This window comes from Periplaneta americana, chromosome 7, assembly GCF_040183065.1.
Source record: "Periplaneta americana isolate PAMFEO1 chromosome 7, P.americana_PAMFEO1_priV1, whole genome shotgun sequence".
Classification (NCBI taxonomy): domain Eukaryota; kingdom Metazoa; phylum Arthropoda; class Insecta; order Blattodea; family Blattidae; genus Periplaneta; species Periplaneta americana.
The window spans coordinates 117,762,648-117,834,736 of record NC_091123.1 but is presented as its reverse complement, the minus strand read 5'-3'; the positions used below and the strand labels follow the sequence as shown (position 1 = coordinate 117,834,736).

The 72,089-nt window shown below is 35.7% G+C and overlaps 1 protein-coding gene across 1 annotated transcript; it reads right to left on the bottom strand.

Annotated features, from left to right (window-relative positions):
* Positions 1 to 17,673: 17,673 nt before the first annotated feature.
* On the bottom strand, positions 17,674 to 43,363 carry LOC138703387 (antifreeze protein Maxi-like). Its single transcript, XM_069831213.1, has 7 exons — positions 42,620 to 43,363; positions 42,103 to 42,230; positions 30,483 to 30,627; positions 26,952 to 27,021; positions 23,211 to 23,272; positions 19,958 to 20,401; positions 17,674 to 18,148 (listed from the first exon to the last, which is right to left on the bottom strand). The coding sequence occupies exons 4-7, from the start codon at positions 26,986 to 26,988 to the stop codon at positions 17,822 to 17,824; spliced, it is 870 nt and encodes a 289-aa protein (XP_069687314.1). The 5' UTR covers positions 26,989 to 27,021; positions 30,483 to 30,627; positions 42,103 to 42,230; positions 42,620 to 43,363; the 3' UTR covers positions 17,674 to 17,821.
* Between the last annotated feature and the right edge of the window lie 28,726 nt (positions 43,364 to 72,089).

Here is a 72,089-nt window from a genome sequence, read left to right as displayed (position 1 = left end):
AAGTAGGTAGTAGGCCTATTTAATTTTAAGACGTTTTTAATTGTATAAATTTTTAAGCTATTAGACAATAAAGACCCAGACAGAGCTTTAAAATCTATTCAAATAGCCATAAATATAATATAAACACTTGGGCATGTAAATGGAAATTATCTATATCGCACTCAAAAACCGAATACACTGTATTTACAAGAAAATATAATTTAAAAAACTATGACCCTCGCATTTTCATCAACAATCTGCAAATCCCATATAATTCAACTCCAAAAATTCTCGTCATTATTTTTGATGAAAAGCTCCTATGGCACTCACATATCAATCATATTACTTCACGATGTGTGCCTAGACTTAATCTTTAAAAAATTGTTGCAAATAAAAAATGGAGATCTGATATCATAACAATGAGATCGTTTTATATAGCTTATATAAGATCCAAATTATTATATGGGTGTGAAGTTTTGGGTGGTACATCAAAGACACACCTGAAGAAAGGTACTACATTCCAAAACGCTGCATTAAAACTGTGTTTGGGAGTGCCTAAAACCACCTCAACATGTGCAATAGAAATTGAATGTAATGTCCAACCTGTTTGGTTATATATACGTGAGAAAATTCTTAAAATTCACCTTAAGCTTCAGTCTTCGATAAGATGTTATATGTTTTTTTCAAATAACGCATCACAACTTCAGCAAGTTTTATAATATACAAATGGAAGATGTTCCTTTAAATGTAACTTGTTTAACGATGGAACAAAATTTAGTTGTCAATGAAACTCCACCACGGATGTGGAAAAGGCCAAAGTGTTATATTAATATCCCTGGCGATTATACTAAGAATGATGCACCACATGTTTTAAAATCTAGAGCCATGGAACTAATCTGTAACAAATATGAAAATTTTCTTCATATCTATATTGATGGGTCACAGAATCCTGATGATGGATTTTCAGGCGCAGGGTATTATATCCCAAAATATAAGGAGAAATATTATATATCATGTTCATCTCCCTCTAGTCTCGAAACAGAACTACTCACCATAGAGGCAGCTTTTTTACATGTCTCTACCTTATTTGATATACGGTACTTGTATGCATTTTCAGTGACATGATGGGAGCTATTCTAAATATCATGAAATATACTCCAACTTCCTATGCACAAATTACAATCTCTATACAAAAAATATTAAATAAACTAAATCTTCAAAAAGAAATATTATTTCAATGGCTACCTAGTCACTGCGGCATTACCGTACTGGAAATGAGATTGTTGATAATATTGCTAAACAGGCAACATCTTTGGGGCCCAAACCTATGCAAATAACTTCTTTAACAAGTGCATATTCTGCAGTTAATTCTCATTTAACAAATTTATGGGTCGAATTATGGCTTTCTTCTGATAAAGGCCAAGTACTTCAAAACATTCAAAAGAAACCTAATGATTTACAAATGTTCCGCAACATTCCCAGACACATACAAACTTTCTTAGCAAGAGCCAGGACAGGCTATATTATCACTCAGAAGTATCTTCATCGCTTTAATCTTGTTGACTCTAGTAGTTGTTGCTGGTGCAACAATAATGAAGAAGATTTGGAAAATATCCTCTTAAACTGCCCTGTCACAAACATCCATAGAACTAATCTAAAATCTGCAATCCCTGTAACCTTGGATAATTCCCTCCAATATATACTGAATACACCTCATCTTTGGAATGTGGCTGCTGAAATATACAACAAGCATCGTGCTTTTTACCCATCATTTGTAAGAAGAGGAAATTCATAGTGAAACATAGTGGAACACGTGTTGTCAGCAAATAGCTGGATACACTACGAAGATAGATAGGCTATTAGACGTCCTTACGAAATAATAACCAAATACAATATAATTACTGACATAGACAGTACTCATTCATTGATGACATTTTTAGGCCAGTGCAGTTTTTCAAACTCACACGACCAGCAGATGTTGTTGCGAACAGACAGTGTCAAGCTATCGTGAGGCATTGTGAGACACTAAGAAGCAAAATGTCATGTCGTGAGGAGCCATGCCGGGCCGTGTCTGATTCTGTGTGCACTCAGCCTAAGAAAAATAATTAAAAAATAGATTGTATCATATCAAGAATGACGACATTAGGAGGGAGCAGTGTGAGATTCAAGCTATAAGGGAATGAATCAATGGGAGAATAACATAATGGAAGGAACATGTTCATAAAATGCCAGAAGATAGGATAGTGAAGATTGTAAGGGACAACTCTCCGAAAGGAAGAGGAGCCCAGGAAGACCCCGTAGAGATGGCTGGATTCTTGTTTTCTGAATGAACAGGCTCGGTAGCCTATATGGAAGATAGGAAGAAGAAGAAGAAGAAGAAGAAGAAGAAGAAGAAGTAATATTACCGGTACACACAGAATTGCATTAATAATGTTATGGAACAGTTTTAAAATTGTTAAATATTTGTGCAATATCATTGACATTATACTCTTTTCTAAAGATCTCTTTATGCATGTAATAATACTTTGTTTTTGTCACTTCATTTATTTTTTGTAGTTTTCATAATATTGTGCTTGATTTTATTGATTTAGAAAGTAAAATCAATTATTATTATTATTATTTCAATAGCATTAATAAATTTAAGTGGCAAATTGTTATACCGGTAACTCTTAGCTTATAGCCTATATAAAGCAAATTGCTATATACCACATAATTTCAAAATAAGTAAAAATAATAGCAGTGTCAATGTGGTAATAAAACTAAAGCAATAAATTATTGGAAATCATTTCACCCCGTTTCTAACTTAAAGTACTAAAAGTTTGTACAGTTTTAATCTAACTAGTAAAATTTAATGAGGGTAGGTAAAGACATTTTGCAATTTCATAAGTGACAGATCTTAAAATTCATCTTCAAATGAAGAAAATATCACATTTATTAAGGACAAGTAGAATTATTTGCAATACAAATGCTAAAAACTCAAGACTTCTGGATTCAGTATACTGGCCGCAGTCGAACTTGGACCCCATGGATATGAGGTCAATCGTTGTCATTGATAGTGCTATGCAGCGTGATCTCTCCACTGGCTCATAGTAACTCGTGGGAACTGGGTTGAGGAACGGTGGTGAAGTGGGCTCTCCACTGAGGTCACGGTAACTTGTGGAACTGAGGTTGAGGGACTGTGGTTAGGGCTACGTGGAATGGTAGAAGTATCATGTAGGCTGTTTGGTGGCAGCGCAGGATGGATCTGTAGTGCGATGGGTCTTAGGCCATGCACACCATTCCATTCCAGGTAGTGCAATGAGCCTATCCGATTTTTTTTTTTTTTTGGTGAAGTGTTCAATGGTGGCCATGATACTGGAGTTGTCACAGTTTTTACACGTTGTGGTACGGTAATAGTTGCCAATCTTCTTCAAAATCAACTTTGTACTATACTCTTCATTGGGCTGTATGTTAGGCACCTTATGTCAATGACTTTCTTCTGCATGCGAGGACAGTCCCAGTCCATGCCCTCCCCTAAAGAGACAATAACAGAATAGATAGATAGATAGATCTCATCTAATCTACTCTAATCTTATCACAGTTCTCAGTCTTCTATCACTTAGAGCTGTTGTATTGTGGCTACTAAAGGTGCCGGTAATGTCTACTCATCTTAGTTTAGCGCAGGGGTTATCATTATTTAACTAAACTCTTGATTACGAATACCGATACCAAATTATAATATCTATGAATGGCAGACCCATTGCACACAATTATGAAATTTTGAAAAAGGACAAGGAACTCTCGTATTAAACTATTTTCTATTGAGTAACGCTTTTATAAAATCTTTATAATAGTACTAAGCAAGTTATAGCAACATAACAGAGGTTCGATTTATTTTGGATATGGATAATTTTCATCATGTAAACAAAGAAAAAACCAAAACTGAAAAAGGAGAAATTGTGTTACCGATAATTAATCCATAATGAAAATTGCAAATGACATTAATGATAATTATCCAAAATCGCAAGAAGTGAAGCAAGGAACCGGCGGAATTATGTTTAAATGTAAGATCGATTTTGATAAGGAAGAAGAAAAAGAACTGATTATTGTGTCTGATGAAGATATACTTAGATAAAATATTTGAGATGGATTCCTTAACATTTCAAATGAAGAACTATAGTATGCCTAGTTACGAGGAACATATTTCAAAGATGTAAAGCATGTATGCAGCAGACAGTCATGATTTCCTACATGAATTGTAAGTAACAAAATATAGGCTACGTGTACAGTATATTCAATTACGAAAGCTACAATTTAATAACAATACCATAGATACCAAAGATCCAGTACCGGTAGTTCTTTCATAAACTTGTAAATACTCGACTGATATAAGATATCAGCCAGGAATACGAAAGTAATTTTTAAAAAGAACCTGATAACAAGAAACAAACTTGAAACAGAATTTAATAAGTAAAAATGTAGATGTAGCAATTATATCACAGACTAACAGGATATTAAATATCATAGTGACTAATATCTCTTAGGTATTGGGGCCTACATTTATATTAGAAACACAGAGAAACATAACTTAAAGTATCTAACTGGCGAAAATACCAACATACTGTACATAATTTAAATAAAACAAATTTAATATAGGCATACACACAAATCGGAAAACTATTATAGTACCTCTATTCAGGAGGAAGAACATAAACTTTCACAAACTGAACTGCACTTTTTACAAATATATTGTGCATCATCTACAACAATGTAAATAGTGTGAAGCACAGTGAGAGAAGTGATTTCTCACAATTGTTCTAGGAAGCATAAAAAAATACATGAACCAATGAAATGAATGCTACTGGAAACAACAATAACTCATACGAAAAGTCGCTTGGCTGAAAATTAGAATAAATATAAGAGAAAAAATGTAACTAATACCTAGCTAACTACTGTTTTGTTTTATTTTATTAATGGAAGGCTATTTTTATGTTAATGTTTAAGAGGAGGAAAAACAGATTAAGCTGAAATTTTTATAAATATTTACATATATTTACTGCTGCTAGCCAAATTTACATTAGTTAAGAGAAGGCAAGATAGAGAGCAAGGAACATGCAGAATTATGATACCTGTAATAAGATACAAATAATCTCAGACTGTTGCTAACATTGGTGAAATTCTCCTGCAGAAGATAAATTTTGATTTTTTTTTAACAACAAGTCTTTTATTTACAAAATGAACTTGGTGAAATCTCTACAACATGAGATTATTTGAAGTCGCTATGACAAAATAACATGAAATTATTTTAAGCCGTTATGACAAAATTATTTCACATTATACATATACAGTATACATTAAAAAAACTGAAGTGTGGTGAGGTACCCCCGGTCCCAGTCGAGGGTATTCTTTATTTTAATAATAATTTTTTGATTCTTCATTGTTAGATACACACTTTAACACTTACCATATAATCACTGATTAACTTTATAACTTCTTTACTGTTTTAATATTAGAAAATTACCTGGCTGACTAGTTTCGAAGTGGTATTCTTCATTGTCCGAAGCCTCCTGTCTCTAATGTTAACACAGTAAAGAAGTTATAAAGTTATAATGTTGCCTGTACGATCTATTTTATTCACTAAAGAAACCTTAAAAGGCTCACTATTTTACATAGGATATCCACGGTTAAGAAGTGATATCTGGTATCTGTAAATTTTCAGGTGAATGAAAAATGTTTAAAAATTAATTTTTCTTAAAATAGAAAAAAATGTTTTATAACGGCTTCAATACGTTTCTGCTTTGCAAGATTTTCTACTCAAGGACAAAATATTAGTTACAGTACCGGTAACTGTCTAATTTTGTGAACATAATAACGTAGTTATTTTAAATATAATAATGTAGTTACACTAAATTACCATTTTTGTAGTTGTGAGTGGTATCATTTCTTAGCCACCGATATGAACATTGCTTGTCCTATGTTATGGAACAGTTGTGAAGTTGTTAAATATTTGTGCAACATCAGAGATTTCTTTATGAATGTAATTATACTTTGTTCTTGTCATTTCATTTATTTTTTGTAGTTTTCATAATATTATGCTTGATTTTATTGATTCAGAAAGTAAACTAAATTATTATTTCAATAGCATTTCTTTCCGAGAACATACTTAAGAAGGATTATGGAATAATGGGAAAAGACAGTCACAAGGGTTAAAAATAAAACAAAATACAATGTATCTGTAATCATGATAGGATTAAAAATGACTATTCGGTACTGTTGCAGTGGAACTTAACAGATATAAAACTGAAGGATCCACATGAAAGAATTTAATATTAATAACTTTAGGTCTTTGGAGTATAAAAAAGGTTAAGAAAAATTATTATAAATTATGGAAAGGTTAATAAATCTGAGCTGAAAGTGATTTTTAATTAGTTTTACTTTATTAGCAATATGTTTACATTAAGCAGTTAAAATAGCTACTTCCTCTTCAAAATGAAATAATAAGAGGTAAATAAAATAGCTACCAGGTGCAGTGTACTGCCTTCATTAGACCTACCAAGAAAATTGTAAGAATGAAAGTTCAATAATGAAACATGGCAGCAATGTTTACAACATTGTATAGGCTTATTATGCCCGATATCATTTTAATTTTCACTAGCATAGCTTGGATTTACAGAAATAAAAATCTAAAAATTTTAGGCATTAATGTGTAAAAAGAAAGTCTAAGCTGAAATTAAACAACAATTAATCGAAAAACATTGGAGGAAAATTTTTTATTTCGTTACCCTATGTAAGGAGCAAAACTACTCAAAAATGGGTGGATAAGACCTAGGAGTCTAGACTTATACAGAACAGGAACAGGTGGTGTCACCTAATCTGAGAAGAAGGTTGAGGAAGAAGAAGAAAAATAAGAAGAAGAAGAATAAAGAGAAGAAGAAAATAGAAAAATACTGTAATAATTATTGTCTAGTAAGTCTATTAAACCGTGATTATAATATTTATGTCAAATATTGATAACTTGAAATTAATTAATTTTACAGATACCGGTACTTTGTCTCAACCTTGGTAAAGAATATGGAGACGGAAAGAATATGCCTTTTACCTATGAAGTATAGATTTTCAGTATCATAAACAAAGAATGCTGTAGGTATACCAACACATACTAAATTACTATAAAAAATTGGTATAGCTAATACAATTAGAGTTCATAACCTAGATTTATATAGAAATCGTAATACAATAGAATTCCTTATATCAGGCAACTGTGAGACAAAGTCAGTGCCGGATAACTGATTTTGCCGGATAATTGGAAAATACGTTTATAGGTTATACAAATACACACTGTATTCCACAAACATTTTGTTTTTTTTTTTTTCCATGTTGAAATGTAGTAATTTTCATAGAGATATTTAAAAATAAAATTTTGAAATACATACAACGTTTATTTTTAGTACTGAATACAGTAATGTACATTCATCATAATTCATAATTGAGCCATTCAGAGCAAAAGTGGTGTAAGTCAAAATTGGGTAATGAGGTAAGTAAAAATTCTGTAAAATACAGCGCGAAGTAGCAATTAATATGGCCTATTAGTAGTTTAAATAAATTGAATATTATTTTCTACTTTGTGCTGTATTTTACAGAATGTTAACTTTAACCCTCATTACCCATTTTTGACTTACACCACTTCTGCTTTGAATAGCTCAATTATTGGAATAAATTTCAAAACACGGATGCCACCTTTTCCCTCTACCCTCACCACACCTAGTGTGTTACTGTCAGTAATAGCCTAGATCATATATGTAACAGATAACTCATCGCTATGTTAAAATCGTCAGCACTTTGAAGAGAACAACCACCAGGATCGCCACCCGTCTGCCGTAAACGAACACGAGATGGCAGTACAGTCGCTAATGCAATTCAAATGGGAATTATGACGTGACTCATAACAATTAGATGGGAGCGTAGTAAACCTGACAAAAGTTGTTAACATCAAAGCCTATAAGGCCGACCTATCTGTTACATATATGATCTAGGGCAGCCGTGACGAAGAAGAGTTCGTGCGCTGAGCCACTGTGTAACCTGCAACGTGCATAGCACCTGTAGAGGGAGGCGGACACCCGAAGGGGAAGTGAAGCAACTGTCTGACTCAGTAACGGATTTTCATTTTCCCTAAGTCCAGCATTTAAATATAATTTTATACAGTACAAGGCTAGAAACTAATGTTTCATACATACAACAAAAAGAGAAATGTACAAGCAAACATAGGCCACATTATCACGACCTGAAATTAATTGTCTTCGGAATGTCTCTGCGACAGAGTTTCAAAATCAGGAATTATGTCATTTACTGCCAGACGTAGTTGATCACGAAGGTGTTTGTCTGTCAATCGTGATCTACATTTGGTTTTCACTATTTTCATTATTGAAAATAATTTTTCACAAACGAAGTTGTACCGGACATTGCTTCAACAGAGCAAGCGAAAGAACGAAGCTTCGGATACTTATTTTTTGACAAAGATTTGAAAAGTTCAACATCTGTCAAGTCCTTACACCTAGCTTTCATTGCAACATCACATTGTAAATCTACGAGTTCAAATTGAAGATCTAACCGCATCATTCGTACATCTGCTGAAAAAGGGTCGACGTACAGAGATATGTCATGCTCTAAATTTCTTAAATCATGAAATCTGTGTTCACAAAATTCTTGTTTAAGAATGTTCAGCATCTCAATGTAATTATGTAGTTTATGAGGAGCAATATTTGGAAGAGACTGTAAACATGGAAAATACTGGAGGTGGGACTCGTTTAAGTGTTCTATCAAGAGCGTCAGCTTTCTTGTGAATGCCTGAAGTGTGCTGTACATTGCAACAACATTTTTCTGGCGACCTTACATTTTTAAGTTGTTCAAATGCTCGCAAATGTCACACAAATAAGCCAAATCACAAATCCAGGTTTCGTCGCTTAGTTCTTGTATTTCCATGCCCTAAAAACAATTATACAAGTAAATAAATGAATCAGCAAATAATAAAATTTAGTGACAATAAATTATGGAAGTTTACTAAAATTATCTGCTCTCGCATAAATGTTGCTACTACTTCACGGAGGTCAAAGATACGTCGTAACATCGACCCTCTGCTAGGCCACCTAACATCGTAGAAATACTTCAGATCTTCCGTGGATTCTCCAAGGTCTTTAAGCAGTTGTCTGAACTGTCTATGCTTTAACGCACTACCTTTTATTTTATTTATTATCTTTACAACAATATCTAGAACTGATTTCAACGACACTGACTTGGCGCAAAGTGCCTCTTGATGTAAAATACAGTGAATTGCATGAACTTTATTCAGTATATTTCTTTCAACAAGAAAAGTTTTCAATCTTCCAGGAAAGCCCTTCTTTTCGCCCACCATTGCTTTCGCTCCGTCTGTTGCCACTGCCACTAGCTTAGACCAATCTAAATTGTGACTCTCGACACTCATTCGGAAAGAATTAAAAATCTCTTCGCCAGTAGCATTGCCTTGTATGGGAACTAGGTCTAGAAGATATTCCTCAACATTTAACTCTTCGTTAACGCCACGAATAAATATGGCCAATTGTGCCGTATCTGTGACGTCAGTAGTCTCGTCAATTGTAAGAGAAAAATATACAAAACTACTGAGCTTTACGTCCATTTGTCTCGTGACATCATTAGAAAGGAATTCAATTTTTGTGGCGATAGTTTGACGAGAAAGTTGTAAATTTTCAAAATTAGGAACCTCCTGTGGACACAAAACTTGAGCAATTTTAATCATACAGGTTTTTAGAAATTCCCCTTCCTGAAATGCCTTACAACTCTTCGCAATTTCCCAAGCTACCAAATAACTAGCGTGGTTCCTTTTCTGTGCCATGCTTTGTGTATTACTAGTAGTCTGGTGTTCATTTCTTTCTTTCAATTCCAGCAGTCTATTTGCTCGGTCTAGACCTGTTAACGAAATAAGAGTATGACTATACATCCGCAAATAAAGACTGATAATTATTCCGATAACAATAATAACAATAGTAAATAATAGTAATAGGGTTATAATAATAATAATAATAATAATAATAATAATAATAATAATAATAGTAGTAATAATAATAATAATAATAATAATAATAATAATAATAATAATAATTACCTTTCAATGTTTCATAATGTGGGTGACATGTAATATAATGCCGTTTTATGTTATGCAACAGTTTTCCTTGTAATACTTGCGAACAAATCATACATTTAATATTCTCACCATATTGGCAGCAAAAAAATGCGTCCTCCCATCCTACTTGAAACTTTCGTTTTTGTAGATGTACAGTACATGTATTGGAGAGAGACATTGCGACGATACGCCACTCGCAGATCAGAGGCAAATACAAATGGAACGGAGTTTGACCCCAGTGAGTGAGAGGGTGGGGGTTGTGGGAGGTAGAAATACATAGCTATCTTTGCGAGCCACAATGTGCTCGTCAGTCGCATTTTCGCCGCGGCTGATCTAGGGTAATACTCATAGCTGCAAAGTCGGTTGTTATCTTCGTTGCAACCAAACTGCAGCTGGAATGGATGAGACGTAAGAGTAAACATACATTCCCGATTATCCTAGTGGACTTGAACAGTCACCTCCAAAAACAATGCACATATAACCAAATTGTGTTTGTGTTAATCATTAGTCAAAAGATAAGACGGAGTTTTACGAAGTACGAACATTAAGGGATGTAAAATAGGAAATAGTAATGATCAAAATATAATGATTTATTTTTTCAACCAGCAGACATGCAGCCCTTAAATTTAAAACAAAGACTCCTTTATAAAATTGAATTAGACTATTCATATAAGCTCTTATTTCAGTATACCTCTTCTTTCGGTTATTTATCGAACATGTCGATTTCTGTCGCTTCCGCAACTCATTCTTATACTTCATGAATGTGTGTTATTAACAGCAACAATTCGACACAATTCATAGCCTATCTTTTTTTTCGCCTGTCACTTCATGAAGTAATAAACATTTGCACTAATTTCTTGGTTCTGGTTATGCAATGTTTTTTTTTTCTTTTAATTTAGAACATGTGGAAGGCGAATTGTAAAATTATTACGAACAAAAGTCATTTACGGCACTCCTATGAATCGGACTGCACTGTGGTGTGTTTTATAATAATGGCGATATGAGCGATTGGTGTTATAAACAACGATTGACAGTGTTATCGCAACTCATTCCTGCAGTCCAAACAGAACAACATTTGGCTCGCCTACCAGCAATGCCATCGAGGTCACCTGCCAAAATCGCTGACTCCAACTGTATAAATTGTTTGGAAGTTTTCTTAACATTGAGTGATGTTCCCTTGTTAGGCATTTAGGGGCCTATACCAAATATAAACATTCTGTCTTCGATTTTGTTTATCATAATGAGCTTTTAATTGTAGACTGAATTGGGAATTGCGCACAACTATCCAATGACAGTAGGATACAACACTTAGTTTGCAGTAGAAATTGTTTTAGTTACAGGCTACAGTATTGTGATATACTGTAAGTTGTAGCGTAAGCTGTGATTTTTCTAACTACACACAAAATAGTTATTCTATTATGCTACTGGAGCTGAATATTTTACGCTGTAGGCCAGGGGCTGCGGAGCTGCAGCACTCCCTGCTTTGACAGGAAAATAAAAATAATATTTATTTTAATTTTTAGAAGAATTGTTACAGCTTTTATTGGTAAATTGCTTTATATTTCATCTGGCCGGGAATATGTACTATTATCTTATGCATAATCTTTTTGCGCGTCGACTGTATTGGAATTGACACTGCATTCAAAGTCGTCCTGGGATCAGTCCTGCAGACTGGCCCTCAGCGCAGCACTGTCAGTCCTAATGCTCGAGCAGCCCAGCCCACCCAAGACCAACACTGCTTGGCGCGGCCGCTTCGTAGCCCATCACGTTGGGTTTCGCAGCCCAGCTTAGCCCACGCACTCCTCAGTGCGGTGACGTCATCCCACCAGTTGATTGCATTCTACTCCTTCCCTGCTTGCGCTTGGCGTGTGGCATAAGCATACAGGACACAGTACAAAATTAAAATATTTTCCACTGCTGTCGAACACAGATTTAAAAACTGTCCCTATGGTACTTTTTGAAATTTTCATCCGACTTTGTATTTTTAAACTTTCTAGCAGCGATTTTCTCCTCCACTACTTTTTATCTAGAGAGATTGTATTTTAGAAAGTATGCTTTCACGGCCGGTGTCTGTGATGAAGTTTTTCCGGGCTGCTATTACACTATCAAAGTTTTTTGCAAAGATCTTTTTTATAAAATATATATTATACAATATATGACAGTGTAATGGGTTTTCTTTTGTAAAAGTTCCTTTGATAAAAGATCTTTTATTAAATGTAAGTGCAGCTTGTTATCTTTGATAAAAGATTTCTATACCTTGAAACAAATATGGCGGAACGCAAATATAACTAGATTGTTGCTACCACAAAAATTCTGATATCAGAGTGTGAAGCAAATGAAATGTAAATAAATAATTTTTATAATATAATATTAATATTATTAGGGCGAATCCGGAAATGCATATAGAGTGTTAGTTGGGAGGCCAAAGGGAAAAAGATCTTTGGGGAGGCCGAGACGTAGATGGGAGGATAATATTAAAATGGATTTGAGGAAAGTGGGATATGATGATAGAGACTGGATTAATCTTGTTAAAAGCCATTTGTAAGTAAATAATATTTTATAATAATTTGCATAACTTTTCAAGTCCTCTCATTGTAGCTCTTTCAATAAGTTTAGATGTATACCTCTCTTATCACGTCTTACAATCCATGGTTTAAGCCCTGACCAGATATTTATTCATGGTGTCATAAACTTAACGCGTAAATAACAGTGTAAACAAATCGTAAACTTAAAGCGTAAATATTAGTATCAACAAATCCATGGAACGCGTGTTCATTGTTGTGGAACAAGTGTTAGGAGAGATTGTTCCTAATTTTAGGTCATGTTTGATAAAATCTTCTGAAAAGATTTCATGTAGTGTAATATAACCCAAATCCTATCTTTTATCAAAGATCTTTGATGTAATATTTTAGCATCATATTCTTTGTCAAAGAATTTTGATAGTGTAACAGCAGCCTCACAGAGACTGTATTTTTTTTTTGCGATGCACCATTATTTGAACTCATCTTGAAAAACAGAAATCAAATGTTTGAAACAGTAGCTGATCGTTGATCGAACCGTACATACAAGCACAAACCCGCACCAACTCAATTCATAAGTAACTGATAGCGGAAGCTTGGGCTCATGCTTTGATGCAAACAAGTCCACCGCACTAAACCGCTCCACAAGCAGTCCGCCGCGACCCGTGCGGTGGTGCAGTGTGACGGCACGGGCTAGTTCCGCGCGACACTGCTCAGCCCGTTGCGGTCAGCGAAGGGGAAGCCCGTGGATTTGGACAAATCTGCACGACTCTAGGGTGGTCAGCTCATAGAGAGTGTGTCTTGCATGATCAGGGGGTAGAGAGGTGAAGGGAAGCAGAGGGAAACTGCCGCTGTTTAAAACCCATATCTCGCTGCAGTGGCTTGCAGAGCTAGGCCACAAGGGATCTTTCCTCTCCTCCCACACCGCTATTGTAATGTTGCGTCAAATGGATTTTCTATTCCCTTGAAACTTAATGACAAAATTTTTATTTTCTTTTCACATACTTATTGTTGTAGAATCTTATCGAGTTAATATAACGAAATTAATATTCTATTTTGCCTTATTATTACGTATATATCCAGCCTCCAGCAGAACCTAATATTTGTCTTAACTCAAAATGATTGCACGAGTAGAATCCTTTTGATATAGCACGTAAAATACGAAAGAGACTTCTTTTCCAGTTTTAGAAAATTGTTGACCATCAGTATATCTGAGTATTGCTTTGGTGTGACGTCTTAATACAGTAACTTAACCAGTGCAAATTTGCAAGCATGAGTGTGTGTGTGAATTACAGAATATTAATTTTATTTTTCTCAACTTTCCCTTGAGAAGAATAATGATGTAATGAAGTCCGTTACCCGACTTAAATCTTACTTTAGCTTCATCCAGCCGAAATAGTGCATATATGTAAGGAAGTATAACAATGCAATTTACGCTAAGCATTTGTGGTTACGTGGACGTGAACAAAAAAAAAATCTGTATTTTGTTTTCCTTGCCTCCTCTTCGGTGGTGATGCTGCATGGACTAGGAGTGGTGTGACAGATTTAGGACATTTGCCCCTAAAAAGGAAAATGCACGAATCTTCGCAGTCTCACCTGAAAAATGTTGTTTCATTGGCTATGTTACGCAACTCATACTGCTGTGCAATTAAGTGAAACGAGCAGAACAAACATTCTCAAGCATAATCAAGAAGTGAGAAAAAATCGTGAAATTATTTTAAAAAAATATTGATTGTATCAAATTTTGTGGCCCATATGAACTTCCACTAAGGGGAACATGATGAAGAAACGATTCGAAGAACCCTGATGTGTTTCGTGGGTCGCTACATTTCGTGAGTAATCTAAACGAGCCTCTCAAAAATCATTTGGAACATGCCACTGTTTAAGGTTATTCTAAGACAATTCAGAATGAATTGGTAGATTGTAAGTTGAGTGTCTGCCGATCTGAAATTCAGGCTGAAATCGATGGTATTAGTTTTTATTAGGGATTAGCAAATGGTCCCACAGACATCTCCCAACTAAGTCAGGAAGTTTTGGTTTTTCGATATGTAGTGCATTTATTTTTGTCCTATACTTATTAGTAATGGTATCAAGAAGTGAAATTTGTATGTACCGAAATCTACTGTAGCTCTCCCAATCCAAAAGTTCACGAGCCGCCACTGCTGTAGGCTATTTAAAACTTACTTCTCTGTACCATGAAGTTTGTATTGGGAACTCGATATCTTATGTCAAGTAGAAGAATGGTTCCACAACAATAAAAGAACTATGACTACGGTAATCTGCACAAAATGAAGCTTTCATTCTACGCTATAATGTATTTCAAATGTATTTTTTTGTGTCTCACAGTTTTACTGCCTGTTAGACAGCTTATACCAGGGATACCTTTATTACGTGTTCATACTACAAGCAATAAACACCCAACAAGATTCACTTTTTAGCAATCTCGCTCTTAAGGAAATGTGCGGGTTCTTGAGAGCACGCTTTTACATTCCTGGCTTATACAAAGTAGAAGAATGATTACTCAACGGTAAACTCGGCATTTTATTCTGTTTTTCAAACTTCTTGTTACTTTCTTCACCTTGCATTTCGTATTAGCAACTACACTTTCATAGGGTACATTCATGCAAATATTGTTGAAGACGGTTTCAATCTAATATGGCGGGAGATTTCCTTGTCAGTTACCATAACTAGAAGTGTTAAACAGGTACAGATCTCGTATTATATCTCTGCCAGTGGCGGTTCCTCGGGGGAGGGAAGGGAGGAACGTCCTCCTCACATTTTTTTCTTTTGAAAGTAAATACCAAATAAAATATGTGCCTTGAAATTCGAGGAAGATTCTATAATTTTTAAGTTCACAGCTATAAGAAAAACTCGGTTGATCGAGTTTTAAACGACGCGCGCTCATCTGCTGTAGAAAGCTGTGAGAAAGATGCGAGATTGTCTGTGTGGAGGAAAGGCACTCCATTCCTCCTCTACTGCAGTTAACACAGACAACAGCGCACTAGCGGCCAGAGAAAGAAGCAGAGTTTTAAAGCAAGTAAATGAACGGCGAGGGAGGAAATCCTCCTCTGAATCGGTCATGGGCGGGTCGTGCAGCAAGCTCGCTACCACTGCCACCTAACGATGTTGCATTCAACCGGACTATAACACATCTAGGAGGAGACACAACAAAACAGTTTTAACGCAACGCTATGAAAGACACCATGTAAACTTTTTTTAAAAATTATAAATCAAAAATATTATTCATTGCACTTTATATAGGCTACTATTCATGGTTTGAAACTTTCATGGATATTTGAAAGTTAAAGTCGGGTTTATGTAAAACAAAGAGGAAGTAGTTCTACGTAGTTGGCCCCTGAAATTCACTTCTATTCATTGTTTACTAGATAGGGCAACAGCCAAGTTATCAGTTTTGTACAAATATATTTGAAACTGAAAGCAGGTACTCCAAACTACATCATTTTTAACATAAAAAATTAATGGGCCACTGGCAGCTTTAAACAAAAATGATAGTATGACTTTACAAGAACTGACATTCTTCAAAAGCATGTGATACTGAACTTGTAAAATGTACATGTGGCAACATAGACCACGTGGGTGGGTGCAGTGTTCTCGCTTTCCTCAGATTATTTCCCATTCCCATTTCCATTTCCGTAAAACGGTTCCGGTTACGATTTAGTAGCTAGTCTCTTCCAACACGTGTGATGCTGTAGTGTGCTCGAAAAATGCTCTGAGGTTGTGAATTCCCTTGTAATTGTTAATTTGTGCAATTATTCAACAATGAATGGAAGTGAAAACATAATATATTTTGGACAATTTAGGAAACTCAGTTTACAAGAACAGATTATTGCTATACAGAAGGGAATGCCAACCCCAACACTACCTGGTCTTACATGTATGCATGCAGGCTAATTTGTAGCATGTTTCATTCAAGAAGGTGTCATTTCGTGCTGTTAACTTCTTTCCTCCTCTTAAGAAATATGCAGGAGCCGCCACTGATCTCTGCCTCTGCGCAACGTCACAGTTTGCACTGAGGGGGAAGAGAGATAACAAAAGTTCGCAATGATTTTTAATGCTCTGACGCCCACGAGCAGGATAAGCAATTTTAAATTTACCAATCACTCACAGGCAGGGATATAGGCCTAATAAAAGAACTGTATAGGAGAAAATCCACAAACTATTAGGGAAAACACGGGAATTTTACTTGAAGCAAGTAAAGAGACAGATTTGGAAGTAAATCCCCAAAATACAAAGTATATGATTATGTCTCGTAACCAGAATATTGTACGAAATGGAAATATAAAAATTAGATATTTGTCCTTTGAAGAGGTGAAAAAATTCAAATATCTTGGAGCAACAGTAGCAAATATAAATGACACTAGGAAGGAAATTGAACGCAGAATAAATATGGGAAATGCGTGTTATTATTTGCTTGAGAAGCTTTTGTCATCCAGTCTGCGCTCAGGTAAACTGAAAGTAGGAATTTAGAAAACAGTTGTACTACCGGTTGTTCTGTATGGTTGTGAAACTTGGACTCTCACTTTGAGAGAGGAACAGAAGTTAAGGGTGTTCGAGAATAAAGTTCTTAGGAAAACATTTGGGACTAAAAGGGATGAAGTTAGAGGAGAATGGATAAAGTTACACAACGCAGAACTGCATGCATTCTATTCTTCACCTGACATAATTAGGAACATTAAATTCAAACGTTTGAGATGGGCAGGGCATGTAGTACGTATGGACGAATCCAGAAATATTCATAGAGTATTAGACTTAGAAGGGAGGACAATATTAAAATGGATTTCAGAACGGTGGGATATGATGGTAGAGAGTAGATTAATCTTATTCAGGATAGGGACTGATGACGGGCTTATGTAAGAGCGGCAATGAACCTCCGGGTTCCTTGTAAGCCATAAGTATGTAGGTAGTGCCATGCAGTCATAAAATGACAGGTACTTTCATCATTAGCATAAAGCGACTTTGGTGATTATGGGATTACCATAAAAGGAAAAAAACACTACCCAATTAGCTTACAAGCATCATTTTATTATCAAAGAATCTTGTGCAGTAACATATTTTAAGCAAAAGCTTGAATAACAAAGTTCACCAACAAAATATTTGATTACAAAAGTATATATAAAAATTAAGTGGTATAAAAATTTATGTAACTATTCTAGTAATGATGGTGGAAGCCTCCCCTGAATCCTGCATCGCCAAAGCCATCGCCACCTCCGAAACCCCCGTGGAGGCCGACAGCGTGCTTGGCGGCATTGGCCTGAGCAGTCTGTGCTGCTGCCTGGGCGCGGAGGGCGGCTTGCTCTGTAGCCTCCAGGTCGTTATGAGCATCAGCCAGCTGATCCTTCGTCTGAGCCAGGCGCTGCTCGGCAGTCGCCACCATGCTGCTCTGAGATGCCAGTTCAGCAGAAGCCTCATTAGCAGCGCGAGTTGCCTGATCAGCATTGGTCTGTGCGGCGTTGAGGGCAGCAGTCAGTGCACGTACCTGCCAAACACAGCAAACAATGGTTTAATTAGACTGTATTAACAGGCACAGGAGTTAATCACAGTATATGGTTATCATTGTTCAAAATAACATCTAACCTTAACCACCTTCAAATGGACCTGATGATTAGTTTCTTCTTTAACCCAGAAGAGGGCGCTATATACAAAGTCATTCGGATGGTCGCATACTTGTATTTTGCTGAGGTCAGCACTGCATTGGATTTTTCGTACTATAACTTCTGAATAATAAATAACAGAAAAGCGCACGAGTGTGTATAGTATGAGTTAGGTCTGGAAGATTTTGAGAGGGGTGAAATACCTATTGAAAGTGACAACACGTGTTTTCTCAAGACTTCGGCTTTCCATCTTGAATAATGCGTACACTACTTTTAACACTTAAATATAAATGATTGATTAAATGACAAACTTACTAGTGTTAAATTATATAACCGCGTATGGCTTACAGCCGTTTCGGTGCTCCTTCACACCATCATCAGAGCCTACTCAGTAGGTACCTGCATTAATACATCTAGGCCCTATTACGTTCAACTAGTTTTCACACTGCAAAGAGACCTTACTTACTTACAAATGGCTTTTAAAGAACCATGAGGTTCATGGCCGCCATTGGCCCCTATCCTGAGCAAAATTAATCCGGTCCCTACCATCATATCCAACCTCCCTCAAATCCATTTTAATATTATTCTCACATCTAAGTCTCGGCCTTCCCAAAGCTCTCCTTTCCTCAAGTCTTCCAACTTTCTGGATCATCCATAGTGCTACATGCCTGCCCATCTCAAACTTCTGGATTTAATGTTTCTAATTTTGTTAGATGAAGAATACAATGCATACAGTTCTGTGTTGTGTAACTTTCTCCATTCTCCTGTAACTTCATCCTCTTTGCCCCAGATATTTTCCTAAACACCTTATTCTCGAACAGCCTTAACCTCTGTTCCTCTCTCAAAGCTAGAGTCCAAGTTTCACAACTTTACTTTATTTTAGAAAATGGTAATTTGTCTGGCGCATTCAAGGAAAGCATTCGGAAATTTTAAAGAGAAATAATAAACCCGAACAGAATTAGAAATTCATTGACTTTACAAAGATATGACAGTAATTATTCCATTATAACTGAGCTACTGGCCTGACAAATACTTCCTCTACAGATTATAGTGTATTGTTCGAAGAAAATTCTGATAGCAGGTAATAGAGAACATTTAAATGTCAGTTAGAGTTTTGGACAAACTTGCAACCTCTTCCATTTTGGTGTGATTGTCATTTCAATTTTATACTTAGCAAAATGATCATATAACGACCAGCGTCGGGTTAATTATTCAATTACATACCTGTAGGGAAGTTGTTTAAGTGGTACATACTATATATCTTGAACAGTACACCAAGAAATGTAGTTGTTGATCGGTAAAATGACAGTCCGTGTTCCTAAGGTTCTTGCACACTCTCAAATCTCCTCTATTGGTCATGGATACTATCAGCTAAGTATATTTATTCGATAGTTGAATATAACCATTGATTATATTTTTTTATTTGTAGCCGGCAGAATGAATAATTAATCAAATTGTTTCAAAATTATCGAACGATGAAAATGTAAACGAACTTTTATTTTATGAGCATAAAAATTGCGACTCTTTTAAATTTGTATTAAGAGACACGATTATTAGAAATTATATATAAAAAAACTTTAAAATAGTTATTACGAAAGTTGTTACAATATTATGGTATCAGATAATATTAATCAAAAGGTTATACCTGAAAGTTATGAAACAATTAAAATAGCAGAGAGAAGAATCAACTGTACCTGGTCTTGAGCTCTCTGGGCAGCATGTTGAGCAGCTGCAGCAGCACGCTGAGCCTGGTTGAGTTGCTGAACTTCTGACTCTACCTGAGCTGCCTGCTCGCGTGCCTGCGCCTCCAGGTTGTTCACAATCACTCTCTTGGCAGTCAGAGCAGCCTGCGCTGTGTTCGCGGCTGACTGGGCATTCTGTGCGAGTTGGTTCTTTGCCTGGAAGGCTGCCTGACCGCCTGCGTCATATTGGTTCTGAATAGCAATGTTAGCCTGATCTGCTGCCCCCTTTGCGATGGACACTAGGCCGCTTCCAATGCTGTATCCAACGCCGCCGTGTCCGTGATGTCCACCGCCTCCATTGCCTCCGTAGCCACCAGAGAAGCCGAAACTTTTCGTTGCTGAGCCAAGGTTACCAAATTCGTGCTCATTCTCGTTGTCAGAATGTTCACGCTTAATCTGAAACAAATACATCGTTTTCTTTTTCTCGTATCCGATTTTGTTGACTTTCATTTTCTCCAGATATGGCCAACTAACAACTTCCTAGAATCTGCAAGACTGTCAGAGGCAGATTCCATTCCTGTGGTAAGAGAACTTCATTACCTCCGTTTATACGCTGATGGGAGAAGATAATGACTAAAAAAATTGAACTTTTTATGAGTGAAAAATTGCCAGTAAATTTTGTCTGAAGGCTCCTCGTTGAGGGAAAGCTCCTTTAAATTGAACAAAAATCTACGGCGTAGATAGGATGCTCAGAATTCTTATCACCCGCTCTTTGTCAAGATTTATTTATTTATTTAATGCAGGGCTATAGAATTCATCTTCAGCCGTGATAATGGCAACATGCAATAGTTTTTATTTTTATTTTATTGGGTTATTTTACGACGCTGTATCAACATCTAGGTTATTTAGCGTCTGAATGATATGAAGGTGATAATGCCGGTGAAATGAGTCCGGGGTCCAGCACCGAAAGTTACCCAGCATTTGCTCGTATTGGGTTGAGGGAAAACCCCGGAAAAAACCTCAACCAGGTAACTTGCCCCGACAGGGATTCGAACCCGAGCCACCTGGTTTCGCAGCCAGACGCGCTGACCGTTACTCCACAGGTGTGGACACATGCACTAGTGTAAGATAAGTAAACAAATATACAAATAAACAGTGAGAAGAGTACAAAAATAGTTCATCTCAGCAAGAATGATGGAATATATTTATATTTGGATGGCTATCATCTTCTCTCTTGCTTCCCAATACTTCTCTACCTGTGTTGTGGAGGACAGATTGGGACAATCCATTAGATGGGTCAAGATTGATCCACGAATTTCAAATAAATAAGGCGAATATTGTAACTGTTCTGCCATTAGTGTAACTGTTCTAGTACAGTACATCAAGCATTAGCATTTCTGATACTTCAAACTCACACTCATTGTTGATAAAGATATAAATTTTATGTTTTCATTATGGAGGGATATTGAGAAATCACTTGTATGGAAGTGATAATAGAAATTCCAAGTTATCTTAACCGATGACTATTGATTAGTTTAGACATCAATGCCAATAAATCTGTACTATTATTTTTCTCGCGGTATATGGCATTCAAATCATTCTAACATATCTGATGATATTACTATCCCTTTCTTAACTGCAAATGAGCACAAACGCTAATTAGGTGTAACTTTTTCTGACGTTTAGTATATTCGATTCCCAAACCGTTTCAAATGTAAATCATTTTACCTTTTAGGTGTGTTTCCAAATTATATGTAATACACTTTGTCAAATCTGGCAACCTTTTCATAAGGGAAGCTTAATTTATTATTATTATATCCAGAACATTTGTCAAATTGGTTCATTTTACGACGCTTTATCAACTGCGAAGCTTCTCTAGCGTAAGTGTGAAATGAAGGTGGTAATTCCAGTTAAATGATTCCAGGGTCCAGTGCAGTAAAGTTACCAGCATTCCTTCGGAACTTGGTATAAGATTCAACGGAGTCTACAGAATATGATATCAATAGAAGATGAACACATACGTACACTTTTTCTCATTTTACGTAATATAGGCTATAGCAACTAAAATAATCATTGTTTTAAATCAAGATCTATCAGATTATCCAAGACTACATGTCCACAGATCTCTTTCTTTCACAAAGTTACAACATTCCCCACAGTCTGGGTTCTCTACACATTCTAACACCTACTAACAACGTAGACTGCCAATTTCACGAGTTGACATATTTTCAACGCTCATCCAATTGTTAATATACGCTCGCTGATGGAGAAACCTACAAACATGAAAAATCCAATCTGCTAACTAGAATATAAGTAATGCATTGGATCAAATTTTTCCGATGTCACACACTTGATAATGTTTCATTTGTTACTATTTCTTGAGAAAATGTTGAATAAAATATTGGTAGAACAAATTTTTGGCATACAAGTATAATAATTTTGTTTAAATTTCCCATAAGAATTTAAAATAAAAAAAATCGCAAAACATTATTGTATTTCATGTACAGTACTATGTACTTCGCGGAAGAATGAACTTATAGATATGCTATTGATTATGAACAAAATCCGTTTGTTTGTTTTGTACAAAATGCTATACAAAGATATTGTATATATGACAGATTGCATAGACCCAGAAACAAAATTTGGGTCATTTGAATTTTCCAAGTTCCAGTTATAACATACTGAGCATGCGCAATATGTTATAACTGAAACTTGGAAAATTCAGATAGCCCAAATTTTGTTTCTGTGTCTGTATGCCAAAACTTTTTCTCGCTGAGTTCTTGAAAACGTGTCTTTTCTTCAGAATTCTGACATCTAATTTTGCTCTTTCTATCTCAATATAATGAAAGCTAAACAAAAAATTTAATTTTCTGAGAGAATAATAAGAAGAGAATCATGTAACTTGGTGTAATAAGGGTTAGAGCTCTTTCTCATTAAATGATTCAGTTCTCATAATCAGATGCAGCCATTGTAGCTCTTATGAAATAAGTTTAATGATAAAAATGATTTATTAGCTAGAAAAGTTACCAAACAAACTTCTACCTCTAGTCATGTGATATCTTCTTTGTGTCTGTCTCTAATTATCTAAGAGTAAAAATTATGAAGGCAGTAGCCTACTGTCTTAACAGAAAAGCCTGCAATTTGTGTGTCTCCATATATATATTAAAGTAGTTTCATTGCATTTTATATACTGTATTTAAAAACTTCGATATTTGTGACATCCGGGAGAATATCAAAATAATTGAATTGAGTTCATATAACTTACTCTGGTTTCCAGGGCGATTGATTCTTCGGCTGCTTGGTCAGCTGGTATGCAGGCAGCAACACCTAGAAATCGTCATCAAAGAAAAACTGACTTTATCGTTGCCAATTACGCACTTAGAAATGCTTGTAATATGTAGTTATTCTTTGTATACGTATGTATAAGCAACTGTACCGTACTAACATGGTTATGTTTAATTAGATAGTAATATTGCTTGCGTAACGGGCAGGGCATAGTTGCGCCCCACGGTCAGATAAAATGCAGCAGATAAAAAAGGGTCCCTATTTTGTGGGCATAGTTGCGCCCCGTTCCCATCAGGTAGAGAAAAGGGGATGGCATAGTTGCGCTCCGATGAAATAGGTAGAGAAAAAGACACTACGGAAACTCGAACCTCGTAATCAACCAACCTTGTTGATTTCTTATGCGATTTAATATTCATTATCGATACCGTTAAAATGAACACCATGAAGTTGGCAATATTTTATTAACTGTTTTTCTACTGTTTATGCAGTGATTATCGATAGCCTACCGTTAAAATGAACACCATGAAGTTGGCAGTACTTTGTTAACTGACATATTCAAATGAGTGAGCCCGTTGAAATATAGGGGCTTAGCAGTCTTTGACATTTTATTAATGATTTTCACACCGTCTGTGGCGTATAGTGAGGTTAATTTAAAATGAATGTTAAGTTTAGTGAAAAGAGTAAAGAGTTAATAATTCACAATGGTTCTAAGTTTCAATTTTCGAAACCCTGTACCGTAAGGTTAAGATATCGATGTACAAACAAAAAATGCAGTTCATTTATTGTGTGTGATCGATAAAAAAGTGTTATCTTAAATAGTAAAATTGATCATATGCTAGGCCTACCTGATTTCAATGCAGCTATCACTGTAATATTTGTAAGTGTTTTGTTTATATTATGACAATCACTTTCGTGTGTACTATGTCCATCGGGGCGCAACTATGCCATGTCCATTCTGCTACCTGATTTCTTCGGGGAGCAACTATGCTATGTCCCTTCTGCTACCTGGTTTCTTCGGGGCGCAATTATGCCATGCCTAGGCCTCCCAATTCACCGCGGGGCGCAACTATGCCATACCGTGGGTAACATTCTACAGAGACGAAATAACCTACATAATATAGTGCTCTCATTTTACGAGGAAACTTCGCATCATTCCGCCGCTGGCCGACTTCCTGCTCTCCCGACCGCAGCGTGGGAAGCCAGTTGTACAAAACATCCCAGCAGTTAGTTGCTTCTGAGAATTTTACCGAAACGTGTGTGTGAGACTGTTGTTGGAGTACTAGGTAATTGATTGAAAATGACGCGCAGGAAACTGTACGCCGGGGTTCCACCGTAATCTGGTTTCCTCGCAAAATTAGAGCACTATACAAGATTGAAGATGAAGACCACAGTTGTCGCAAGAAAAATAAAGAAGGTAAACTTGCGAATTCTAAATGAGGAAGTAAAGCAAGTGAACAGCTTCATATACTTGGGATGTACTATAAGCAGTAACATGAGCTGCAGCCAGGAAGTCAAAAGGAGGACAGCAATGGCAAAGAAAGCTTTTAATATGAAAAGGAGCATCTTCTGCAGACCTCTGGAAAAAGAACTAAGGAAGAGACTAGTGAAGTGCTTTGTTTGGAGTGTGGCATTGTATGGGGCAGAAACATGGACATTACGACGAAATGAAGAGAAACGAATAGAAGCATTTGAAATGTGAATATGGAGAAGAATGGGGCGTGTGAAGTGGACAGACAGAATAAGAAATGAAGTTGTGTTGGAAAGAGTAGGTGAAAAAAGAATGATGCTGGAACAGATCAGGAAGAGGAAAAGGAATTGGTTGGGTCACTGGGTGAGAAGAAACTGGCTACTGAAAGATGCATTGGAAGGAATGGTGAACGGGACAAGAGTTCGGGGCAGAAGAAGATATCAGATGATAGACGAAATTAAGATATGTGGATCATATGCGGAGACTAAGAGGAAGGCAGAAAATAGGAAAGATTGCAGAATGCTAGTTTTGCAGTGAAAGACCTACCCATGGACAGAACACTTATATATGTATGTACAGGAATTGAGAAGAATGCATTATAGTTCAATGTTAATTAAAAGAGTACTTTACATTTAGGTTCAATTTCAGAAAGCACTATGATATAAGTTCAAGTCTGCAAAGAAAAAAAAAAGAGTCCTTCTTAAATAAACGACATCACTTTAGAGAGATATTCTATGAGAATAATGGCTCGTGTGCATAAAAGAACATCATGTAAAAATATGTTCCAAAATTTAGAATTCATGTCCTGCAATCTTCAATGCACTGCCTAATTATCTTGAAGCTTTGAAGGACCATGAGAAAAGGTTTAGAAAAGAATTAAGCAAATTTCTACATACTCATACGTTCTACACAACTGATGAATTGTTTATGCTTGTAAATTGAATTATTCTACTTGATATGACATGTACAATTCTGTATAGCTCAACTAAAATATGTCTGTAAATTGAATTTAATTTGTTTACTATGTATTGTATATTTTTGTATAGCTTAACTGATGAATTTTATATGCTGTAAATTGAATAGTAGTCTGTATAGCTCAACTGATGAATTGTTTATGCTTATAAATTGAATTAATCTAATTGATATGAATTATACAATTTTGTATAGCTTAACTAAAGTATGCCTGTAAATTAATTAATCTGTTTACTATGTATTGTACATTTTTGTATAGCTTGGCTGATGAAATATTGTATATGCTTTAAATTGAATAGTAATCTATATAGCTCAATTATTGAATTGTTTACGCTTGCAATCGGGCTTGAGTTAGATTCCAGTTTGGTCCGATTACCTGGTTGGGTTTTTTCGAAGGTTTTCACCAACCATAAGGCAAATGCCAGGTAATCTATGGCGAATCCTCGGCTCACCTCACTTCATCTTACCAAAAAATTGTAATCTTGTAAAATTTTAATGCTAATGTAAGATCTATGGAATACAAAACTTTAATGCTAATGTAATATCTATGGAACGCAATAAATAAAATGAAATGAAAAATGAAAACAAATACAGACTTCATATAAATATATGAACTTGCGTCCTAAAACTCTTACATTTTGTGTTATTGTAATGCATATTCTAATAGATGTAGAAACGAAATAAACTCCGATAAAATAAATGCAATTTGGTCTAAAATGCTTGTTTCTATTAAATGAGAAGTCATACTGAAAGAACCAAATTTCACAGAAGTATTGTAATTGTTTTCCATGAGCGGTCACTCATGCTGCTGTATGTCTCTTCAGAGGTGTTCACACACATTAAAATACAGAATGCCTTTAAACGCAACTACTACTCTTTGCTATAGTTCAGGTTAGCCATTTACTGTTGTTGGGTGCACAATCATCTGGAGCTGGCCCAGAATAAAAATTCCAATGGATTAAAGCAAATGCGCTTGCGAGCCAAACTGAGTCCATTTCAATATATTCATTGTCACGAAAGAATCACATAAACACTCACTCTTGGTGTATAAAGTCCGGAGTCAAAGTGGCGATAATGGTAAACGTAAGGTTTTTGGAGTTCATACTTAACAGTCTTTGTGAATTTAGTATTGTAATATATGACAAGTAGGAACGAAGGACAAATCGTAGCGGTACTATACCTATTGTTTACTTATGGTTTGTACATTAGTATCCAAAATAAATATAGGTACACGCTGTAATGAGCAAAAGAAAGGAATGTAGACGATTTGATATCACTCACCAAAGCAAATCAAGAATACGACAGATTGAACTTTCATCTTGATATGCAGTTGCTCTCAACCAAACGGATACTGGAAAGAAAGAATAAAATTGAAGTGATAATATTATATATCAATAAGGCTAATATAAATCGATGGCTAAGAAATGATACCTCGTATCCGTAAATTTGCAGGTGAATAAAAATAGAAAACTTTTGATATAATTATGTTTCTGTTTGAAGAACTTTCACTCGAAGACAAAATTTTAGTTAATTCTTCATTCCTGGATTTTAGTTGACTGTTCAGTTTTATGAACATAATAATAATGTATCGTAGTTAAACTAAATTACCATTTTTGTAGATACGAGGTATCACTTCTTAGCCATCGAAATTCAAATTAAATTCCGAAGAGAAATTTTTAAACTTAAAATCTATGTGAAAATATAATTCATTTATTCTAACAAACAAATAACAAATATAAATAATAAGATTAGTAATAGCTTGATACGAACGAGCAAGGATGAACCCACTGAGTGCAGCGAAACAAGTTTTGGAATATAGACTCAGTGGACTTGATGCAGAACGTTCAAGAAGTGCAGGTTGGAAGATTGGAACACATTTGGAATGCGACTAGAGGAAAATGAGAATCTGAGATACGAAGAAATGTGAAGAGGAAAGTGGAAAAGAAAAAAAGAGAAGGAAAAGGGCCAAAGAAGTATGAAAAGGAAAAGAATGTGAATGAATAAAAAGGGGACGAAGAAGTTGGGTTAAGGAAGAGGAAAATAAGATGGAGGATTAAAAGGAAAAAGAGAAGGCAAATGAGTATGATGAGAAAGAGAAGGTGAAGAAGTAGCTTGAGAAAGAGGAATGACCGATTAGATTGTGGAAGATGAGATGAAAGATGAGGAAGAAGAAATGAAGGCTTGAGAGGAAAAAGGGAAGGTTAAGAAAGAGGAGACGAGAAAGTTAAGATGGAGAATATGAGAAGAAAAAAGAGAGGAAGGTAATAAATAAATAAAATAAATAAATAAATAAAGTAATTGATACAAAGTAAGGAAATAAAGTAATTAAATTACTAAGAGAAAATGTCTTTACAATAAATGAGCATTTAAGTTATTTGGCGCACTCGAACACGGAATGAGATTTCCGAACTCTATTCCCTGGTACTGCGGAGGCTATGATGAGCAGTACAGACTCGCCTCTCTCTCTCTCTCTCTCTCTCTCTCTCTCTCTCTCTCTCTAACTCTCTTTTTATTCTGACTCAAGGCATCATTACTAGAACGCACAAAGCGGTAGTTTATTTTCCATTTCCAATTACAGTTTAAAAAGTGTTCTTACCGAGCTAGGTAATTCAGTGGTAACATATTACACTAGCATTTGGGAGATTTAGAATTCGATCCCCGGTATCCACCAATCTGGTCGATGTTTTTTCCGTGGGTTTTCTGGACTAAATATTACTAATTTTCAGTTCAATAAAGACAAACACCAGATTAGACCCCAATTATCATGTAATAATAGCCAGATACGGTACAACAGCGCATTTCCAACAATAAATTATAGACAGACGCGATATGATCTAGGAGATTAAGCGACTATATAAAAACAGGTAAAAAGTGCACTTTTTGTCGATAATGATTGTTACTTTTAATGTGATTACAGAAAACAAAACAGTGTACACAAGGGCTAAAGTTCAGAGTTATAACGCTAAGAAGAAAGGATCACGAGTTCGAATTCATGTTTAGAGAGTAAATAGTTATTCGTTGTTATTTTGTTGTGCTCAAATGTAGTAAATGCAGATTAGACATCGTCATAACACAACATAACTAGAGTCAGACCACGTGTTCGTCTAATACAGGTCGACTTCCAATAAACTCCGCTACGATTATGGAAAATATCCGATGGATAGGAAACAACTTTAACTTATAGAAAGTGTGTTATATTGTATAAAAGATATCCCACAGAATTTGTCTGTCTTCGATTAGTAGCTTAAGACGGATTTCAGGATTTTGTAAGAACAAGGCAATTTTTGTTTGAATTTTATGTTGGTAATGAAGAAATCTATACAAAAAATTCACCATCACTATTCCGTGAAAACAAGCATAAGAAATCCAATTCAGACGAACAAACAGCTCGTGCGTTCAGTGGTCTCGGATTGATTAGCATTCACAAAGGAAGACAAATAAAAACTGTTGTAACCACTACTGTAATATGGCTTCCAATCTGTCAAATCTAGTCACAGACAGAAAAGACTAAACGGAAGAGCCACCCGGTAAAAAATGTTGAAGTATGTCAGGAATTGTAGTTTCCGAAGAGAATTAATAGATTGTAATAGATGCATTATGAACCGCAAAATTAAATCGTGTAGCTACGCGTTGAAATGAGTTACATGTTTGACTTTCACATCACGAAATTGATTTACCTCAAACTACAGTTCCACAAGGTGTTCTCATCACACAACATTTTAAGATTTGAACTAAATACCTAGCAAGAGATATTGTTATAATGTTTTCACGTAGAGCGGCCGTTAAATAGAAACATGACACGTAAAATAATGGCCCTAATAGAGGGCTCCAGGTAATATTTTCCGGTCATCTCTCATCTAATTTGCTTGGACGTTGCCTACGGTGCAATCCTTTGAAGTGAATCTAAATTACACCAATTCATTATTTTTAGTATGTTATTCAACGACGCTTTATCAACTACTATGTTATTTAGCGTCGATGGATAGCGAGATGGTATTTGGCGAGATGATGCAGAGGATTTGCCATCTCATTACCTGAAATTCACCTTAAAGTCGGCGAAAGCCTCTGAAAAATCCAATCATGTAATCAGCACAAGCGGGAATCGAACCCACGCTCTAGCCAGCTCTGGACCAGTAGATATTATTAATGGAGAAGTTGCTCAATAATGGCAGAGAATTTGAGAGTACATCGTAACTTTGTCTCAGCGTAACTAAGTCCACCTCAATTCCAACAGCATTAGCAAGACTTGAATTCGAGTTTCCGACTTATAAAGACGATGTAATAGTCGTTCGTTTAACAGTTTATCACTAAAAAAATTAAATGACAAAGTAAATGTTCGAATTTTAATTTTTATACATAAAATACGTACGCCTTATATTTTGTTCTCTATAAAGACTGAATCATTTGGTACTTTTCCATCCTTATTCTTGTGGGAATTTTGGTCTAAAACTAGGCATTCGTAGGTAGCAGATCTCCCTTACTGTACGGACAGCATGACATAAAGCCGCTGTTTACCGCAACACATAGCAAAAACAAGGGACATGCACTCAGTATTAATGGAAGTTAGATAAATCTCTACTCTTGCCAGGAATCGAACCCTGGTCCGTAGAATTTTCAGTTGAACGTAATACTTTCTGAACAGCAATAGAGGCTATGAAACATATGAAATATTTTTATAAACAAAACAATTGAAGTTATCCCATATTTGCTCATTCAGATTTAGTTCTGTGTTTTTAAATAGGAGTTTCGTAAGTATAGATAGAATGTGATACAGAATACTTGCTGTGTTCTAACGTTTCGATGTTAACTCACCAGGAGAAGGCTTCCAAGAGGCTTACTCGTTGAGTTGCTCTCTCTGGAGTTGGGAGAAGGTGACTGGTGAAGAGAACAGTCTCCAGTACCGGTATTTATACCAGGGTGGACCATCTCGTGATCTGCTACTGGGGCAGGGTAGTGTCTGTTTAAGAGAAAAGAGGGCGGAATCATTTCAATCACTGTAACGGAAAAAAATGAGACGTTAGTTGTGATCTATTGGGATCAACCGCTGCGTTTCTCTCCCAAGAGCGGGGAGAATCACTGCCACTGTTTTCCGGAGTTCGCATCACGTCAGTCAATCATTGTTCCAGACATTGGGACGGAGAATAAAAAGGCAAGTCGAGTAAGCTCGTGCACAAAACTAATTCATTTGCTCCTTCTTGTAACCGCTCCGAGTTTTTGCGACCGGCAGTAGGCTAATGGAAATGGTGTCAGGTGGATCGAAGTACTATTGAGGCCAGAAATATCTCTTAAGATCATAGTAGGGAAATTATTGTACTCGTATACAGCTTTATTGATGTGTTTATTACAAATGAAACTGAAACCTTGGCTGTCCGTAAAGAGTAATATATATATATATATATATATATATATATGACCACATTCACATCGATATAAAGAGGACACAAAGCTTAAAAAAGGAGGACATTGTTCGAAAAAAGAGGACAGAAAATATATACTTTAATTTAGGCTTAGGGCTATATTATATTTTTAAGCACATCAACATACAGTACAGGTTTAGGCTTATATCATACTTAAAAGAACAGTATTTCAATATCTATTTTATTACAAAATAATTATGATAAAAATAATAAAATTGATTTTACAGTTAGCTACATATGAAAGTCAAGGGAACTATGATTATTAAAGAGGACAGAAAATATCTATCTATATTTAGGCTTCGGGCTATATTATACTTAAAATTATGTCAATATCTATTTCATTATAGCATACTTACGATAAAATTTAATAATATTAAATGATTTTACATATGAAAGCCAAGTGAACTATAATTACAGTATTATCAAAAAGAGGAGCAAAGAGAGTTAAGAACGTTGGCAAAGAGTATATTCCGTCGATCCTGCTGCCACCTACTGGCAAATTACTTGAGAAAGGCGTCAAATCAGATAGTTTCAAAATGTCAAGTTACGAAAAGGAGGACATTTCTTGATTTTTAAAAATCCGCCCGGACCCCGGACAAAAGCCTAAAAAGGAGGACATGTCCGGATAAAAGAGGACGTCTGGTCACCTTATATAACAAACGAAGTTAAATAAACTGTAACTATTAAAAGCATAATTTTGTATCGGTTAATTAACGATGCTGTACCAACTACATTTAGTCATGTGATCACCTGATATTCGCCTTACGGTTGGAGAAAACCTCGGAAAAATAAAATGAGGTAATCACTTCAAGAATGAATCCTGAACCACGTTCAAGCACAGCCCTGGATCAGTAGAAAAGCTACGTCGACGTGTACAGAAAAATTCTTAATGTAGATAATTTTCTCATTGAATTTAAAAGAAACAAATTTAAAACTTCAAATTCTTAGAATGTGATATTTCTTAAAATAATAATAAAGAATGCTGAAAATAAGATAAAACTTCAGCAATGGACAAGAAGATCATAATAAAGATAATATAGTCTTTCTGGTAACACATTAAGGGACCACTTTTGAAATTTTCTGTCTTTTGTAATGGTTTTTGACAGTTATGTTGTAAATATTTAAAAATGATACCTAGTAATTTAATTATTTACTTGTATTTTATATTTTACTATAAAGATTACCCTACATATTGAATGTACCGATTCAGCGACTTCAGTTTGATGACTTTAGAGTATGTAGACATCTGCTAACCTCAATGCGTAATTTATTATTTGAAATAATAAGTTATTATGTAAAAGAATACCTAAAAATTAAACATAACTATTGGACAAATAGAGCAACAAGATCTATTGATGTACACTTGTTTATTGTTGAGTTAAAAAAATTTTCAAAAGTAATATGTAAATAAGTTTTAAGGATTTTTTTAAAAATAAACACGCTTGGTTGAAACTTGCACTAAAAACTAGACGTAAGTGCAAGTTAAAGCCAACGTAAACTGAAATAGATATATCATGGAAAATTACGTATTAAATGTATATTTATTGTGTATAATTGCTATTCGTGTATATGTTAATTGTAATTTATTAAGTTTAAGTACTTTTTGTGAACCATTATTAATAAATATCTATATCCATATATTTTACCATGTTTAAACAGAATAATAAATATGAACAAAGTTGTCTCTTAATTTTTAGCACTTTATATACATTACATTTTTTAATTGGTTATTTTACGACGCTGTATCAAATTCTATGGTTATCTAGCGTCTGAATGAGATGAAGATGATAATGCCAACGAAATGAGTCCAGAGTCAAGCTACAGCATTTGCTCTTTTTTATTATTTTTAAGTAGGTTATTTTACGACGCTTTATCAACATTTAGCGTGTGAATGAGATGAAGGTGATAATGTCGGTGGAATGAGTCCTGGATCTGGCACCGAAAGTTACCCGGCATTTGCCGGGTTGACGGAAAACCTCGGAAAAAACCTCAACCACGTAACTTGCCCCAACCGGGAATCGAACCCGGGCCACCTGGTTTCGCGGCCAGGCGCGCTGACCGTTATTCCACCCATTAAGAGCATTTGCTCTTAATGGGTTGAGGGAAAATCCCGCAAAAACCTCAGCCAGTTAACTTGTCCCAACCAGGATTTGAATTTGGGCTCGTTCGTTTCATGGTCAATCATTTTAACAGTTACACCACAGCGGAGGAGTGCATTAAACTAAAAATAACTAAAAGTGTATATACAGGGTGATTCAAAAGTCGCGCAACATAGGACATCTCCGTTATTAGTGTAAGTACAAAAAATAGTTTCAAATAAATGTTTTAGATAGCTATTGGTACGTGTAGTTCATGTGCAAAATTTTAAGAAAATCGTAAGAGCCATTTTTGAGAAAATTGCAACAAACATGTTCTCGTTTCAAGTAAAGTACCAATTTGGTTAGGGAAAACGCATCCAAAACTGAGGTGTGACATCTCTGGAGGGTACGAAACTTAAATTAGGAATGTGGTTTGGGTCGCGCGCCGTAATTAATAAATTGTGTTTTTTGTGTAGACAAGTGAGTAAGTTGAGAGTCACAATGGCAAACTGAAACATTTTAGCACTTAAACTTTCACGACCTGTGTAACTGTTCCACAGGCACACTAATGGAGTAAGTGTTCAAATCGGTGGCCATTTTGTTGACGGCACATCCATACACGGTTGAGGTAACTGCTCCGCACATTAAGTAACACTGCAGGTGTTATTTGTGCACATTCTCTCCTGATATTTTCCTGCAGTTCATCCAGTTTTTGGGGCCTGTTCCTGTAAATTACACACTTGAGATGTCTCCAGATAAAAAAGTCAAGTGGCGTTAAATCTGGCGACTTAGGCGGCCATTCCACTGGATCCCTGCAACCGATCCAACGCCCAGGGATAACTTCATTCAGCAATTCACGAAGTGTCAATCTGAAATGCGGTGGTGTTCCATCCTGCTGAAAGAAAAACCCACGTCTTCTTTCTAGGGGCAGATCATCCAAGTAGGGCAGCCTCGAGATGCTATCTGTACAGTGGAGCTGTAAGCTTGTTGTTTAGAACCACGGGACCGATGACAACATCCCCGTGTATGCCACACCACTCATGTAATCTTGGATCAAACTGATTATGAGCCTCTACAGCTATGTGGGGGTTCTCGGTTGCCCAGTACACAGCGTTATGTCGAGTCACTGTTCCGTTCAAATGGAAACAGGCTTCATCGCTCCAAGAAATATCAGCTTCAAGGTTTGGCTGGTGCGTTCGTCGTTCAAAAAACCACTCAGAGAATTGCACCCGCATATCTGTGTCATCCTCATGCAGTTCCTGCACAAAATGCATACAATAGGAATAGAAATGATTGACGGATAGTATCCTGGACACGGACACTTGACTGGTGCCACATTCTTGCGCCACTTCCCTGGTTGACCGTGATGGACTGACTACCAGCTTAGCTAGTACACTAGCTGCGTTTGCATCCCCTGTTGCTGTACGAGGCCGCCCTGAACGTTTTTTTTTTGTCGTCGATACTGCCTGCTGTCTTGAACTGTTCCATTAAACGATCAATGCTTCCGTGACGTGGGGTAGGTTGATCTGGATGCCGTCTGTGATATTATTCTGCTGCTTCCCGGAGACTCAGGCCTCCCGCATGGATGAGAACCATTTCCACCCTCTCAGGAATTGTGTACAGCTGTCAAAAGAAAAAGTGGCCGCTCTCCTGAATCAAAGTTCCCTTCGGGTATCTTCGCTACAATTCGGAGACAGGCGATGTTACATGTTGTTGGACCACGTTGCCTGATATCTACAGTTATAATTGAAGTATACTGTGTGTTATTCGATAGCATAATGGTAGCGTTCAGGCCTCTTATTCATGAGGTCCTGCGTTCGAATACAACCTCGTGCTTTTTATGTCCTTCTTTGTTCTGTTTTTGAGAGAGACAAACTAGACATAATGGCTCCTTTCTCTTTTATGATTATTTTAGTAATTTACATCAGGTTCATTAATATATTATGCCATGACTTTATCATTATGATATTGTGGCTGCAAATGGAAAGAAAAAAGATTTTATTCTCAATAAAATATCTTTCGTGGCATAAACATAACAAATTTACTGGCGTCGGCCTTAAAACATTCAAACAATTAAGTGTTCAAAAAACAAAACAAAAAGCCACAATTCAATATTTAATCTATCTTCCTCTTATCTCGATCATCTTGCAGTCGAGTGGGCATGGAATTGACTAGTCTTTGCAAATAGCGACTATTCTTAGACATGATATTCCAGGCATTCTGAACATACACACATAAATGTTCTGTCCATGGGCAGGTCTTTCATTGCAAACACAGCAATCTCCAATCTTTCCTATTTTCTGCCTTCCTCTTAGTCTCCGCATATGATCCACGTATCCTAATGTTGTCTATTATTCTTTTCAACCAGAGACCCAACAAATTCTTTTTTCTCTTTCTAATCAGTTTCAGCATCATTCTTTCTTCACTCATTTTTTCAAACACAATTTTATTTCTTATTCTATCTGTCCACTTCACACGCACCGTTCTTCTCCACATCCACATTTCAAATGCTTCAATTCGTTTCTCTTCATTTCGTCGTAATGTCCATGTTCTTTCACCATACAATGCCACACTCCACACAAAGCACTCCACTAGTATCTTCCTTAGTTCTTTTTCCAGAGGTCCGCAGAAGATCCTTCTTCTTCTATTAAAAGCTTCCTTTGTTCATGTTTGCAGTTTTCTTGGGAAGGATAGGCCTAAATGCGGTAACATCCCGTTGCTTTCCGCACACCACTATCTCTTTCGCATCTTATTAAATTCCAGGGGGCCCAAGCGTGGAGATGACGAGAGTGGATTTGACTAATTGGGCCCTCCGGACTTCACCGAAAGTCACGGCAAGGATTAAATATTAATTCTATCAGGATGTTTGACCCGATCAGAGACCGGGAAATCTCAATTAGCCTTTGCCCCCCGCATCCTGGACTAGCTTCTACGAATCATCAGAAAATCTTAGAGTGTGATTGGGCCAATTTTTCCGAAAATGTTTCCACACTTTGCTCTCGTAGCTCAGCGGACGAACGTCGGAATTTAGATGTCAACATCTCAGGTTCAATTCCTCGTTACTCCTTTTCATTTTATTGTGGTTCAAGATAGTATAATGTAATAATACAAAAAGAAAAACTAATACCAGTATAATGCAACTGGATTTTTCCAAACCTAATATTAAATTTATGTTATTTATATCGCTAAAGAACGATTACAATATAAATAACTTGAATATTATTTATACAGTATCACTAAAGAACGATAACAGAATATAAATGATAAATATCGGTTTGTTTAATTAATATATTGCGAAAGAACAGTAACAATATAAATAACTTGAATATTGTTTTATAATGCTAATGAAGGAAAACAGAATATAAATGATAACTTGAATATTATTTAAATCGCTAAAGAACGATAACAATATAAAAAACATGAATATTATTCATATCAGAATTTCACAGATTTATTTAAGAAATTGTAGAAGAATAGTAATTAGTAACAGTGTCCTATTTATTCTTCTTGGAGCCAAATTTGTAACTTTTAAAAGTGTGGTTACTGTGTTGAAGTGAATGTGTTGTAACGGATGCTTGATTTGTTATGTATGTGAATCAGTTATGGGATGCTGGATGTCGTCGCAATGTCGTAATTATAGTTTGATTGTGTTTGTGTGACTATTGTGTATTAATTTATGATGTATGGTACGGAAAGCTGCATATTTGTGTTATAGGTGTTACGTATGTGTGTTGTTAATTTTTTTGTATGTTTCAAATTGATACCTGATATTTGTTTTGCATTCGCAATGCCTAATTTACGGATTGTTTATGTTTTGTTTACATCACGTAAGCTAATTTAATTTTCTTTTCCATTTCTCTTTATGCTTATCTTTTTTGTGTATAAAACTATAGCCCTAACATACATATGTAAAGTAGGGCTAACCCCCATTGGAGATACAATAATAATTATTATTCATATCGTTATAATACGATAACAGAATACAAATGATGACCTGAATTTTATTCATATCTCTAAAGAACTATAACAAAATATAAATAACGTGATATCCATAAAGAACGATAACTGGATATAAATGATAATTTGAATATCATTTACATCGCTAAAGAACGATTAAAAAATAGAAAGAAAACTTGAAGAAGGCCCGAACCCACGACCTTTGAATCATTAAACAAGCACTCTACCGCTGGTCTACGAGGCGCAGATATGGAAAACTTTCATAGTTCCGGATCTCCTTGTACAAGCACATGCATCGTGTAACATCGCCGCGACCCGAAGTGGACTTTGAAAATATTCGCTGTTCACGAGTGCGGCCACTTTTTTTTGACAGCTGTACATTGTCTGTTACTGCCCGGTTCACTGGTGAAACTAGCACTTACTCACCTGTCTACACAAAAAACACAATTTATTAATTACGGCGCGCGACCTAAACCACATTCCTAATTTAAGTTTCGTACGCTCCAGAGATGTGACATCTCAGTTTTGGATGCGTTTTTTCTAACCAAACTGGTACTTTACTTGAACCGCTAACATGTTTGTTGCAATTTTCTCAAAAATGGCTCTTACGATTTTCTTAAAATTTTGCACATGTACTACACGTACCAATATCTAAAACATTTATTTGAAACTATTTTTTGTACTTACACTAATAACGGAGATGTCCTATGTCGCGCGACTTTTGAATCACCCTGTATATGTATGTATGCATGTATATATATATATATATATATATATATATATATATATATATATATATATATATATATATATACAAAAATAGTTTATTTTTATAGGAGAAGATGAGATAATTATTGTTATTATTATTATTATTATTATTATTATTATTATTATTATTATTATTATTATTATTATTATTATTATTATTATGTAGCTTCAAAAGCCATGAAGGTTTTCGCTGCCGAATAAACAATATGCTACTGCTGGTCTCTATTTCCACATTTAATGGTCTTCCCAAGAAACTTCATATCTTCATTAATGTTGTTCAAATACTGCAATCGTGGTTGTCCAATGGTCGTTTTCCTTCTGGAATTTCAATTACAGATTGGCTAGTTGTTTTGCTTTATATATATATATATATATATATATATATATCTTTGTCCAATCCATTTCATTCGTCTTGCTTTAATTTTAGCCACGTTTGGTTCTTTAAGTAAATGAATTTCCTGTTAATGATGAAATTTCCACTATTGAGATAAAAATCAAGAATTGGCCCGAATATTCTTCTCAATATTTTCCTTTTTTAAAATCTTAATAGTTTGACAATATTTTCTTGTGAGTGTCCATGTTTCACAATCGTAAGCCAATAAACATTAAGCCAACAGTAAATATCATCTTCAGAAAACTTTCAAAGCAAGTCTATTAATTGTTTTGAGTAAAGCACTGTCATTAAACTGAAAATAACTAAAATGAATACTACAAATATTTCGAATTAAAAACAAAAAAAAAATGTATTTTAAAATTATAATAAACGGTAACTATAAATCTTGTCTTAATATAAACGACTTAATTAGTAGGTAAGAATTTTCAATTTATGTGTTTAACAATGTTGTTAAGTGAAATATGGGTTGACCAGATTCACATCGATAAAAAAGAGGACACAAAGCTTCAAAAAGGAGGATATTGTTCGAAAAAAAGAGGACAGAAAATATGTACTTAGATTTAGGCTTAGGCCTATATTATACTTTAAATTAAGTCAATATCTATTTTATTTAAAGATATTTGCAGTACAGATTTAGGCTTATGTCATACTTAACGTATATCAATATTAGAAAATAATTATAATAAAACAATAATAATGATTTTATAAGTGATTTTACATATGAAAGTCAAGGGAACTACAATTACTAAAGAGGACAGAAAGTATATATTTAGATTTAGCCTTAGGTCTATATTATACTTAAAATTATGTCAATATCTATTTTATTACAGCATTACATATGATAAAAGTCAATAATATAAAAATTATTTTACAGTTAACTACATATTAAAGCCAAGGGAACTATAATTGTTATCAAAATACATAAAAAGGGCGCAAAAATGTAAATTTAATATTACTTTATAAGCAAAGAGATTTATGATCGTTGGCAAAGAGTATATTCCGTCTATGCTGCTGCAGCCTAAAGGCAAATTACTTGAAAAAGACGTCAAATCAGATAATTTCAAAATATCAGCCATACAAGTTACGAGAAGGAGGATATTTCTTGATTTTTTAAAAATCCACCCGGACAAAGGCCTAAAAAGGAGGGCATGTCCGGACAAAAGAGGATGTCTGGTCACTCTAGTGAAACAAACCTACATACACCTAACTTATGAACGATAGACTATTATGAAAACAGCGAAAAAAATATAATACGGTCTCTCTTTCAATATTATTACATGAAATTGAACACAGGCCAGTAAGAATCATGACTTTTCATTAATACTATCCTATAATCATGAAAATTATATTAAATAATCCAATCATAAACAAGATTGTAATATTAAGTGCTCAGAATGTGATATTTTATGAAATCAAAATAAATACACTCAAATTAAATTAAATAATGTTAAAGTATATTGAAGACGATGGCAATCGAGGAAATTTTTAAAGAGCTCTATTTAACGTTTAGAGAAAAATAAAAGTTACAGTTGAATAATGTTATCTATGTATTGAATTTTATTAAATAATACAGTGAAATATGTATGTATGTGCTGTATATACCTCACGACCACAAAAAATAATAGTATAGTAGACATTCGAACCTCCAGGAGGGCAAATTGTAATTTTGACCATTATTTGGTAATTGGAGAATTAAGAGAAAGACTAACAGTAGCTAAGTGAATGTAGCGAAAAGTTAATATTAAGAAATTCAATATTCCGAAATTAAAAGACGACGAAACTAAGCAACATTATCAGGTCGAAATTTCAAATAGGTTTGCCGCATTAGGAAGTTCCGACTAAGTTGAGGAGTTACATGTTAATAGCGTGTGGGAAAATATCAGAGATAATATCAAAATTGCAGCTGAGCAGAGCATAGGTTATTAATATTATAAAACTATGAAAAAGACACCATGGTTTGATGAAGATTGTTGTATGGTAGTAGAAAGAAGGAAACAGGCAAAATTGAAATTCTTACAGGATCCAGTCCAGGCAAAGAGATAATTAGGCCTATTTCAATGAAAGACGACAGGCAAACCGTACACTTAGGAACAAAAAGAGAGATTACTTAAAAGAAAAACTAAATGAGATAGAAACAAATAGTAAGAATAAAAAACATTAGAGATTTATATAAGGCCATAAAGGAATTAAAGAACGGATATCAGGCAAGGGTATACGTAATCAAGAATGAAAATGGTGACTTTATTGCAGACTCTCATTCCATCCTGAACAGATGGGAAAACTATTTTGGTCAACTAATAAATGTATATAGGCCAAATAGAAATGATCAGGACGAAATTCAAATACAAACTGCTAAGCCATTTATACACGAACCCACACTTTCTGAAGTCCAAATTGCGATAGAAAAGCTACAAGTTTCAAATTCCAGCAGAATTAATACAAGAAGGTGAAAACGCATTACCTAGCGAAATTAATAACTTTGTGCTTGCTATTTGGAAAAAAAGAAATTGTACCAGAACAATGGAAAGAGTCCATAATTGTATCTATCTTTAAGAAGGGAGGAAAAGACTAACTGTAGTAACTTACGTGGAATATCACTTTTGTTGACGTCGTACAAAAAATGTTGTCCAATATTCTTTTAAGAAGATTAACTCCATATGTAGATTAAATTATTGGGGACCATCACTGTGGTTTTAGGCGTAATAGATTGACTATTAATCAGACTTTTTGTATTCGACAGATATTTGGAGAAAAATGGGAGTATAAGGGAACAGTATATCAGTTATTCATAGGTTTCAAAAAAGGCATTTGACTCGGTTAAGGAAGAAGTTTTATACAGGGACAACATTTTATTTTTACTAACATTTTTAATATTAACCTGGCTATACCTTTGGATTAACGGTTGAGAACCGGAAACACCGTTTGCTATCTCCTTCCGCGACTAAAGTTGGATGATACTGGCGTAAAATACAAACAAATCACTTTACTAGGTATAGGAGGGAAGAAAAGTAGTTCATCCATTTACGTAAACTAGGAAATTTCGCGATTTTGAGTTTGATAATTTTCATTAGGTTTTTGTTTAAACAAAATACAGTACTGTATTAACAATAAGTGTTTTTACTCACGAACTGAGCTATCCATTCGGATGTATTCATTATGCAGTGTATATTATACTGTCTACAGCACATTAGCGTACAATTTATAAAATTAAATTAAATTTAAAAATAATCATAATATGGATATTTAAACACATTTTTTAAAATGGTGGCCATTCATTTCGATATAGGCTTCAGTTCTTTTGTGCATATTATCTCACTATAGACTATTGTACCTAATTCCAATTACCAGTTTCGTCCTTCGTACTAGTAACTCATGTTGAAATAATTCTGTACCTACTCTATAAAAGAGTACCTCACGTACTGTAAATTCTTTCTTCACTTCTGCACGATCCGAAAAGATAACATTACTCAGACATGCTATCTGCTGTCCGTACAAGTAGTTTTGTTGCAGGGTCGTAGAAATGGGGGAAATCACGTGACAGTTAATTACTTAACGAGGCCTTTTTATTTAAGCTATTTTAAACAGTTGTATACTATTACATAGACGTCCAATTCTTAACAGAAATTAATGTTTTCAGAAAAGATCAAAGACAGCCCAGCCACTAGCCTTTACAGAGGAGCGAGCAAAAGCGGGTGGGGAAAACCGGGATGCGTCGTAGGCAAATGGACGACAGTACATGTGCGAAAATATGACTCAATATTGAACGCTCTTTCGTCACTGGAAAACGCGAACATATTTCTGGAACGTATTATACTCACCAACTCAATACTGTTTACCGTAAGGCGACTTGCATACGCGGCCTTGGTTCTGTGTGGAGACTGTTGGAAGTTTACAGTAAGGTACACGTACCAAATAACGCCACCTCAACACTTCAATCATTTTTGCTCTGGAAATAAGTTATGTACAGACACGAAAATTATGAAATAGAAACTGTAATCTTATCTTAACAAAATAGCACAATGAAAATGGATATATTATATATATCGAACAAGAATTAGAACTCAAATGGGAAAACTTTGTAAACTGGCGTTATTAGGAACAGGTTGTCTAATTAACGCCACCTATTTTAAAGTAACCTATTCAAATTGAACTAAGCAACTAAATTTGAGTTTCTGTTAATAAAATATACAAAATCACTCAATACTAATGAAAGATTCTTGATCTGAAACTGAAACACCAGATGGATTAGGAAAATATGTTTTCCAGTGACTCCTTACTTTAAAAAAATGAGACAGTGCGACACAGTAGAAAGTTATTAAACACAAAAGCATTTACCTTAGTTTAGTCGACCTGGTTGGCGAGTTGGTATAGTGCTGGCCTTCTATGCCCAAGGTTGCGGGTTCGATCCCGGGCCAGGTCGATGGAATTTAAGAGTGCTTAAATGCGACAGGCTCATGTCAGTAGATTTACTGGCATGTAAAAGAACTCCTGCGGGACAAAATTCTGGCACATCCGGCGACGCTGATATAACCTCTGCAGTTGCGAGCGTCGTTAAATAAAAAAACGTAACATTTACCTTAGTTTAATATGTATGCTTTCCAATAAGTAAAACAAAAAAATTAAGTTATGTAAAATAAAAAAAATTAAGAGTTCGATAAGCGATTGAACCAATATCATCACTGCACATTCTGAGCATTTGTAAGTTGAAAGCTTAGTGATTTTCCTGATGTTTTCACACTTATAATGTAATTACCTCGCACAATATGAACATAACGACATGTTTTCAACACGATCTTCTTCACATATAAAACACACCCAACTAGTGCTTGCACTTTATCCACGGGTTGCAGCTCATGTGTTGTATTACTGGAAAGGCAATGCAATGTGATTCCGTAATTATCAGTGGCACTTGTAATGTTTTCGTCCATATGAGATGATGCTCCATCAAATATCAACACCACCTCTCCTGCCATATTATATCGGGCGAATTGATCAAGCCAATAGACGAATACAGCAGTTGTCATAGAGCCCTTGGCACTCATGACAGTCTCTGTTCCAAGAGGCATATCTGTCTCCCATTCCGGCTACAAACGCCGGCTTTTGAAGATAACCATACGTGTACAAAGAGCATTAGCGTATGCAACAATAAATTTATTGTGTCATTTTCTGCGTGCTCAGATGCAACCAGATGCTCTTTCTTGCACCTCTCCTAGCCAGAACAGTCTGCTGATGCTGTACTGTCAGCCTTTGTACTAACACTACCTAAAATTTTGTCTGTAGACCTTTAACGCCACATGGCGTTAAAGCGCTACTGAGTACTTGATAACATGACATGCCTGTTTCTCTGACATTTTCAACTGTTATAGATAGCAAATACTTTCTATGCATAGAAGAATGTTTAAGGATCATGAAAATGTATAGCCTAGTTTACTATAATTATTATTTGCTCAACACACAAAATAAAATAAAATATTGCCTCTTACCTTGATATAAGAACTATCAACACACAATAGGAAAAGATTGGAATATCATGTCACTCGTAAATGTCAGAGGGCAGCTAGCAACTCATTTCATCACTAGATTGCAAGCGAATGCAGGCTACAGTAGTGCACTACCGAAAACTTGTATCGTTAACAGAGATTAATAGGGTGGCGTTAAAGATATACATGGCGTTATTTGGCTCAGGGACCTTAGAGGGGGTAGGAGTGAAGTGCATTAAAAAACTCAGGCACAATAAAAATTGAAGAAAAAATAAAATGATGTCCCTGTATAATATTTTTAATGAATTTGGTATTCCCAAGAAACTAGGTCGATTAATTAAAATGTATATCACTGAAACGTACAGCAGAGTCCGTATAAGCCAGTTTTTGATGCTTTTCCAATTCACTGCGAGTTAAAGCAACGAGATATAGGTCTATATTATCAACTTTACTTTTTAACCTTGCTCTAGAATTTGTGATTAGGAAAGTCCAAGATAACAGGATTTGGAATTGAACGAGTTACATAAGCTCCTTGTTTATGCGGATGACGTGAACACGTTAGGGAAAAATCCACAAACAATTAGGAAAAACACGGGAATTTTACTTGAAGCAAATAAACTCCGGGTTCCTTAGAAGCCATTTGTAAGTCCAGTGTTTTTCCCTTTATGGCCTGTCTCCAAGTTGGGCATGTATGTTGACATTTTATTAAGTCAACTGCCATAATGATTATACAAGGAGAGCACTCAGTGGAGTGACTTGGTGGCGGGATTCCACAGTAATGTGCACTGTAATTTGTACAAAAATATGCACTGTTGCTAGAAGAATTTACTAAAGACTATTATTTTTTTGTCCTGCAGAATATATCTGTTATGGTAACAATTAATATAACATATATATTCTGTAGGACAAAAAAATAATAATCTTTAGTAAATTCTACTAATTTTGTCTAAATGCACCCCCTATAAAAGGTAGTTTCCCTTACACAAACGTAATCAGAGTTTGTATACAAAACAAATAAAATACCTGTAACTGCTGTAAAAGTTTTAATTAAAATCTGTTAGGAGAAAAGTTATTAGTTTTCGCTAAAAAGCATCCCTCTATAAGGGGTAGTTTCCCTTATACAAAATTATTCAGAGTTTGTATACAAAACAAGTATACTACATGAAACTATCGCACAAAGTTTCAAGAAAGTCTGTTAAAAAGGAGAAAAGTGATTAATTTTCTATAAATGCATCCCGCCCCCGTGGACACTCCCGAATTGCATGCGGAATCAGTGCTGGTCGAAAAAGTAAACATTGAATTGCATGCGGCGATTTTTGAACGCACTCTTGAATTGCATGCTGACGTGCCCTTGGACGTCTCAAGAGTTGAGTCAGAAACGGGCTATAAAGCTCATATTGTTGGTTCATAAGCATGTCAACTAAGGCGGCGCTTCCAGAATAGTAAGTGAAACAGTGTAGGGTGCTTCAAAAAGTAAGTAACGGGATCTCTCATGGGCAAGCTTTATTTCACAGGCAGATATACTGATACGCAGTAGTTGGGTACTGATACGCATTAATTTTCAACATAGTCACTAAAGACTTGTTCCAACGGTATACCAAGGCATCGATGCCGGAATAGAAGAAATCTGCGTCAAGTCCCTGAAGCCACGCCATGACGATTTGCTGAACGACGTATCGGTGTTGAATAACTTACCACCCAGATGCTTTTTCAACGGTCCGAAGAGATAAGAAATCAGCGGATTTCGGATCAGGGCTGTAGGGAGGATGGTTCAGTACCTCCGACTGAAAGTGTCGAAATAATTCGCCCTTGAAAAATGGGAAGGAAATTTATACACCTTTAGCTCTATTTGTACCTGTGAATGTGATGACATGCAAATTGGATACCTCCTAGAAAACATCGGCATGCAACTCGGACATTTTTTTCCTTTCCGCATGCAATTCGTAAACAGGGTAATTTCTCTTATACAAACGTAATCAGAATTTCTATACAAAACAAATATAGCCTACTACTTTTAACTACTGTGCAGAGTTTCATGACAATCTGTTAGATGGGAGAAAAGTTTTTAATTTTGTTCAGTTAGATTTGTGTTTCGGATCACTGTGCACTGGTCGGAATTTCATGAGAAATTTCTGTGCCATGAGAAGTCATTCCAGACATGATGCCTAAGATCACAACGCTATGGCGCGGGACAAAACGAAGCAGGTTGTAAGTGTAAAATATGTTTGTTGGCACAATAAATCAAGAGGCAGTACTGTAATTGGGACCCCCGAAATAATAATAGGTCACAAAGAAAAGAGATGTGAAACAAACAAATTAAACGAGATTATTAAATCAGTTAAAGGACATAAAAGACGGATAATTATTAGAAAACAATATTATTATTAGATCTATATTATTCACAGAACGAAGTGCAAGCAGCTAACAGACAAAAGTTATTGTTATCAAGAAAGAATGCCACAAAATACTCCCTAAAATCTGTAGTGGGGAGCCATAACTTGATATGTGCGTATTTGAAACTTTACAGGAAAATTGTTGTGATGTACCGAAGTAGGCTACATTGTATGATATTTGCGTGCAGGAATTCTGTATTAATAATAATAATAATAATAATAATAATAATAATAATAATAATAATAATAATAATAATAATTTATTTAATCTGACAGGATTAAGGCCATAAGGCCTTCTCTTCCATCCTACCAGATAGCACATATAAATACAAAAAAGAAATACAAACACTGATGAAAATGATACAACTTAAGTTAAAGCCCTATAGAGGGTCAACAGAGTCAAAAGTACATTATAGTGCTCTCATCGAGCTAATACAACGAAAAGAAAGAAAACAGAGATAGCAATGATGTTATTGATAACTGACAATAATAATAATAATAATAATAATAATAATAATAATAATAATAATAATAATAATAATAATAATAATAATAATAGTAGTAGCAATAATAATAATAATAATAATAATAATAATAATAATAATAATAATAATAAATACATTACATATTAATTTTCAATTTTACAACAGCATAGTTACAATATTTACTATATGTCATGGGTTAAGGTGAAGTTGCGCAACCTGACATGTGTTCAACAAACAATTCCACGAACTAGAATATGATTTTTTAATTTAAATTTGAATTTTGATATTGTCCGACAGTCTCTCACGAGGTCAGGGAGAGAATTCCAGAGGCGTGGAATAGAGAGAAGGTAGATGTTCCGGGTTCGAGGTAGTGAAAGGTAAACAAAACGAGATGCTAGGTAAGAAGGTGTGGAGGTGTGGATGATTTTAAATAGTAATAAGAGAGAGTTGAAGAATCTTCTTTCTTTAAGTGGACTCCAAGACAACAATTCTAGTGACGGTGTTACATGATCGAATTTTCTAATGTTACAAACGAAACGAACGCAGATATTGTGAACACGCTGTAGTCTATGGGCAAGATCAGTATTTAGGTTCGTGAATAAAGAATCGCAATAATCGAAGTGGGGCATCACTAAAGTTTGGATCAGGTTCTTTTTAAGGCTGAGAGGTAAAACATTGGTTAAGTGTTTGAGGGAATGAATTATGGAAAAAGTTTTCTTACATATGTAGGTCACTTGACTTTGAAAATTTAAATTTGAATCTAAATATACCTCTAAATTTTTTACTGTCTTACTATATGTAATTGTAGTATTATTTATTTTTGTATTTGATACAGTGGCTAGATCTGTTTTGTTTAATGCTCGTTGGTGGCCCATTATTATAGCTTGTGATTTGTCTGGGTTTAGTCTAAGTCCAAATTTTTGCGCCCATATGAAATATATTTACAGGAAAAGGTTTTGAAAGTTGGGCAATCTATCAAAAATCAGTTCATGCTTTTAAGTAATTTGAAAATTCCCTGTTTGCTTGTTAAATAGTCTTTAAACAAAAAACAAATAATTTTACATCATTTTTAGCATTGATATTTTGTTTTACAAAATAATTAGTTACATATCAAGTTTTGAGAAGCAACGTATTTTGAAGCATATTATGTTTTTTTCTGTTGTACGGAGGAGGGACCCGAAGGCTTGCACTGCAGCCTGAGACTTATTGTGCTTACCACTCATGTTCTGTGAATGATTGAGTAGCCGAACGGCCGTGCTCTTGTACAAGTACAGCACGCAATGAATGATAATATGTGAATAAATGTTGGCGAAATGAGTCCGAGGTCCAACGTCGTAAGTTACCGAGTAATTCTGCTTCAACTGGTTGAGAGAAAACCCCGAAAAAAACCCAATCAGGTAACGTATCCCAACGCGGATTTGAACCCGGACCAACTCGTTTCGCGGTTAAACCTGCATGTTAAATTTTACAAATGTGTTAAGACATGTCTATTATGAAACTACTTACAGCCATATTACCGAAACAGAAAAAATACTCTATATCTCTCTTTTTTGTTTCAACAAAATGAAACAAATCAACGAAAACCAGCAATGGACAAAGTTAAAAATATGGCTCATTCTGAATCAACTTCTGATGCGTAATTAATTCGATTTGTATTTTCTCCTGTCACACCAGTTGTGAGATTTTTTAAATAAAATTGTTGATACAATGAGTCTATTAAAGGCAAAAAGTTCAATAGGTCTTTTTCTTTAATGGGTGTGTTGGTACTAAATGACTCATGAGGAAAAGGTTTTAGGAATTTTCAATTATTGGTTTGGTATGGATGTTGGTCTATCCTTTTGGTTGTTCTACCATCAAATGTTCGGAGAGGTTCCTCTTCATAAAATTGTATGTAGCCTATTTAAAAAGGATAGACTAAATATTTTTTCATACATCAACCATCGGATTTTTAGCCAATTGAATTTATTTCCTTCAGAGTCAATATTCACTTTCTTTAGGCAGGTGTCATAAGAGCTCAGAAAGAGGAAGAAAATATTGTATTCTCTTTTCATCTTTTCTTCTTTTAATGGGATCTTTTCTCCAATATTTTGTACAAATAGGTACTCTTAGTCTTCCAATGAAGGAGTAGTCCGAGCCGCACTCTAGATACGTATGACCCAATTCCGAAAACTTATAGTTAATGATCTGGATTGTTGGATGTCCGTATCCAGTTTAGAAAACACTCTATAACATTTTACATTACCGTTACGGTTCTGTACGGAACATGTAACTTACTATGTTTTATATTTTATACAGGGTGATTCATAAATACCTGTAAAAACTTTGTAGGTGTAATGTAGAGGTAAAACTAAAACTAAAATGTTCTATACAACTTTTTCCACAAATCCTTACTTTCAGAGTTATGATGTAAACTGTCCTATTCTGATAGGTATAAAAAATATGGACCAGTAAAGCCTTCGGATGTGCAATGCTCGCCTACATAACGACTGCGATAAATATTTGTTATTTGTACACCCCCACTACCGTTGATTTTGACCTGATAAGACTTTGTTTACTGTGCGTAGGTATGTACTGATCTTGAAATTTTACAGACCCCGTTCAACTCATTCCGAACTGTTTCATAGCTATTTTGATGTCACTGCTGTAGTTATGATACGTTCAGAATTTGAGTGGCATAAACGAGCGCCTTCAGACGACCCCAAAGGTAGAAGTCTGGTGATCTGACTGGTCAAGCAACTGGTGTTGCACAATCTATCGTACCGTACACAACTAAAGTCTACAGAACTAACGACAAAAATGAATGTGTACCTATGGGACGTTGTGACGGTAGGAACTGCAATAGTGCAATACAACTAAACATACCTACGTACAGTAAACGAAGTCCTATCAGGTCGGAGTCAACTGTAGTGGGGTGTACGAATAAGAAACATCTACCGCAGTCGCTAGATACGCGAACGTGATACAGCCGAAGGCTTTACTGGCCCATGTTTTTCATACCTAGCAAGATATGGCACTATGCATCATAACTCTGAAAGTAACGATTTGCGAGAAAAGCTGTATAGAACATTCTAGTCTCATTTTTACCTCTACATTACATCCACAAAGTTTGCACAGGTACTTATGAATCACTCTGTATAAATGAAGGAAAGAAAAACATGTCATAACATGATAAGTGTCACATACCAGCTTTTGGCTGTTATTGTTTTCCTCCGAAATCAGATATCGAGGAGTGTCCTGACAACTTTGTGACTATTTAAAGTTCGTACACTTATCAGTTTATGACAGACTAAAGATGGTCACCAAAGTAACACATCCGTGGCGCTACAGCCCGTGAAGGGCCTGGACCGACCAGCCGGCTGCTGGCCTCACGCCCACATGCCGAAGCAGAGGTAGACGATCATCCAACCAGAATGGAGATATCGTGTGGTTAGCACGATGATCCCCCCAGCCGTTATAGCTGGTATTCGCAACCGGATTTCGCCACCTATCGTAGCTCCCCAAGTGCATCACGATGCTGGGTGGGGACCGGTCCCATACACTGGCCGAAATTTCATGAGAAAATTTCTTCCCCCATGAGGACTCGAACCAGCGCGCATTCCGTAACGCGAGTCCTAGGCAGGATGCCTTAGACCACGACGTCACGGCGCAGGATAAAGTAACACATATGAATAAAAATAAAAAAAAATCGCAAAAATGCACATTATCAGCTAATGGCTTCCCACCACAAAATAGGAGTTCAAAGAATGACACTAAGAAGAGGGATACAGTATATTAATGTAAAAAGTGGGATTTGTCAAGTTAAATAGGCTCTAGTACAGGCAGCGACAGATAGCATGATTCTGGGAAGCGGGCACATTTCCCCTCTGCGCGCAGCAGTGAGTGGGTAAAGACGGGGTGGTTACGTTGTGTAGAAATAATAGTAATATCTGCAGCGATAACAAGCGTCATAGCCATACAATGCCCGACCTTGATTCGTTCACCGCGTGCGGGCAGCGGGCAAGTATCTGAAGCCCGGTCGGGCACTGTAATGAGAGAGCCTGCTCTAGTATTTTTTAGATTAAAAGAAGTGAGAAAAGAAGGGAAAGAAATAAGGGGTCGGAAAGAAGGAAGACAAGGTGAAGGAGGAAGCTGATAAGAAGAGGAGGTGGTGAAAGAAAAGATGGATGCGAAAGAAGACAAGAAAAAATGCAGAAAGGAAAGAGGCACAGAACACGATAGAGAATAAAGAGGAGCATGAGGAAAAGTGGGAGACGTAGAGGAAAAGGATCAAAATTAAGTTTATACATTCACGATCATCTATAAAAAACTTACAATGTACTTGAAGTGATCAAATTAAGCCGTTCGAGTCGATTAATAAATTTATTCATTTTCTTTTAATTCGTTATTTAACGACGTTGTATCAACTACTACGTTATTTAGCGTCGGCGAAATTGGTGTTTGCTAGATGATATTTGGCGAGATGAGGTACATAATTCGCCACAGATTACCTGACATTCATCTTACAGTTGGGGAAAATCTCGGAACAAACCAAAAGGATGTAATCTGCACAAGCGGGATTCGAAATCATGCCCGAATGAAGTCTCAAATCAGGAGATCACCTCTTCATCTATGAAATAGGTTAGTAGTGTAAGTCCAATCTTTGAAGAATGGTGTTGAATTAAACATGCGGTTACATAACGGCATTAAACAGGAACTTTGTCAGAAAGCACTTCAAAGTAACACACATGCGAATACTTTTGCGATAATGTAACCAACCATAACTCATGATAACTTAGCTGAGTCTAGGAACTTGATAATTTTTTCTGGTCGTTACTCATGTCTCCATTTTTCCCCGGATTTCTTCATAATATAGTAGTTTTCGTCTCGCCCACATGAAGCACGTTCTGTCGAGGGTGATATTTCATGTAGGCTATAGGTGCGTGACTTCTCGTGATAAGTAATGTGAAGCATTTATTTATTCTGTTATAGTTAAGACCACCAGGCATTCTCTTCCATACTACCAGAAATACAAATACAAAATAGAAATAAAAAAAATCACATTATAAACAGAGTAAAGCCACACAAAAATATACACAGGTTGCAGTCACACAAACTTTCAATGAGTGATTAAATATCATAATTAATTATATCCTAACTAATTAACAAACATAAACAAGAAACTTGCAATTTTAATCTAGATTTAAAAAACACAAATCAACACTTCTAGCAATACCTAGAAAGCATTAAATAAGACAAAATTTTCCAATTTAATTTTAAATTGTGTTAAAGTCCGGCAGTCCCTGACGTCATTAGGTAACGAATTCCAGAGGCGAGGTATTTCTACAGTGTAGGAGGAGGAGTATAAAGACGTTCTGTGATGAGGGATAGAAAGAAGTGCTTGGTGCCGGTTTCGAAGAATTTTAAGACACTGGAAGAACGATAGCAGATAATTCGGAGCAGAAATATGCATGATTCTAAATAGAAGAGACAGTGAATGTACGGAAGTGACAGTGAAGGATTAGTGAGGATTGGGAAGGAGACAGATCGGAGGCCTTTGAATTGGTAGGTATACTATTCTAGAATTCGCTTCGAGGGATTTGGTAACCAAAATGAACCCAAGTCAGGATAGCACACCACTGGTATCGAACACCGAATTTCCCGACCACAACATGGAAATAATAACCGTTGCTCAATTTTCTTGAATTGTCATCGATTTTCCTTGTGAGAGCACTACAGTTTTTTATTTTTATTATTATTATTATTATTATTATTATTATTATTATTATTATTATTATTATTATTATTATTATGCGTAACTACTACTACTACTACTACTACTACTACTTCTTTCATAATAGACTTTTATTTCGAAACATCGGATTCGGAGTTATCTTGCCGTAAAACTGTATGGTGTAGGAGTTCTCTGTGTGAATTTTTAGCCACTAACAAGCAAACATTCTCATGGGGGCAGATAAAAAGTTTTTTTTTTTCCTTCAACCATGTTAATAATGTCAAAACAAGTGCTTATAGAAATGAAATGTCATGGAAAGATTTATTGGAACAGACACAGCAATTTTTCAACATATTCCCCACCGGAATTGACACATTTGTTATATCATGGGATCAACTTTTGTATCCCTGTGTTGTAGAAGTCTGCCGCCTGGGATCGGAACTAGTGTGTGACAGCCGTCTGCACTTCACTGTTGATCCCACGGTATGACAAATATATTTGTTGATAAATAGCTCAACAATTACCATATTTGTACCAATAAATCTTTCCATGAAATTGTGTTTTTTTCTGTAAACGGCCATAGGGCTACTTACTTTCTGGAAAGTCCTCGTAATTGCGCTCGAGTAGCCAAAATTTGTATAAGCACTTGTTTCGACATTAACATGGTGGATCTGTCCCCATGAGATTGTTTACTCGTAAGATACTACAGAGATATAGTAGATAAGACAGCTCCTAACATTAGCTAGACTCGGAACGTGCTGCTCATGACAGGAAGAACTTGGCTGTGAGATCAAACTGCGCATGCGCGGACTTCGTTAATAAAAACCTAACCTAACCTAACCTTCGTATATTCAAGGTGTATAACAGAGTGTTGAATTGGAGTTAAATCGCTCGCTTGAACTCGGTCGAATGTCGCACGCTCGAGCGAGATGAGATCGGTCGTGATACGCTCGTAATAAATAGAAGCACAGTACAAGGTCATCTAACCGACATGTCTTATCTTGTATGGAGGGCGACAGATAAGATACACATATGTTTTGCTCACACGGTAAAAATAAGGCTTTATTTTCTGCTTTTATGACAAACGTCTAATGGAACGTACCAAAACAGTAACATGAAGTTATAAATAAAATAGTATGAAAAATTTCGATATACAGTTATTATTGCTAATTAATAATTATTCAATATTTGATTTACCACATATATAATATGATAGGTCCATACATAGTGTTCCGCCTATATACTGCGACAATGTAGAAACATTTTACAAAATATTATTATATAGCAGTAAATTAATAACAATATTAGTACAGAGATAACGTCACAGAAAATATAATAAAACGAATAATCATGCTGCACAACTGTTACAGGCACAAAGATTGATACACTAAATATTAGAGATTATTATTATTATTATTATTATTATTATTATTATTATTATTATTATTATTATTACTATAAAACTTGATACATTTCTTGCATTATCGTGATTATGTTCTCCGTTTATTTACATCCAATAACATCTATCAGATGTGGCAAAAACAAAATGACTCCTGTGTGAGGAAAAAAGAAAAACATTTATCTACAACATTTATATTACATTTTAAAGCAAGTTTTGTAGTTGTACTATGGAGAGGTTAGTTAAACACCGCAAAGTTTTGAAATGATAAACATCTATGATGTTACTACATAGTTCATCACTGTAACAAGAACGAATGTCTAACGCTCGGCTTATACCGTTCGAGGATTTATCGCTCGCGACAATTTTCCCATCATGCATGTGCGGTACCTATCGGATTATGCTATGAACTACTTGGCGCTCGAGCGAAAACGTCCGATGCAGACCTCTGGTGTATAACCGAAGTACGAAGGAAACTTCTTGATTTGATCTGGAATGTGCACATGAAAATAAATCCAGCTATAGATCACGCTGGCAAGTCTGCTCATGCGCAGTTTGATCTCACAGCCAAGTTCTTCCTGTAGTGAACTCCTCCTGACTCGGGAGATCAACATCCATCGAGGAATTGAGTTTCGCCTTGGGCGTACCTCAATGGGACGGACTCGTATTACACTCATAGTTGTAGGCTATACGGCTGGCAATCTCTATCTGATATAATCAAAGCTCTTATGCAAGACGATGCAATTCTTTACTGAGATTAGATGGATGAAATCGAGTGCTGATAGAACGACATTTTAAAATTAAAAAATGAGGCAAAATGAGCGAACCCTGGGAAAATCCCTCATTCTCCAGTCTTTCCGACGCAATTGCTATTCTGGGTTTTGTAGTTATTTATGAGAGAAGTTAGGCACGAGTGTAAGATACACTTACTTACTTTACTTTTGAGGGTTTCTCCACTATTTAGCGGTTACCCTGTATTCCCATTCGCCAATCTTCCCGGTCAAGCCATTCATCTCCTTCCAGAGACCTGTCACTCATCAATCTATGGATCTGTCCTCTCCAGGTTGTTCTTGGCCTACCCCGCTTCCTTCTACCATGAGGTGACCATTCCAAAAGAGTTTTAGGCCACCTACTTTCCTCCACTCTTCTGACATGTCCATACCATTGAAGAGTTCGTCTCTCAATTCTGTCCATCACTGTCTCCTCCATATCCATCATCCGTCTCACTTCTTCATTTCTCCTGCTTTCTAATCTGGAAACTCTGGCACTACGTCGTATTCCGTCCATTTCCACTGCCAAAATCTTAGATTTTTTACTTTCTACCAATGTCCACCCCTCCGCGCCATATGTCATTATACTTTCCACAACCGCCGTCAAAATCCTCTTCTTGGTGTCATTCAATATCGTCCTGCTCCACAGTACTCCATTCAGCATCCTTATGGCTTTTCTTGCTTGCACCAATCTACTATCTATTTCGGAGTTACAACTCCCTAAATCATCAATATATGACCCCAAATATTTAAATTTTTGAACAGCTCTAATAGTTCCTTGGTGTAAGGAGATGTCTCTTCCGTTTCCACCTACTACAAGATATTCAGTTTTTTTCATATTTACTTGCAATCCACCTGCTTCAAATGAATCCAGGAGTTTTCTCATCATATATTTCACATCCTCACGAGATTAAGCCATTATCACTTGATCATCTGCAAATATTAATGAATGTATTGTGCCACCTTGAACTGGTATTCCCATTCCTCCACAAGACTGATTCCATTGTTCTAATATTTGTTGTATATATATTTTAAAAAGAGTAGGAGACATGCTACAACCTTGCCTCAGTCCTTTATTCGTTCTGAATGATGTAGACAATCTCTTCCCCACTTTAATAGATGCCTGACACTGCTGGTACATCCGTCGGATGAGAGAAATAATTGGTAAATCAATACCAATACCCTCCATTGCATCCCAAAGTTTGATAATAGGCACTGAGTCATAGGCCTTTTCTAAATCAACAAATATTAAATGAATTTCTTGGCCCTTTGCATATGATTTTTCAGTTATCTGTCTCAGACTAAAAATGTGATCCATACATGATTTTCCTTTAGTGAAGCCTGCTTGATCCTCCGACATTTTCCCTTCTATAATGTGTTCAAGCCTGTTTGTAATAATACTACTAAAAACTCTACTAATAGACGACATGACACTAATTCCTCTGTAATTTCCAGGATCTTTACGGTTTCCTTTCTTATATATAGGTGTTATATATGACATACCAATCCTTTGGTATCTCATCACCTTCCAAAATCTGATTAAACAATTTAGAAATGAGTCTTTTCAGTAACGGGGGTCCATATTTCCACAATTCTGTCATTACTTCACAGGGACCACTGGCTTTTTCCATTCTTTGCTTTTTTTAATGCTTGATTCACTTCTTTCTGTAAAATACGAGGCCTGTCTAAAAAGTATCCGACCTTTAGCCAGAAAAAATATTTCAAATACCTGACGGGGTTGGGACCCTAATCCTCTTCAAAGTAGGCCCCTTGTGCTTGCACACACTTAGCCCACCGATCCTTCCACTGCCGGAAACACCTCTGGAAGTCTTCTTTTGGAATGGTGTTCAGCTCCGTCGTCGCGTTCCGCATTATCTCTTCTCTACTCTCAAAACGGGATCCTTTCAGTGGTGTCTTCAATTTTGGAAACAACCAGAAGTCGCAAGGAGCCAGGTCTGGAGAGTAGGGAGGTTGGCGAACTGTTGTAATTCCATGTTTGGCCAAGAAAGTGTGGATCAATTGGGATGAATGTGCGGGGGCGTTGTCGTGATGCAAGTGCCAGTTGTTCGCCGTCCACATGTCTGGTCTTTTGCGCCGAACTGCATCACGGAGTCGCCGGAGAACATCGTGATAGTATTCCTTTGTCACCGTTTGTCCTTCCGGTGCGTATTCGTGATGCACAATACCACGGACATCAAAGAAAACAGTCAGCATCACCTTGATTTTGCTTCGCACCTGCCACGCTTTCTTCGGCCTTGGAGACTCAGGATGCTTCCATTGCGACGACTGTCTTTTTGTTTCTGGGTCGTACCCGTACACCCATGACTCATCTCCAGAAACCTAGGATCAAAGTTGGCGGTGTCCAGAAGGTCCTGTGCAACGTCACGACGGAGGTCTTTTTGTTCCGGGGACAACAACTTGGGCACGAATTTCGCAGCCACTCGGTTCATGTTCAAATCATCACGCAAAATTGCATGTGCAGAATCTTTACTCACTCCAACCTCTTCGGCAATCTCCAACACGGTCAAACGACGATCTGCCATCACCAAATTTCGCACCCTCTCAACAACAGCTGCACTCCGAGCAGTTTGGGGCCTGCCACAACGCTGCTCACGCTCCACTGATGTGCGGCCATCTTTGAATCGGTTGAACCACTCCTTAATTTGTGTTACACCCATCGTATCTTCCCCAAATACCTGCTGAATCTTACGAATTGTTTGACTTTGAGAATCACCAAGCTTTTGACAAAATTTGATGCAGTATCTTTGCTCAATTCGTTCAGTCATCTTGCGAGAAAACTAAATCCGACAAACACTTAGAACAGCACCTTACTTGGCGACCACCAGCCAATGACTGGCACAAGCGAATGCGGTGAAAAAATTCAAGCATGCGCATTACGGTTCCTCCTTCCACCATGCACAGTGGCGCCGCCTTAGAATCACTACTTTGCGCGGGAAAATTAAAGGTCGGATACTTTTTAGACAGGCCTCGTAGGTTCCATATATGACGGTGTATTATTAGTAAACCTAGAGACTTGCTGTTCCATTCTTCTCTCAACTAATAGATTTTCAAAATGTTTCTCCCATTGCTCCATACTGACAAGATTTAGGGCTGGTGATGGATTATTAGTTGTCCTCATCCTCCTTATAGCTCTCCATGCCTCTGCAGATCTTCTGTATCCTAATGAATGATCAATTTCAGCACACACCTTTTCCCATGATTCTTCTTTACACTTTATTATAACCTTCTTTACTTGTTTCTTACACTCTCTATAGTTTTTTAAATCTTCTTCTCTCTTCGAGTTTAACCACTGATGATACAGTCTCTTTTTTTCCTTAATAATTTCCAGTGCTTCTATAGTCATCCATTCTGTCCTTCGTCCACTCTTTTCCTCCCTTCCCAAAACTTCCTCAGCTACTCCTTTAACACATTGTTTTAAAAAAGAATATAGATTTTCAGCATTCCAGTCCTCTTCTACTGCTTTTAGCCTATCGTTTATCCTTTCATGATATAAATATCTTACACTGTCCTCCTGTAATAAATGTACCATATATCTGGTATCATTTACGGAATTCATTTCTTTATTTGTCTGAATTTCATTTGTAGTTTTAGCTTTTCTTGGAAACGCAATTTTAGAGACAACAATATGATGATCCGACCCACATTCTAACTTCCTTCGTACTCTAACATCTTGTACTTTAATTAACCGTTGCTGTCTAACTATAACATAGTCTATAATAGACTTCAAATTCCGGGAAGGGTTTATCCAGGTATATTTATGAATATCTTTATGCTTAAATTTTGTATTCATAATAACACATTCTTGTTCCTTACAGAATTCAATCAACCTTTTACCATTATCATTTTCTGTGTCCTCTCCCCAGTTTCCAACAACGTCATCATTAATTTTCCTGCCGACACGTCCATTAAAGTCTCCCATTAACAAGAGCTCATGTCCATCCAGGCATTCATCAACTACCTCCCTCAAATCATCATAAAAAGCTCTTTTCTCATCACCTGAAGCATCATTGTTAGGAGCATATACACCTATTACATCCACAATAGATTCATAAATGCGTATAGTTACGTGAATTATCCTGTCACTTATCTCTTTCCAATCAATTATTCCTGATTTCCATTTTTTCTTTATGAGGACAGCCACCCCAGATTTAGCCCTCTCCGATTTTGGTACACCACTCCAAAAATGGATGTAGTTCCCAATCAATTCTTGTCCTTTTCCTTTTTTCTTTGTCTCATTTAGGATTACAATATCCATTTCTAAAGAGTCTATCTCTTTAACTACTTCTACTAATTTTCCACTTATTCCTTGTACATTCCAAGTTCCACATGCCAAAGTCCGTTTACGTAGCCAGAGTCTGTGCCTGTTAATCTGTCCGGGTATCATTCTCTTGGGAAACGTAATCATATAATTTAAGGTGAATAGGTGATTGGCCTCTTGCATCCGATTCTGGAATTAAAGCGTCCAGAACCGCCTCCCTGTTGTTCTGGGGATTAGTTAGGGTGTGTAAGATACACGAGAGCCAAAAAGATGACTTTACGAATGTGTGTCATACAATGTTTTTTCCATGATAGCACAAATTTATATTAAATAAATATTTCAAGTTGGAGAGGTTATAAGTTCACAATGTCATAACCATCTACACTCAGAACCATTAAGAAGTAAGTATCCATGGAATGGTAGCTGTTTTATTCATGTTCACGATTTCATGGCCGTCTAAACCGGCAATATCAACAAAGCGGTTAGGAACAGTTGAATGGTAAATCTTGTTACAATGAGTACTACATGTAACTTCAGAATAATAAGGGCTAAATTGTGAATATGAATGTTAATTTTGTTACTTATTTGTGTTACGTATAATACTTAAATAAAGAAAGATCGAGGCAATGCATTAATTTCTTACTGAATGAAGTTTGTACATTGAATATTACATTTGTGCGAGATCGTGCGTATTTGCTTGTTTTCCGCACAGAACCAATACGCGGTAAGTGTGAAATACCACATTCAGTATTCCCAACGTAACACACATAACAATTTCCCTCTTCTTACCGCTTAAGCGCGACATTCATTTTACTGCTTTAGGCTTTTAACATATTATTTTTAGAGACGTTTAACATAGTAATAATTATAAATTGGAAACTTACCACTGCAATTTCACCTAAATTGCAATGTTAATTATTGTTTTTAAATATTTGCAAAAATTAAGTAAAGTCTACTACTCCACGAAACTTATTGCATTCCTGATACAAGTAACATTAAGGAAGCCGTGAAAAAATCAACAAGATTCCAGATGCCGATGTTATTACTGCAATAGGTTATATAAATAATATTGTTAAAATATTAAAATGAAAAATAAATCATTACCAGGGAACGGATTTATATGGACTAATAATATATGAAATATGTAAATATATATGTAGTTATTTTTACCAAAATATGGAATTAAATATGGACTTAAAATTATAAAAAAATGACTATGTACGTTAAATATTGGTACATTTTAATCAAACTAAACAAAAAATATAATGGACGTACCTTATCTTCCAATGTAGTTTCAACAAAACACAATTTTTATTGTCTGTTACCATAACAATAGGTTACAAACATTTCTTTCAAGTGCTGAAAAGTGAATCTTCTTCTATTGTCTCTGAGGATAGATTTATACTGACTAAAAGAGCGTTCGACGTCACAAGAAGTAACTGGTACATAATTCAATTTCACAATGTCTGCTGGGGATAAGTCCAAGTTAATCTTCACTGTTGATTCACCACTCATCACAGCAACAACCTTTTGTAGTTCTTCATATCCAGGGTTTTTTGAAAGTACAGTGTCCACCTTAGCTCTTACTGCATCTGCAACTTTACCTCTACCACGATTCAGTTGTTCCACAGTACTATTTATAATTTCAAAACTTTCAGATAGTGAAAGGTGCCTATTTTGGAGACTTTTGAGCGTTTTTATGATGCATGAAAATGTATGCTGAATGTGAGCTAAGTCATTCTTCACACTTATGTCACAGGTAACTGTTTTCGCAGTATCAATTGAGACTGCATCTTCAGAGTCCAATGCAAGGAGAACATTGTTAATAGAGTCTATATGTTCGGCATAATATTCAACTGCTTCTAGCCATGTACCCCATCTAGTTAAAATTGGCTTTGGTGGCAATGGAATTTCAGGGTACATTTCTTTCAACACGTTAACTCTACTGGGAGCTTTGAGAAATACTTTTTTCACTGATGAAATCAACAAATCTACTTTAGGGAAATTGTCTCTGACCACTTCTGCCACACGATGAAATGCATGCGCCACACAAGTAAAATGAGTCAATTTAGGATATACAACAGATAATGCTTGTCCAGCTTTGACCATATAAGGGGCAGCATCGCTAATAAAGAATAACACATTATCGTACATAATACCCTTTGGCCACAGGATACCCATAGCTTCGTTGAACAGTTTAACTATAGTTTTGTTATTGCACTTTTCTAGAACATCACAATGTAAAAGAATTCGTTCAGAATATTGTTCACTTAACAAACCGATAACTACATTACCAACAAGTCTACCTTCTTTGTCGGGAGTCTCATCAATGGAAACCCAAATTGAACTATCTTTAATTTCATCTCTTATCTTCTGTATTGTCTCATCGTAGATGGATGGAGCATACGTCTTCCTAAGTGTTGACTCATCCGGGATTGTATGTTGAGTATATTTTTCAAGGAATTCCCTGAAGACCTTATTCTTTAGTTTGTAGAGAGGAATATCAGCAGAGATGAGAGAACGGCACAGGTCGATGTTAAACTCAGATCTTACATTCGATGTTGTTGGTTGTGTTAAAAACAATTGTCTCTGCTTGGAATTTAGTTGTTTGTTGGCCTGATGTTTACTAGTTGTAATGTGTTGTTGCACCAGGAACTTTTGTGTAGATGATACTGCACACTGACACAAATTACAAAATAATATTTTATTGTCAGTTGATAAACCATCTTCTTTAAATTCTGAAATGTAACTTGTTAGTTTTGATTTTAAATTGACTGAATGACGTACTTTTGGCATATTTACCGTCTTTATAGTATGATTTACAAAACTGAACCTATGTGTACTCTGACTGGCATTTAACTGTTGAGCTGCACAACTGAAGTCTGTTAAAAATTTTAAATTAAATTAATACAGTTTTGTAACTTACTTTCCCATTGTTGATAGGACTGCTAATTTTTAAATAACTCTGATGTTAAAGGGATTACTGAACATGTGTTTAAATCTCTATTGTTGAAATGTATTTTTAAAAGTTAATGGAATTTTGTTTTGTTTTATTGTTAAACCTAATATAATATGGACTGTTTTATATGAAATATGGAAAATATATGGAAATTAACGAAAATATGTACTAAACTCTAAAATATGGAAAAATATGGAAAATAAAAGTAGGATTTTTCAACCCTACACATTGTGAAACATAAAGATAATGCAAAATATAAATTATATTAGCTTTATAAGTAAATATGTATTTACATATAAATCCTTTCCCTGATCATTACATTACCCTACCGTTTGTTTTAAGTTCGCATTTATAGACTGGGGGAAAAAAAAAGACAGACGTATATCACGGCCTGCTGGAGTATAGTAAACACAGAAAACATTTTATAGCAACAATGTTGAAGAAAGATATTTTGGTTTTCCGAAGTTGCCGTCATTAAACAGAAACCAACATGGAGATTTCATTGCAACTAATTAGAAATTCGTCTTTCAGGTATGTAATAAACGATCTTCCCACAAAATAATGTACGATACACGAGCGGTATGTTTGTTTTCATGTTCTCGGAAATTAAAAAAGCTCAACTACGTTTCGCTTTTTCAATCTTTTTCTCGACCATGAAAACGTCAACATACCGCTCTTGTAACGTATATTACTATTCTCTTTTGCAGTGCGTAAAATGAATGGCAGTGCCTAGTGATTACTTACTTCTTTTACGCACTAGTGTTTTAAAGGCTCACTTCAGGTACTGATAATAATGGGTAAAATGAAACTTTACACACTACTGTAGAAAAAGTATAGTATGTATTAATTCTTGCTTGTCGATTTTGAAGGATTTAAGTAATTATTTTAATTATTGTTTTTAATTACTGTATTAATAACAGTTATTTTAGTATTTATTTTTTGTCGAAGTTTTAATTGCAATATATGAAAAGTATTTCATGAAATTAAGGAAAACTCTAGTCTCGGAATATTAATCCTGTGATCTATCACTAAGATAATAATGAAATTGGAATACGGTGCTGATCGTTCTGGCAAAGTGTTCTTTCCAATGTTATTGTTTCTGCGTTCGATCATTTTGACTTTATTTCAACATACTTAGCACTTTTGGGATAAGATTATATATTTTTCTCTAGTTGTGTGGATTAATATTTTTTTTTCAGAAACCTAATTTCTGCTATTCCAATTGGTTGTTTTTTAATTAACATGAACATTTCAGTAGACTACAATACAGCAGATAATGTTGTAAATTGAATATAATCTTAGTCTTATTTAAGAAATTATTATATTATCATTGCCATTATAAAAAATAAACAATGTGTTACCAATACAACTTTTTCCCCAGTAAATAAAGCAATTTAGAAGTTCAGTTTAGAGGAATAGAAGTACCATTCCCACTTACCGAAAACAGTAGCCTTTTTTCTTCCCTTATCAGTGGAGAAAACATCGGAATATGCCAAAATTCACTGGAAGGAATGGTGAACGGGAGAAGAGTTCGAGGCAGAAGAAGATATCAGATGATAAACGATATTAAGATATGAGGATCGTATAAGGAGACAAAGAGGAAGGCAGAAAATAGGAAAGATTGGAGAAAGCTAAGTTTGCAGTGAAAGACCTACCCTAGGGCAGAACACCAACTAAAATTAAAATGAATGAATTAAAAAAGTGCAGATAACCTCTCATAAACAATGTCGGTTTTGGAGCGTTGGAGTGTGTTATGACCAGGCAGCGCATTTTCGTTCCCAAACAAGTTAGAGAAGTTATCGGTTAGTACATCCTTGCCGTCTAACAACTGGTATCTTCTTCTGCCCCGAACTCTTCTCTCGTTAACCATTCCTTCCAATGCATCCTTCAATAGGCAGTTTTTTCTCAGCCAGTGACCCAGCCAATTCCTTTTTCTGTTCCTGTTGAGTTTCAGCATCATTCTTTCTACATCCACTCTTTCCAACACAACTTCACTTCTGTCTGTACATTTTTCTCCATATCCACATTTCAAGTGCTTGTATTCGTTTCTCTTCACTTCGTCGTAATGTCCATGTTTCTTCCCCATAAAATGCCACACTTTAAATAAAACACTTCATTAGTCTCTTCCTTAATTCTTTTTTCCGAGATTCGCAGATGTCTAATACGAGGAAACGGGAGAACCCTGAGAAAAACCCCAGCTGCGACCTTGTCCACCACAACTGTCACTATGAATTTAAAAAATATCAGACCTGACCGGAACTCGAACCTAGGGGGATCCGTGTGTAGCCTATATAACATGTTATAATTATAAAGTAAGCTTGTGAATCCAGATTTTGACAATTCGTTATTCTTCTTCCTTATTTCTTTCTCCTCTGTGAAAAATCTGTGAGTATTGGGACCCAAGAGGTACTTGGTATTTCTACTACGGCCATATTTGCTTCGATGTTAGCTGGGATTCATAAAAACATAGAAAGACGAGTTTCCAGGGCAGAGTCTGTACCTGTACCAAGGCGGAGGATGAAGTTTTCCTCGGCGCTGTCACGCCGCATTTGCCATGACGTGACTTGATGGCACTCGCGGCGTGTGACGGTCGTGGACTACTGGGCCACGAGCAAAACGACGCGAGCGAGCCTCTAACTCGCTCCTGTTGATATTCATTTTTCTTTCAATTCAGATCTCACAGAATATACGTAGTTCAGGAGGAAATACGGGGCGTGTGAAATTATTTTTTGTCTCCTCGCCAGTAGGAATATGATAGAAGTAGCTGGTTAGATTAGAAATTATGATACTCTATGATCTATGTACTCGTAGTTCGACTGAATTTTGAAGTTACGGTACATTTCTTCTTCTTCTTCTTCTTCTTCTTCTTCTTCTTCTTCTTCTATTCTTTCCCCTCACTCTCACTTTAAAATTTTAAGAAGTACAGAAATAAATTTACGCGCTCAGCGCACAAATGGCCCAAACCACAAAATTTGTATATGGATTTTATTGCTTTAAAGAGCTTTTCATATTGTTCTCTTCAAAGTGTAAATCGACCTAATCATCATTCCCAGTTTTTCCATGAGATTTCAGCACAATTTTCGTTTGTGTATCGCATTTCGCGTACTGTTATAAAGAGGTAAACTGGAGTTGGACCATATGTGCACTGAGCGCCTCCATTTTGATACTGAAGAAGAAGAAGAAGAAGAAGAAGAAGAAGAAGAAGAAGAAGAAGAAATATATATACATATACGGTCTTACTAATAAAAACTTGATATACAGACGTTTAACTGTGTTATACTTATTCAATGAGTAGCTCGTGTGTACGTCGTGTGTAAATTCCTTACTAATAATCACTACATACGTCGTGTATAACAGTATAACTGTTACACAGCTACGTCATAGTTTCATCATTACTTCGGTATGAAAGGTAATAGAATATCTGAAGTTCTCTATTGCATCCGGTAGAGGGCTCGTGTGGCGTGTTAAATATCGATAGTACAACTGGCTCTAATAAATTACCATACTACATTTTGGTCAAAGAATACAAGCTACAGCAATATTATTCTAATTATTCTGTGCTCTTTGGTTTGTTCTTCTGTGGTTACAAGCCAACCATCATCACAAAACGACAGTCGATACGAACAGATGTTAGAGGGGCGGCCATTTTTTCTCTATATACAACGCTTAAACAAGGGGTTTTGTGTATATAACTACTACAAAGCATTTCCCATGTATAGTTATAGCCTATTTATACATCAATTGCTTATGCATGTTTTATTAGTAAAGTTTTTTGTCTCAACTCTGCATAAGTCTCGTATAAAAACTATACAGGGCTTATTAGTTAACTGATATTATATATATATATATATATATATATATATATTTTCACGAAAATAGTGTTTTCAGTTTCCGTGATACTGGAGAACTGGTTCTGACCATGTCGTTTTCATGTCTGTTTACAGCGATTTCTCCTGATTTTTGTAGGGGCTTTGTACAGTACATTTTTATTAATTCATTAACTGTAAACCCACCATTTTCTAATCTTCTTTCTTTTCCGCCTTTCTCCTAGTCTCCACATACGACCCATATCTAGGGTGACCAGACATCCTCTTTTATCCGGACATGTCCTCCTTTTTAGGCCTTTGTCCGGGGTCCGGGCAGATTTAAAAAAAATCAAGAAATGTCCTCCTTTTCTTAACTTGTATGGCTGATATTTTGAAATTATCTGATTTGACACCTTTTTCAAGTAATTTACCCATAGGTGGCAGCAGCATCGACGGACTATATTCTTTGCCAACCATCACAAGTCTCTTTACTTACAAAATAATATTAAATTCACACTTTGTGCGGCCTTTTCATGTATTTTGATAACAATTATAGTTCCCTTGGCTTTAACATGTAGTTAATTGTAAAACAATTTTATATATTAACTTTTATCATACATAATGCTGTAACAAAATAGATATTGACATAATTTTAAGTATACACTAGAGCTGATCCTAAATCTAAACATACCGTATATTTTCTGTTCTCTTTAATAAGAATTATAGTTCTCTTGATTTTCGTATGTACCTACCTGTAAAATCATTATTATTACGTTTTATCATAATTATTTTGTAATATTAACATACTTTTAAGTATGATATAAACCTGGATCTGTACTTAATATTTTGTAATAAAATATATATTGACGTAATTTATAGTATAATATAGGCCTAAGTCTAAATCTAAGTACATATTTCTGTCCTCTTTTTTTCGAACAATGTTCTCCTTTTTGAAGCTTTGTGTCCTCTTTTTTTATCGATGTGAATCTGGTCACCCTACCCATATCTTAATGGTGTCTGTCATCTGATATTTTATTCTGCCTTAACTTTTTTCCGTTCATCATTCCTTCCGGTGCATTCTTCAATAGCCAATTTCTCTTTAGTCAGTGACCCAGTCAACCCATTCTCTTCCTGATCAGTTTCAGCATTTTTTTCCTTCTTCACCCACGCTTTCTAGCACAGCTCAATTTATTTTGTCTTTCCATTTCACACGCTCCATTCATATCCACATTTCAAATGCTTCTAGTCGTTTCTGTTCACTTCGTCGTAATGTCCATGTTTCTGCCCCATAAGATGCCACATTCCACACAAAGCACTTCGCTAGTATCTTTTTTAGTTTTTTCCAGAGGTCCACAGGTGATGCTCCTTTTTTCTATTAAAATCTTCCTTTGCCATTAGGCTACTATTCTCCTTTTGAATTCCTGGCAGGAACTTATGTTACTACTTATAGTACACCCCAAATAATTGAACCTGTCCACTTGTTCTACGTCCTCATTTAGAATTCGCTTGTTTTCCTTATTTATTGTTCATCGATTTTTTTGTACTGTATCATATTTTCATACCATGGTCTTGATTTGGTTTAAAATATAGATTTCTTTTTGAAGATAGTTTGTAATAAGATAAATTAAACTGAAATACACTCCCAACATGATAAGAAGAAATGCATAATTTCGTTGAACAGACACGGTTAATCTTCTGCTTCACACAGACTCGTAGAAAATACTAGAAATTCCACTGTAAAAATTCAACAGAAGCAGAGCGGAATATTAATGCAAAGACTTAGGTATTTCCGCTTCTTCAAGAAACACAAAAAACGGTAGGTATTTGTCCTTTTGTGATCGGCAGCAAACATCCTCACCTCCTTTCACTCCTACGATGACATTCTATTTATCAGCGTTCGATTTTGTTCTTGACTAGAACATGGAAACTTAAGAGCACTGTTTAATGAGGAAATCTTTTTAACTTGATGGTGACGTCAATCCAGCCTCATCTTTAACATCAACGCAGAAGAGAGAAAGCATCTCAGATTTTAATAAACTAAAATAAACAAAATCAATGTTTGTAATTCAACTAGTAGTGAAACGCGAAAGCTTGGTCTCCGTACTGTAATCGTTCAAAGAATTAGGATGCTGGCTGGCTGATAGATAAAAAGTGTTGATGAAGGAAATTATATTGGGAGGGAATTAAGTCTTGGAACGTTCAATTTATTGATATTATCCCAGTATCTACCTCTAATTGAGGTTCTGGCTGATATGTAAGTTACATCTATTATTAGGCAGTAGCCTACATCTCACTTGACGATACGTGTCAGAGGAAGAACAATTGTTTGTATGCATCTGTGTAACATGTAGCTAAACAGCGATATATCCAATGGAGGGGACAGGAACTGGCCACCCTAACCCATTATCTCCTGGCCTAGTTGCCTCATAAGTGGTGTCATGTTAGTATCCCTTGTGAGGTTCAGACCTGTCTTCGGACAGTCGACTGAACAATCCCAGCATTCACTTGGAGGGACTTGAGAAAACACAATGTAAACCTACTTATCGTTTGGGACGGAAGTAAAGATGGGATGATCTTGCAATACATGAAGAAACCGTGTACTTGCAAAAAATTACTAGTCATTTTCTAACTGGTTTCTTTCTTTCCTCACATAATTCTGCAAGCTTTGTGAGGCTACAGAAGTCTCCGATACTTTAAACAGAAAAAGAAAAGAAGAGAAATCCGTGCAAGGCATAGTTGGAAAGATTTGGAAGAAGAAATTGGACTGGGAAGCTTTTCCCTCCGTAGCTTCGCTTCCATCTGCAGCTAGCAAACTTATCCTCACCGTAAGGTTCTTACTATGAGCTACGGCGCATGCATGCACTTGGTTTCACGACGTAACGAATTGCCTATATATAGTTTTATTAACGTTATTACTTTGGTCACAGTAATCCGCCGAAACTACTTCTCACTGTCATATTATATGAATTTTTTTCAATCTACCATGTTACATTTGGATGAAGAAGAGTAATGAGAAAATTTCACCGGTGCAAAGGGCGTTACAGAAGAAAATCTTTCCCAAACATTCCCTTTCGTTACCAATTGGACTCCCTAGAATTTGGTGTGAAGAGCCAAGCTTTTCCCCTTACATTAACAGTGAAATTCATGTAAAAATAGATGGATGGCCTGAACGATAGACAAACAGGTCCATATTAGAAATGGGTCGGTACTACAATTTCTCGATACTCGATACTGATACATTTCTATTTATTGATGAGGAAGATAACATAATTTATCTAATACAATTAGCATATATGACTTCCAATCAAAAGTATGTATAAAACAAGATAAATAATTATATTAACAAGTTATTCATCATCACCATCACCATCGTCGTCATCATCATCATCATCATCATCATCATCATCATCCTTCAAGTGTTAGACCCCAGTGGATGTGTTACGGTCTCTTGCCAGCGTTTCCTAGGTCTTCCTAAATTTCTTCGACCTCTTACATTCAAGTGTCTGAACAAGTTATTCTATTATCATATTTATTTATTTATTTAATCTGACAGGATTAAGGCCATAAGGCCTTCTCTTCCATCCTACCAGATAGCACATATAAATACAAAAAATAAATACAGACGCTGATGAAAATAATACAAAAATTACCCCCTTAATAAAATGAATTCATTGTGATGCCATATTAATGTATTTCCCATTTATATCTTATCATTATTAGATTCGAAACTACTTTGTTTCAGTCATCCAAAGTCTTTCATTAATGACGTCACCGTATTAACAAACAATGTGACCAGATTTCTCGATGTAAAGCGTAGACTGCAAAGGTTTCACGTTGAAATAGAAAACCCCATCCTCCCCTAGAAAACTAAAAGTATAGAATCTTTTTACGAAAACTATCGGTCGCTCTCGATAGTCCAAAGTATCGAGGATATGAAGATATTGGAAGTATTGATGACCCAACTATCGTCGATAGATAGACAGGCAAACAGGAAGGTACCCGTAGACAGGTTTCAGAGATAAATTTTAAATGCTTAGGTACATGGATAAATCAATAGGTACGGGTGTAATGGCGAATGTCATTGGCTAATTGAACGGAAGAGAAACGAACAATAGAATGACTCCTGGCGAAAGGACAGATAAAACGAGGAACGGACAAGCAGAACAGTTAGAAAGAGAAATAAGTGGATAGAAGGTTTAGATAGGAACAGACAGATGAAAGGACGATTTGACAGTCCGAGAGAGAGAGAGAGAGAGAGAGAGAGAGAGAGAAAACAAAGATCGCTGTAATACTGTATAGACCTACTATAACAATCCATATCGTACAAGAAAGGAGTAAGATTTCCTATATGTTTTGTTAATACAGTTCTCAATGATACCTTTCTCTGTTCTGTAGGATTGTGCATGCTCAGAAAAATAATTGGATTAGGCACTTTCATATTTCGTGCAGTTCCTTTCGCCAGTCATTTTGCAGAGCACAAGTAAAGTATTTATTCCAGTGATTATCCGCCTCGCGAACTTGCGGTTCAGGCCATTTACCACGGTATCACATCTTGATGCCATTGCACCCACAGTAATAATACAGATTATCCACTTGAATAAATACAGCGAATTCTAAAGGTCTCGTGATCAATTGACCGTTCACCGTGTCCATACACCTTTCTACTAGTTCCACGATATCATCTGGATTTGCTCCAATTCATACACATTTTTAATATCGGCATTTCCTTTTTCACAAAAACCTTAGTTACTTATGTATCAATTTCTATTCAGGTAGACAATTATTTTTTAATAAGCAGATATCGAGCACGGTTGACTATGTCCTCATGAAGTCTTAAAACTGCACCATTTTTATGTCTGCGCAATCTTTCTTTCTTTCTTTATTCTTTGTTCCCTTATATACTTCTTTCTTTCTTTCTTTCTTTATTCTTAATTTATTTACTTATTCCTTTCTTTATTTACTTCTTTGTTCCTTTATATACTTCTTCCTTTATGTATTTACTTCTTTCTTTCTTTCTGTCTTTTTCTTTCTTTCTTTATTTTTAATTTATTTACATGTTCCTCTTTTTAATTACTTTTTTGTTTTCCTTTATATACTTCTTTATTTATTTATTTATTTACTTCTTTCTTTCTTCCTTTCTTTATTTACTTCTTTGTTCCTTTATATACTTCTTTCTTTCTTGCTTCTTTTCTTTATTTTTAATTTATTTACTACTTCCTTTCTTTATTTACTTCTTTGTTCCTTTATATAGCCTACTTGTTTCTTTCTTTATTTATTTACTTCCTTCCTTCCTTCTTTCTTTTTTCTTTCCTTATTTCTTTGTTTCTTTATTCTTTTCTTTCTGCATTAAACAATTAATTAACCGACGTAGCTCAGTCGATAGAGGCGCTTGCTTTCTAATCCGGAGCTGAGCTCGAGCATGGATTCTATTCTCGCTTGGGCTGATTACCTGGTTGGGTTTTTTTTTTTTCGGAGGTTTTCCCAACCGTAAGGCGAATGTCAAGTAATCTATGGCGAATCCTCGGCCTTATCTCGCCAAATACTATCTTGATATCACCAATTACACCGATGCTAAATAGCCTACTAGTTGATACAGCGTCGATAAATAACCAAAACAAATACTAATTAATTAATGTATGTGTGTCACAACAGAGTAATGCTCCAATCACAATAGCTGCATGTAGGTTAAGGTAAAACATGAAAATATCATAAAAAGAATGAACTAAAACAAAAAAAAAAACTCAACAATTAATAAATCGCACCCCCGGTGGAAGATTGCCATAAAAAAAAATTGAGTTATTTGGTGCATATAAATCCCTGTGATGAAGTCCGTGTCCTGTAAAACTACCACAACTCAGATCGTATAAATAGCGATTCTACTACACGTAATTTAGTTTTCTTCTCACAGCATTTTTACAACTGAAATAGAAAACTGCCACATCACAGTAGTGCAATTTTATTCTCATACGCATCAGCCTAAAAGCGCCACATCTCGAGATACGGCAGTGTTCTTAGCCTGAAGTGGCAGGCATTTTGTGTTGCTGCTCAAATAGCTGATTGTTTTCATGTGCTGTGATCGTTGCATACAAGAGTAGATATGTAATTTGATTAAAAATGTCAAGAGATGCTGTGATTGTTTCATTGGCACTTGAAAGAATAAAGGCTGGTTCACAATAAACGGGGAACGAAAACGACAACGAGAACGAGAACAGAAATATTGTTCTCGTTCTCGTTTCCGTTCCCGGTTTATTATGGACCAGGCTTAAAAGTTACAAGAAAAAGCGATGAAAGCGTGGAAAGTAATGAAAAACTGAAAGAACTTGGAATTGAAGTAAGTGAATGTAGAATCTTGGTTATGTTTGGTGTAAATTCGGAATATGTTTTATATATTTTGCTGTAAAATAGTGTTAATAAATACTTTTTACTTTATATTTTGGCAATACTTACTAACAGATGATTTTTTGACTTGAAGCTTTTAGCAATGTAGTCAAATAGGCAGCAACTTCAACGAAAATGAACAAGGA

Bases quoted from the DNA above. Each gene is read 5' to 3' on its own strand.
- LOC138703387 (XM_069831213.1), bottom strand. From the start codon at position 26,988: ATGAAAGTTCAATCTGTCGTATTCTTGATTTGCTTTG. The intron at 20,402-23,210 runs GTAAGTTATATG...TATTTGTTTCAG, and splicing joins CAATCGCCCTGGAAACCAGA to ATTAAGCGTGAACATTCTGA. The intron at 18,149-19,957 runs GTACAGTTGATT...TGTGTTTGGCAG, and splicing joins CCCAGAGAGCTCAAGACCAG to GTACGTGCACTGACTGCTGC.